We start from the raw sequence: 72,089 nt of genomic DNA on the forward strand, positions 1-72,089 counted from the left end.
CGAGCTGTCGATGGTAGCAGCCCAACGTATGCGGTACGGAGAAGCTGCTGTCCTCAGGATGAAGCCTCCAGCTGCATGTAGCAAAGCAGCAAGTCCTGGAGCTAACAGCAAGTCACCTTGGTAGCGTTGTAATCAGGCTGGCGGTGGTTTGCTGTCACCATGGGGAATCGTTCGAGACTGGAGCGGTAGACGGTGATTGGCTTCAAGAATGCAGGAAATATAGCGCAGTGAAGGGTCTACGTTGTTAGCTGCGGGATGATTTTGTCTTTGATGTTAAGAAAAGTTTGTTAGTGGGGATCAGTGCAGTTTTGTAGCGTAGAGAAGTGTGTCTCGTTTCACGATTTTGAATTGCTAAAAAATCACAATTTTCAGATACGGTGAGGCCACTGTAGGATCTAATGTATTAAAGTAGCAATATATATTCTTTTTGTTATTGAGTACCGTGAAATTTTAATCTCTCGATGTTGCTACCATTCACTGCACTGCTGATCTCATTGTGCTAGCAGAGGGTAATATGGGCAGGTGTGTCCTTTTGCTGAGTTTCTTTCCATCGTTAACTGCTTGTATAGTGTTTGGGTGTCAACTGTTGTTGAATAAACAGTAGGGTTTGGTATTCTAGGCTAAGACTGATTATTGTGTGTTTTCTCGTTCACATGTCCCCAATGCGTGATTACTGTTTGGTATAAAACTGTCACGTCGAGGCTATAATCACGTCCTTATGAGAAGGCAGGGTCGTCAATGGAGTACAACGCTTCTATCTGGAAACGACACTAACATACAATCAGAACAGAATTGATCTCCTGGATAGACTGTGCAGTTATTTATACAAAAATAGAATATTACAGACTGCTAGGATTTATACAGCCATCGAATTTCCGATACACAAACTTGCAAGCATATTTCAGGAACCTTATAGAAATAAATGGCTTTGAACTGGTGAGTCACAGTTCGCCAGTCCGTGACTCTGAGCACTGCGCCACACTGCCTGCGCCACAACTCAAGGAACTGCTGCTTCTCCTGGAGAATCAGTGATCCAGTGTTTCAGATCTCACTGAAGCCGACTACAGCACCCTGGATCTAGAGCTTGTCAACAGCCCTCTGGTCATTTTGTTACACCACATTCTCTATGACGTGTGTTTATATGTTCTATGTTGTTTCCTAAACTGAACTGGTTACATACTTTTTTAACTTCTTTTATGTCTCTCTTGAATAGAAACTTGAAGAGTGTGCCTGTAGTGCTTACATGAAAACCTCTCTAATAAAATAAGTTGCTAAAACTGTCTGAAACAATACAATAGTATGTGAATTAACTTCTGCCAAAACAGTCAGATAACGCAGAACTATACACACTATAAGCTGTCCTGTGAGATTCTCTGTCGTGCAGGGCAGTGAACAGTGCTACAATGCGTGGCGTCACAGTAGGTGACCTGCAGTTCCAAAACACAAAACTGTAGGAATAAAATTACTAAATAAAATTACAAAACCAGTTTGGAAAGGATAAATGTCCAAGTTGTTTCTCATAAAATTTCGTAAATTTCCGTACCAAATAGACGAAATAAAGAAACAAACAATGAACGATCCACACCGGAATGTAACGCTGCACTGTAAAAATGAGACTGACTGACAAAATAGATGAGATGAACTATAATTTACCTAAACTAAACCTGAAGATAATTTTGCAATGTAAAGCATAACTGTGAATGCGATTATTGTGCTGATTGTGATGAAAAACTGGCTCTAACGAATTTTCGTGGCTTACCTGTGGCGACGGAAACTCGGTACCGCTCGAAAGTGATGAACATTCAAATACAGCGCAGCAGAAAACCAGCTAAGGAAAACAGAGTCCTCGGCAAGTGCAATACAAGGACGTGCAGCTATGCTAGTCACATTAAGCTTCAGTTTTAGTTACTTCAGCTTTAGCTACGATGTACCGTGAAGTGCAATGCGGCGATACACAATTACAAAACTAAAGTTTCGTGAGGAGACGGTTGAAGATATTGCATTTACTGAATGATGTAGAAGACACTAGCATTCAGAAACTATATTGTGAATAATGAACCACATTCCTCGACTACAACAACCACCTTCACGAAAATTTCTTCTTATTGAAAATACGATTTGCACAAAGTTAGTTAATGTAACGGTAAAGGTGTGGCACAGCTATAGCTCTGGGTGCAAGCTATGTGAACAGATAATTTTGTTTAATCAAGTCTCAATAGTCGAAATATTTGACCCGAACAAATAAAGAAAAATTAGTGTCTGTCTTTCTCAAACTCATAGTAAATTATTTACGAACAATCACTGCAGCTACAGCTTTATGTGAAAATCTTCACACTTCTCAGATGCTGTTTCCAAACTTGAACATCCTCTACGTTAACATCTCTGTGCTCTGCTAACTATTTCCAGATCGTACAGTAACGCAACCAAACCTGACTCCCTCACTTATTTCTCAACGAATAGTACTGGCAATGTCAATGCTACTGACCACCAAAGATCACATTTATTGAACTCAGGAGCTTTGTGGCGTAACAAATTGACTATTGAAGACTTCTGTTTGAAAAATATTTGGTATACTGATATTTAATATGACACATAGAAGAAATATAGAGCTCACACTATTTTCATTTAACACTAAAAGATAAGCTAGCAACCATACAGATGTGCATAGGGAATATCACCTCCAGTCGAACCTCTGCGATCGCGGAGAGGGTCTTGAGTTCCCTTGAACCCTCCATCGTCGATCTGCTCCCTGGATACCAAGTCTGGTGGGCTGTAGCTCTTTCAACAGTGCTTGGCATCGTAAAACTCTAGGTCCCTCTCCCGCGAGTCTACGTCTTTATGCTAGCCTTTTTCTTGTTTCTTCAGTTTTGGTGATAAAGTGGTTCACTTAGTTATCCGAAGAATCGTGTGGTTGAAATGGGAACACTGTATCAGTTGCCTTCTGGACCGCGCGACCATTAAAATATTCAGTAGCCTGCTTCACTCTGTTGTGTGATAACATCACGACAGACAGTATTGTATCCCAGTCTTTCTGTTCGACATCAACGTACATTCAGAGTGTATCTGAAGTGTTTTGTGAAGCTTTTCGTCTGTGGATGGTAGGCAGTTGTAACCCTGCTCGTGCTGCCATAACGTGAAATTACCTCCCATACCAGTCTCGCCTGAAAATCATTTCCATTACTGGTGTCTAATTCCATTGGGAACTGTGTGCACCTCGACCGTATTATTGTAAATATATTTTGGATAAATGGCAGCATCGGTCATAAATATTGAAATCCTTTAATTTACTGACGGATTTCTGTCACTACGTGACCATCCACAGTGGTACAAATACGTAGGAATCATCAGACATGATAATATTAACACAGATGTGGTCCTATTTATAACCACCACAAAAAACAGAAACAGAAAAATGTATACAAATACACAGATTCTCGTACATACCATATTATTCGAACCTTGTAGGTTCATATCATAACAGCACGAGTTTTTTCTGTAGGATGTAACATGTACTTTGATGATTACTTACAACAGCTATCTTCACTGTTACAGCGTACAATAATTTTTAAAATTCACAGGAGAGCTTAGCAGTTAACCTTAGTAGTTGCCGATCCACCGTACATTGAGCTTGTAGCTTACACAGCCAACTAGCTAAGCTTAGTACTACAAAAACAAGAATCAAAGTGCTCTCTATATTCCAAAGCATACAGCATGCAGAAAATAATTACAACAAATGCCATCAATAGAAAAACCAAAACTTACTTAAAAAATATCCTTTAAAATCACATGAAATGTTTTACCTTAAAAAGTCATAACAAAACTTTAAAAACGGGATACACTGTAATAACAGGATCAGTGCAGGAAGATTGACTAGGAGGATATGTGAAGTAGTGCTATTTTGTAGCGAAATAAGAAGGCTGTATTCCAAAAATAATAAAAAACCCGGCAGAGTGATTTGATGCACATTGTGAACTTGTCAATCTATGCTCTTCTCTAGTATTTGCTTTAGTATCAGTGAGTGCACAGAATATTATAGAGCAAGCGGTAGACGGCAAAAGACGAGAGCATAATATAAAGATTTTAAACTTAATAAGACAGTCACGCACTCCCAGTTAGGTGTGTAAACCTAGTTTTAATTTTTACCCCAGGGTTTTACACTTAACTGAAACTGTGTTTGATGAACAAGAAGAGGCGCTGCCACAGAAAGAGCTCCACTGTAATATTAATAAGAAAATCACGAAAAAACACATCAAAAATACGTTGGCTGATGTGAAATTTGCTTTAGACATCCTCAACGTTCCTAAAATATACAAAAATAAAATTGCGGTGGCATTCGACAAAGTGGTTAGGCAATAATCTAATAAGACGAGGGACAAATCCGTAAGTGAGATAAAATCATTGAAAGGCATCAATGAGAGGCTAAATGATAATCGGGCTCTTATCACGAAAGCTGATAAAGTGAATAAAATTACAGCAGCTTCCATGAATGAAAATTTCGAGAAAACTTTAAAGATTATTCGAGAAAGTGTAATTGACAATATTAATAGGAATCCCACGAATGACATTCGAAAAAAGTTAATAGAAAAACCAAAGACATACAGTGTAATTCTCTCACCGAAAGAGACACAATTCCTGAAAGTAATGAACCCTCGTGCGCCAAATTGAGGGCACAGATTGAGGTTCATAAGGAATTAAATACGATAAGGTCGATCGAAGGTAGCAGGGAGGGCCCATTATGCAAGATCTAGGAAATGTCTGCCAATTATTAAGAAATATTATTAATTTATACTGCAGTTTCCAGTAAAAATACTACAGAGCTAACAAAATTGATTGCTGATATACAAATAAAAAACGTCTGTTACACGGGACATTGTAAACTGTGCACCAGACTGTTGACATTGTCACTGCCAACCTTCAAAGATAAAGTAGTTAATCTAAAACGGAAATTTTATAATTTAGAGACTTACTTTCCGTATGCTCAAAATACAATTAGTTCAGGTTTGTTGATAGAAGATGTATTAAGTACGGGGAGCTCAATTTCAAGTTTTCTGGTAGATGTTTTTACTATTACCTTGAGGAGAAAAATGTTCCATGATTATTCTGAACTAGCTAGCAAGGTAATTTATTGCTAAAGGTATGTTGACGATACGCATTTATTAATTAAAGATGACATTACTGAAACTGATAAATAGAGACTAAGTTTAACGGCTTATATGAGAAAACTGAATTTACAGTTAAGATAGGGACAGAGGTTAAAAGAAATGGAAATGTTAGACATGCCTTCTGAATATTTAGAAAGAATATGTGCACTGAGGCAGTCTTAGGTTATAATTCTAAGCATCCAGATCAGCTAAAAAGGCATTATCAATATTTCTGTAAAGAGAATGCTTAGATTATCATTATCAGAAGCCAGTTCCAAAACTGAATTTCAAATTATGTTGTACTATATTGTACATAACTAGAGTAGATAATTACCTTATGATTACGTGAGAAATATTTATATCAAAAAATAAAGACCAATGAACAGAAAAGTGTGCCAATTACGGATAGTAATGGAGAGAAAAATTTGTTGCATTACTTTACTAAGGCATTATTATTACTGGAATAGGCATAATTTTCAAAAAGTTATGTGTGGGCGTCTTATTTTCAGCTGAAGATAGGCTTCATAACATGTTGATTAATAACATATATAATTTTAATTTTTTTCTAAAGTCAGTGGTTTAAAGATTACGGAGTGCTGATTGTAATTCTATTTATGAGTGGCGTGAGATGGAGAACACTGGAATTAAGATGTCGTGAACACGTGGCACTGGAAAGGAGGGATATAGTCTATAGATCCAACTTTGGGGCACCTTTCATTAACACAGTTCTTGCTCCTTCTGACTTGATATCGCAACTTAAATTGCAGCGTAGGGGAAGAAAAGGCACATACCTCGATCTCCTTGAGGAGATTGAGACTTTCTGCTGTTTGAAATCTCGTAATTAAGAATTGCTTAATGAGCAGACAGTTACTAAAAGTGCACATCTTTGGGATCACTTTGAGAGCTGCCTAGCGCATGGCAAGAAAGCCGTCTACAAGGCCAGCAACGAGACAGTAGATCAGCCAGTATGATTCTCCTAACACAGTGCAACACGCTGATCCAAGATATGAGTGTCAACTTAGTGCGTATCTATTTTGTAAGCCTCTGTTTCAGCAATTTTTTACTATGAGGTGTTTGATAGGTCTCCTAACGCCAAATTATTTTTGAGCCCTATTTGCAATGAATATTTGACATATGCATGTTTATTCATTGAAGTTACAACAGTTGGCACCTTTGATTGATTGATGATTGAGGGGGATTGTGGGACTAAACAGCGAGGTCATCAGTCCCAGTCGCCCACTTTGTGGTTATTGAAATTCAGAATCAGTTGGTCACTTGAAAAATAGCAGTGTTACAGGTCTGGTACATCATATGGGAGAATACTGTATTTTTATTAATGTCTTTTATTAATTTTCCTGTTATGAATTCAAGCTGATAACGCCAGTCATTAGTTTGGTCAAGTTTTCGAGTATGATAAGAGAGGAAGTAACACTTTGCCTAACTCAGTGTATCATATACAACACGGGCAGGACAATGCACCTCCCATGGCATTGGTGTAAGGAACCACATTCACATTCCTATGTACTACAATGACATGTTACAGAGTGGTAAACAGGCCCTAAGAAATAGATCCCAAAAGTTTATTCATAATAAAGTGAACCCAAACACGTACTCCTCTTACACCCTGGAGTCTCCTTACCTCACCACTCCCCACCTGCTGCCGCACCTTTACTGACGTTTCCCACTCTCGACCTTCTCTCTCAAAGGAAATTCGTTTCCCCATCCCAGATGACGTGCTTCCACCCAATATTTATTCTTCCTTCCACCTCTGACCTCCTCTTCCCCTCCCCTCCCCCCTTGGGCTCCCAATGCTCCCCCTCACCCTTTGCTGTTTCCTCCCTCTTTCCACCCTGTCCTCCTTTTCCAATTCTTGACCCTCTCTGGGGCTGCTCGCTCACCATCCTTCCTGTCTCTGGCCGCTTGGTACGCTAACAGTTCCCTCCCTCCTGTCCCTTACTGCTCCCCCCCCTCCTCCCTCCTCTGCCAGGCCCCTTCAGTCTTTCTTCTCTCCCCCTTCTCTGACTTCTGGCAGATCCTTCCAATATTAATTCAGTTACTTTGTAGTCTTTTGGTGCTCGCCCTGTATGTAACATAAGTGGAGTGTATATTTAATGTCATCATCCCCAGTAGCTCTCATTACTGTAAACGCCACTTTTTATTGTGCTCCTTGTGCCACCAGTGTTAATGTGCTTGGTCTTCGATGAGTGTCATTTTAATTATACATGGATTTTATGTAAATGTGCCCTGTGGAATTACTTATTTTTGTGTATTTTAGTTCCCATTGTTGCCCATTCTCACATGCAAACTTCATCTTTTATCCCAGTGTTTTATGTACATACCATTCTCCTGTAGTTCAAGTCCTTAGTCAGGAAGAATCAATACGCAAAGAAGTGGGATACGGAAGTTCTAAGGAATGACGAGATATGTTTGAAGTTCTCTAACGCTATAGATACAGCAATAAGGAATAGCGCAGTAGGCAGCACAGTTGAAGAGGAATGGAAATCTCTAAAAAGGGCCATCACAGAAGTTGGGAAGGAAAACATAGGTACAAAGAATGTAGCTGCGAAGAAACTATGGGTAACAGAAAAAATATTTCAGTTGATTGATGAAAGGAGGAAGTACAAACATGTTCCGGAAAATCAGGAATACAGAAACACAAGTCGCTGAGGAATGAAATAAATAGGAAGTGCAGGGAAGCTAAGACGAAATGGCTGCAGGAAAAATGTGAAGACATCGAAAAAGATATGATTGCTGGAAGGACAGACTCAGCATATAGGAAAGTTAAAACAACCTTTGGTGACATAACAAGCAACGGTGGTAACATTAAGAGTGCAACGGGAATTCCACTTTTAAATGCAGGGAATACATTGAAAGCCTCTATGAGGGTGAAGATTTGTCTGATGTGATAGAAGAAGAAACAGGAGTCGATTTAGAAGAGATAGGGGATCCAGCATTACAATCGGAATTTTAAAGAGTTTTGGAGGACTTACGGTCAAATAAGGCAGAAGGGATAGATAAGATTCCATCAGAAATTCTAAAATCGTTAGGGGAAGTGGCAACAAAACGACTATTCATATTAGTGTATAGACTATATGAGTCTGGCGACATATCATCTGACTTTCGGAAAAGCATCATCCACACAATTCCGAAGACGGCAAGAGCTGACAAGTGCGAGAATTATCGCACAATCAGCTTAACAGCTCATGCATCGAAGCTGCTTACAAGAATAATATAGAGAAGAATGGAAAAGAAAACTGAGAATGCGCTAGGTGACGATCAGTTTGGCTTTAGGAAAAGTAAAGGCACGAGAGAGGCAATTCTGACGTTACGGCTAATAATGGAAGCAAGGCTAAAGAAAAATCAAGACACATTCATAGGATTTGTCGACCTGGAAATAGCGTTCGACAATATAAAATGGTGCAAGCTGTTCAAGATTCTGATAAAAGTAGGGGTAAACTATAGGGAGAGAGGGGTCAGATACAATATGTACAACAACCAGAAGGGAATAATAAGAGTGGACGATAAAGAACTAATTGCTCGTATTAAGAAGGGTGTAAGACAAGGCTGTAGCCTTTCGCCCCTACTCTTCAATCTGTCCATAGAGGAAGCAATGATGGATATAAAAGAAAGGTTCAGGAGTGGAATTAAAATACAAGGTGATAGGATATCAATGATACGATTCGCTGATGACATTGCTATCCTGAGTGAAAGTGAAGAAGAATTAAATGATCTGCTGAACGGAATGAACAGTCTAATGAGTACACAGTATGGTTTGAGAGTAAATCGGAGAAAGACGAAGGTAATGAGAAGTAGTAGAAATGAAAACAGCGAGAAACTTAACATCAGGATTGATGGTCACGAAGTTAATGAAGTTACGGAATTCTGCTACCTAGGCAGTAAAATAACCAATGACAGACGGAGCAAGGAGGACATCAAAAGCAGACTCGCTATGGCAAAACAGGCATTTCTGGCCAAGAGAAGTCTACTAATATCAAATGTGATGTGATGTGATCTTAAATGTTATCTTTTACGTAAGCTTTGGCCTTTCTATTGATGGTATTTGTTGTATTTGATCGCCGGCCTCGGTGGTCTCGCGGTTCTAGGCGCGCAGTCCGGAACCGTGCGACTGCTACGGTCGCAGGTTCGAATCCTTCCTCGGGCATGGATGTGTGTGATGTCCTTAGGTTAGTTAGGTTTACGTAGTTCTAAGTTCTAGGGGACTAATGACCACAGCAGTTGAGTCCCATAGTGCTCAGAGCCATTTCAACCATTTTTTGTATTTGATAGTAGTTAGGCAACAAGGATATCAGGGCATTTTGTTATTACAGGTGGCTTACATCAGGGGCAGGCATGCACTCAGGGGCAAACCTATTGTTCTCCTTTAATTGACAGATCATTAACCTATTGTCCTGCTCAGATCTTTGCTTTTGATTGACAAGTCCTTAACCTATTCTTCTCCCACACCTCCCCCCTCCCCCACCTATCCACAACTTCTTAGGAAACCTCCTACCCATCCATTCTACTTGCCGTGAAGGTACACTTTCAGATATGAGTTATTCAAATGGGCCTCTCCCACTTATATCAATTTCATTGACTACTTGATTAAAATGATCACTTAATCAATGCCTTCCTCTCTTGGAATCCCCCTTCCAAGATTTTGGCAGGAAAAATACTCAACTGATCAGTCGTTTGGAGGGAATTCGATTGCAGTGTATGGAATAATGTTTAAACAATTTAGATGATGTATGGAATATTGTTTAAATATTTATGGCAGTGTGTGGAATGTAGTTCATTTATTTAGTAATGAATTTGTCAGGAAATCGAATGCAATGAAAGGAACATTTTTCAAACAATTTAGACAATGTGTGGAACATTGTTTATTTAAACAATTTAGACAATGTGTGTAATATTGTTTATTTAAACAATATTCCACACATTATAGAATTTGTTTACACAAGATTCCATACAAAAAATGGTTCAAATGGCTCTGAGCACTAAGGGACTCAACTGCTGTGGTGATCAGTCCCCTAGAACTTAGAACTACTTCAACCTAACTAACTTAAGGACATCACACACATCCATGCCCGAGGCAGGATTCGAACCTGTGACCGTAGCAGTCGCACGGTTCTGGACTGCACGCCTAGAACCGCGGGACCACCGCGGCCGGCAATATTCCATACAATGCAATCGAATTCCCTCCAAATGACCGATCAATTGAGTCTTTTCCCCACCAGTTTTTGGGAGAGGGGAGTGGAAGGTAGTGGGGTTACCAGATGGGGAGACATTAATTAGTGGATCAGTTTAATCAAGTAGTCAGTAGAACTCTGATAGGAGTGAGAGGGGGCTATTTGAATAACTCATATCTGAAAGTGTACCTGTACAGCAAGTAGGAGGGGTGGGTTGAAAGTTTCCTGATTGGTGGTTATCAATGGGGCTGCATTTGTTGCAAGATCCTCATATCCGACGGTTCTTATGTATTTTTAACACTGCAGATGGTCACACAGTGATAGAAATTGATCTGTAAATTAAAGGATTTCCGTATCTACGACAAATGCTGCCACTTAGGCAAAATATATTTCCATTATTGTTGAAACTGGGAACGTTCCACAACAGGTCAATTCTAGTTCGATCGAATGGCGCTTCTGCAAATGGGACTGGTAAATGAGTAGCGTGTTTCCGTAGTTCGCATTCCTTACAGTGGCTCATATAGTGTCTAACAGATCGGTAAGCACCTGGTCAACGTAATTACACCTGATTAAGTATGTAGTCTTCAAGAACCCCACGAGACCAGATGTCGGAGAGACGTGGAAATACTTCAGGATCTCTCATTGTAGACGAGCTGGAATGAACAGCAACCATTTTCGCCCCAGCAGATCGTAGTCTCTCTTGGACAATGTTCCGTTTAATAACTGGAATCCTACTTTAGTCGGTTCATTATTATCCACCGCTTCTATGGTTTTCAGAAAGGCTTTTCAACAACAATGTTATTCAGTGCAGCGATGACTGAGATTTCACATACGGGATTTAGTTCCACTGAACGATTCCTAGAAAGCCAGTCAGCTTCGTTTGTGTGTGTGTCCGTTTTTCTATACCACTGTGAAGTCTATAGGACTATGCTTGAGCATTTAGCGTACTTCTGAGAAGCTAACATGATGTGAACCCGCTGACTTATACACCGATCACATCACGCGAAATATTCCGAAGGAAAAGGCGCACAACGAAAACTACCAGAAATTTGAATTTAAGCAGGTATTGCTCTATAATACATACCTTAAGAGCACATTTTTACCTTAGATACTGTGATACAAATTGCTTCTACTGCAAGCTGTTTGCTGGATGGAGTGGTCGAGTGGTTCTAGGCGCTACAGTCTGGAAGCGCACGACCACTAAGGTCGCAAGTTCGAATCCTGCCTCTGGCATGGATGTGTGCGATGTCCTTAGGTTAGTTAGGGTTAAGTAGTTCTAAGTTCTAGGGGACTGATAAACTCAGAAATTAAGTCCCATAGTGCTCGGAGCCATTTGAATCATTTTGCAAGCTACACTCCTGGAAATTGAAATAAGAACACCGTGAATTCATTGTCCCAGGAAGGGGAAACTTTATTGACACATTCCTGGGGTCAGATACATCACATGATCACACTGACAGAACCACAGGCACATATACACAGGCAACAGAGCATGCACAATGTCGGCACTAGTACTGTGTATATCCACCTTTCGCAGCAATGCAGGCTGCTATTCTCCCAGGGAGACAATCGTAGAGATGCGGGATGTAGTCCTGTGGAACGGCTTGCCATGCCATTTCCACCTGGCGCCTCAGTTGGACCAGCGTTCGTGCTGGACGTGCAGACCGCGTGAGACGACGCTTCATCCAATCCCAAACATGCTCAATGGGGGACAGATCCGGAGATCTTGCTGGCCAGGATAGTTGTCTTACACCTTCTAGAGCACGTTGGGTGGCACAGGATACATGTGGACGTGCATTGTCCTGTTGGAACAGCAAGTTCCCTTGCCGGTCTAGGAATGGTAGAACGATGGGTTCGATGACGGTTTGGATGTACCGTGCACTATTCAGTGTCCCCTCGACGATCACCAGAGGTGTACGGCCAGTGATGCCGGGTGTTGGCCCTGTGTGCCTCGGTCGTATGCAGTCCTGATTGTGGCGCTCACCTGCACGGCGCCAAGCACGCATACGACCATCATTGGCACCAAGGCAGAAGCGACTCTCATCGCTGAAGACGACACGTCTCCATTCGACCCTCCATTCACGCCTGTCGCGACACCACTGGAGGCGGGCTGCACGATGTTGGGGCGTGAGCGGAAGACGGCCTAACGGTGTGAGGGACCGTAGCCCAGCTTCATGGAGACGGTTGCGAATGGTCCTCGCCGATACCCCAGGAGCAACAGTGTCCCTAATTTGCTGGGAAGTGGCGGTGCGGTCCCCCACGGCACTGCGTAGGATCCTACGGTCTTGGCGTTCATCCGTGCGTCGCTGCGGTCCGGTCCCAGGTCGACGGGCACGTGCACCTTCCGCCGACCACTGGCGACAACATCGATGTACTGTGGAGACCTCACGCCCCACGTGTTGAGCAATTCGGCGGTACGTCCACCCGGCCTCCCGCATGCCCACTATAGGCCCTCGCTCAAAGTCCGTCAACTGCACATACGGTTCACGTCCACGCTGTCGCTGCATGCTACCAGTGTTAAAGACTGCGACGGAGCTCCGTATGCCACGACAACTGGCTGACACTGACGGCGGCGGTGCACAAATGCTGCGCAGCTAGCGCCATTCGACGGCCAACACCGCGGTTCCTGGTGTGTCCGCTGTGCCGTGCGTGTGATCATTGCTTGTACAGCCCTCTCGCAGTGTCCGGAGCAAGTATGGTGGGACTGACACACCGGTGTCAATGTGTTCTTTTTTCCATTTCCAGGAGTGTATGTGCTTTCCGTACTTTGAGAGCTGGTAATGCCGATCAAAATAAGAGGAAGTGTCTAATAAACATGGACTCTAAATGGAAAACCTTATGAGCTATGATCAACTGGGACACACTGAATAAGACGCTAGCTAATTGGTGGATGTTCCACAGAGTTTATCGTGAGCCACTTGGTCTGTCATTTCTCCACTCTGGATTTCAAAGCATATGGAAACTGACGCAGAACGGCTATTACTCACCGAGGATGTTCCTCGGTCTGCTCATCTCCCGCTGGAAGTTCGACATTAGTTATCCAAAGTTCTTCTTCTACACCAACAATGCTTCGTCGCTGGCGTATAGATTTCTTTCATGATCCTGAATAGCTTTTTGCAACCGATAATAGATTTAAACTTTATCCTGAAATATGGGTGCCGTAGCTCATGTTGATATAATGAGAAAATCGTTTCATTGACTACGAAATGAAACCAATAATCACAATAAAATGCATGTGTTAATTACAGTCCCTGAAGAGGGAAAACAATTATCTTATAAACTGCACGAGAATGGAAATGAATTATAAAACAGACATGCCGACCGCATGACTTAGGTGTGCTGGAATTTGAAATGAAGTTATACAATTAACTATGTCCTCTTAAATCACCACAACAGATAAACGACCGAGGGAGGTACATATAAGCAAAAGATCCTCAGATATGTGTTTTCACTGCAGCGAAAATGAAACGTTACTGATAGCTCATTAGGAGTACACATTTGAGACCATTCATTTTTATTTTGATGGATATTATCACAGCTCAAAATATGGAAAGCAAAGAGTTTGTATTTGAAGCGATTTATCTAAGATGAAAGAGTGCTTTTAAGGAATATATTTTAGAGCCGATGTTCACTAGAATTTTTTGTTTCTTTTGATCGTTGCTGTCATATCCCTTAATCTTGGCCATTCCTCCTGTAACATCCTGTATAAGACGCTGGCTAATTGGTGGCTGTTTCGCAGTGTTATCGAGGGCTACTTGGTCTTTGATTTCTCCATTCCGGGTATGAAAGCGTATGGAAACTGACTGTTACTCGTCGACGCTGTTCCTCGGTCCGCTGGAAGTTCGACATTAGTGATCCAAACTTCTTCTTTATCACCTGTTGAACACAGATGTTTTCTCTGCACTACCACACAAATTGTCCAACGCTTCCACTTCATGCTGTTTACCACTCCACCTCCAAATGTCTCTTCTTCTGAAAGGCGTTTTGTTGGATGGAGAAGTTGGTTTTATCTGAGTTGGTCGGATGCTGGGCTGTTGTCTGACGGCTGCGACGTAACTCCGAATTTTTCATTGTCAATAAACTTTACCAACAGCCGTATACTTCAAGATATTTTTTTATTCCGAAAGAAAACTGTTTCGGCAGTTCATTTTTGCCATCTTCAGGCCCCATACGCTTTTTGCAAATCAACGAACTTATCGTATAGCGCCGTAAAACTGGATATCGTGAATTCCAATCGCTGTGTAGATGCTTCCTACTAAGATGTGACAGCATCTTCATTTAAAATCACTGTGCAGGGTACTACACTGTTGTTCTAGGAAGAACAGGTGCTTTAAACATAGCATACAACCACTTCCGTGCTACGGAAATGTCTTTCCCGTACGGGACAGGCCATTATAATAAACGTAAATGACAGAGATTGAATAATGGTACCATAAGTAGAAGTACAACAAAATTCTCGTGCACGCGACTTACCTGTAGCGCTGGTAGGATCTGCTGTTGGGTAGCGCTGTTACTATTAACCTCTATCCTGTCCCACGCTACAGCGGAACTAAGCGGACCAGACTCGTTCGTCATCAGACGCAAAGCAGTCCCAGCGTGTCCGTATTTCTTTTCTGGGAGCGGCCGACAAACGGGATTTGGGCAGTGACACACTGTCGTATCTGACAGCGTGTCTCCTGCCAAAAACTTCCCCCGTACTCAAGAGCCTATAGGTCTCATTATAGATCAGTGTATCCAATAGATAATCTAGACTCAGTTAAACTCGTAGCTCTAGTGGTCACTGGAAGAACTGCGTTGTTGTAATTCGTAAATGACATAGCTCAAATAAACATATTATTGTCGGTAAGTAAATTTTATTCGAAATTAAATTTTATGCTTTTGATACTTAATGCAGTTGTCAGTGTTTGCTTTTAGAGTTTTAAAACTGCTGTTTGCTACCGTAGACTATAGTAAGCAAGCGTACACTTCGGTTGTTATCGTAGTAGCTTTGATCCGTTAACATTATTGCCGAATTACCTGTACGTTATATGTGCTGCATACCTATGAGGAGTTACCTCATTTTGATTGATTTCCTTCCGTAAGCGATCAGTGTCTTACCAGATTCCCATAGAAACAGGAAGAGGTGAACCGTTTAGATACTGTGTGTGTGTGTGTGTGTGTGTGTGTGTGTGTGTGTGTGTGTGTGTGTGTGTACAAAGGACTATATAGCCTACGGAATATATTTGTTTTACATTGCAATACTCTTGTTACTTAAACATAAACAGTTTTTATAGCGAACGGTGATTATTTATCACCGTTTATTCAGATTTTATTCGAAAATTGTTGATTTGTAACTAGAAACCGGTGGATGTTGTAGCAAAAATAAAAAATAAAAACAATACAGATTTACGATACAGCCTCTCGCGATAAAATAAAATGTGTGGGCTCGTGACTTTTTAATAAGTGTGATTTGGATTTGATTTTGAAATGAATCAAAATTGTTTTTCAGATTTTATTTATGCTTTTATGTTTATGCTGTTAATAAAGATTAAGATGAGTAAACTTTTTGTTCACGTTAAAGTAAAGACTTGAGCCAGTCTAGAAACACACTGCATTTAAATTGAAAGCCGAAATAATATTTTTGTATTTTCCTAGGCTAATAACAGTGCCCGTGGTCTAGGGATAGCGTCTTTGATTCATAATCAAAACGTCTTCGGTCCCGGGTTTGATCCCCGCCACTGCCTAAATTTTGATTAATAATCAGCATTGGCGGCCGAAGACTTCCGGCATAAGAAGTCAGCTTCATTCTGCCAACGGCCTTGTTAAAGAGAGCGGAGGAGCGGATAGAGGTTCAGGGCACTCTGTTGTCCTGGGGGTGGGAAATTGACCCTAAAGGCGGAAGAATCTGCAATGATCAACGACATGAGGAAGCAGAAGGCAATGGAAACCACTGCATTAAAGGCACGTAACGTGTATCCACAGGACATGTGGCCTGTAGTTGAAGAAGTGTCATGATGATCTCTCCATTGGCAAAAGATTCCGGAATAGTCCCCCATTCGGATCTCCGGGAGGGGACTGCCAAGAGGGAGGTTACCATGAGAAAAAGATTGAATAATCAACGAAAGGATAATGTTCTACGAGTCGGGGAGTGGAATGTCAGAAGCTTGAACGTGGTAGGAAAACTATAAGATCTGAAAAGGGAAATGCAAGGGCTCAATATAGGTATAGTAGGGGTCAGTGAAGTTAAGTGGAAGGAAGACAAGGATTTCTGGTCAGATGAGTATCTGGTAATATCAACAGCCGCAGAAAATGGTATAACAGGTGTAGGATTCGTTATGAATAGGAAGGTAGGGCAGAGGGTCTGTTACTGTGAACAGTTGTGACCGGGTTGTTTTAATGAGAATCGACAGCAGACCAACACCGACAACGATATTTCAGGTATACATTCCGACGTCGCAAGCTGAAGATGAACAGATAGAGAAAGTGTATGAGGATATTGAAAGGGTAATGCAGTATGTAAAGGGGGACGAAAATCTAATAGTCATGGGCGACTGGAATGCAGTTGTAGGGGAAGGAGCAAAAGAAAAGGTTACAGGAGAATATGGGCTTGGGGCAAGGAATGAAAGAGGAGAAAGACTAATTGAGTTCTGTAACAAGTTTCAGCTAGTATTAGCGAATACCCTGTTCAAGAATCACAAGAGGAGGAGGTATACTTGGAAAAGGCCGGGAGATGCGGGAAGATTTCAATTAGATTACATCATGGTCAGACAGAGATTCCGAAATCAGATACTGGATTGTAAGGCGTACCCAGGAGCAGATATAGACTCAGGTCACAATATATTAGTGATGAAGCGTAGGCTGAAGTTCAAGACATAAGTCAGGAAAAATCAATACGCAAAGAAGTGGGATATGGAAGTTCTAAGGAATGACGAGATACGTTTGAAGTTCTCTAACGCTATAGATACAGCAATAAGAAATAGCGCAGTAGGCAGCACAGTTGAAGAGAAATGGACATCTCTAAAAAGGGCCATCACAGAAGTTGGGAAGGAAAACATAGGTACAAAGAAGGTAGCTGCGAAGAAACCATGGATAACAGAAGAAATACTTCAGTTGATTGATGAAAGGAGGAAGTACAAACATGTTCCGGGAAAATCAGAAATACAGAAATACAAGTCGGTGAGGAATGAAATAAATAGGAAGTGCAGGGAAGCTATGACGAAATGGCTGCAGGAAAAATGGGAAGACATCGAAAAAGGTATGATTGTAACATTAAGAGTGCAACGGTAATTCCACTGTTAAATGCAGAGGAGAGAGCAGATAGGTGGAAAGAATACATTGAAATCCTGTATGAGGGTGAAGATTTGTCTGATGTGATAGAAGAAGAAACAGGAGTCGATTTAGAAGAGATAGGGGATCCATTATTAGAATTGAAATTTAAAAGAGCTATGGAGGACTTACGGTCAAATAAGGCAGAAAGGATAGATAACATTCCCTCAGAAAGTCTAAAATCTTTAGGGAAAATGGCAACAAAACGACTATTCATGTTGGTGTATAGACTATATGAGTCTGGCGACATATCATCTGACTTTCGGAGAAGCATCATCCACACAATTCCGAAGACGGCAAGAGCTGACAAGTGCGAGAATTGTGGCACAATCAGCTTAACAGCTCATGCATCGAAGCTGCTTACAACAATAATATAGAGAAGAATGGAAAAGAAAACTGAGAATGCGCTAGGTGACGATCAGTTTTGTCGACCCCGAAAAAGCGTTCGACAATATAAAATGGTGCAAGCTGTTCAAGATTCTGATAAAAGTAGGGGTAAACTATAGGGAGAGAGGGGTCATATACAATATGTACAACAACCAAGAGGGAATAATAATAAAAGTGGACGATCAGGAACGAAGTGCTCGTATTAAGAAGGGAATAAGACAAGGCGGTAGCCTTTCGCCCCTACTCTTCAATCTGTACATCGAGGAAGCAATGATGGAAATAAAAGAAAGGTTCAGGAGTGGAATTAAAATACAAGGTGAAAAGATATCAATGATACGATTCGCTGATGACATTGCGATCCTGAGCGAAAGTGAAGAAGAATTAAATGATCTGCTGAACGGAATGAACAGTCTAATGAGTACATAGTATGGTTTGAGAGTAAATCGGAGAAAGACGAAGGTAATGAGTAGTAGCAGAAATGAGAACAGAAAGTAACTTAACATCAGGATTGATGGTCACGAAGTCAATGAAGTTCAGGAATTCTGCTACATAGGCAGTAAAATAACCAATGACGGACGGAGCAAGGAGGACATCAAAAGCAGACTCGCTATGGCACAAAAGGCATTTCTGGCCAAGAGAATTCTACTAATATCAAATACCGGCCTTAATTTGAGGAAGAAATTTCTGAGGATGTACGTCTGGAGTACAGCATTGTATGGTAGTGAAACATGGACTGTGGGAAAACCGGAACAGAAGAGAATCGAAGCATTTGAGATGTGGTGCAATAGACGAATGTTGAAAATTAGGTGGACTGACAAGGTAAGGAATGAGGAGGTTCTACGCAAAATCGGAGAGGAAAGGAATATGTGGAAAACACTAATAAGGAGAAGGGACTGGATGATAGGACATCTGCAAAGACATGAGGGATTGACTTCCATGGTACAAGAGGGAGCTGTAGAGGGCAAAAACTGTAGAGGAAGACATATTGGAATGCGTGAAGCAAATAATTGTGGACGTAGATTGCAAGTGCTACTCTGAGATAAAGAGATTAGCACAGGAAAGGAATTCGTGGCGGGCCGCATCAAACCAGTCAGTAGGAAAAAAAAAAGAAAAAAAGAAAAAAAAAAATAATAAAAAATTTGCATACGTGAGAGAATTGTTCTTACCGCCGCTAACAAATAGTGACAGTCCTAGTCTTGGCTCTGGATCTCGGCGGGTATCTTAATATAAAAATCTTAAGAACCATGTTTTTTACCGCTGTGTCAGGCGGCTGTGGAAAAAATATTTATTATGTCTGGAGCGGCCGCTCTCTTCGCTTCCGATAAATTCGTGAATTAAATATGCCAGGTAATAGCGTCTGTTGCTGCAGCGGCGGTTGCAAGTGTTGAGCTGGATATTACTCAGAATACTGATCTGGAAAGGAAACGGACATGACACAGGACTCACCTTCTATGAATAATAATGCAATATAACTTTAAACTATTATATTATTGAATTAATATCACAAATGAGCTTACATTCGTCAGAAATTAACAAACATGTCCGCTCTCTACCACGTCAGACAAGAGAAGCAGAAATAGTAGAAGAACAACTCAACGCTGTTCATCTTCAGATTACACATACATAGATTATATTGTGCATAATTAGTAATCTTTGCACTCAAATATTGTAATTAACATTTTACATTATAATAATAATACACATGAGAAAAATTTATGCCGCCTGTGCGGCCAGTGTCGCACTCAGTATAATATTTCGCAGCGAGATAAAAGCTCTCGTCCATATTCCATATTTTTAAATAATTTTTTTCAATATTTTCACTGGGGAAAGCTCACTACACGTTTTGGGATTGCTGTAACGAGATAGCGAATGAAAACAATAATAGACAGCGAGACAGTCAAGATACAAACACGACTACAGACGAGACTGAATATTATTTGGAGGCAGTTCGCAGAATATATCTTTCAGCAGTGTATATAGCGAGACTATCTCTGGAGCTGACCCTGTTTACGAAGATAGGCGAAACTGTTCAAAAAATGTTCAAATGAGTGTGAAATCTTATGTGACTTAACTGCTAAGGTCATCAGTCCCTAAGCTTACACACTACTTAACCTAAATTATCCTAAGGACAAATACACACTCCCACGCCCAAGGGAGGACTCTAACCTCCGCCGGGATCAGCCGCACAGTCCATGACTGCAGCGCCTTGACCGTTCGGCTAATCCCACGCGGCGCGAAACTGTTACCTGGTTTATACAATATCATTACTCCTCGCTTATGGTGAATAAATTCATAGTTTACTTCAGGTGCATTGACCAAGAACATAATTCCATAAAACAACAACGAGTAAATTGCGAAAAATAATTCGGCACTCTTATCTTTAAGTCAACGCAAAGAGAGGTGCATCTAAGGTCAAAAAACTGTGAACCGAGTTTCTTCATTAACTTATCTACAGGTTAAATTGTTATCCACTAAACATCAAACAATTTCATTCATAGTGTTTCATTTAGTGTATGACAACTAATTTCTATTTTCGATGCTACCGAGTCATTTTTACTTTTCTGACATGGCAACCTATTAAAATTTAAAACTATATTCTGTGAACTAATTGTAGGCCACTGTGGCTGAGCGGTTCAAGTCGCTTCAGTCTGGAACACCGCTGCTTCTACGGTCACAAGTTCAAATCCTGTCTCGGGCATAGGTGTGTGTGATATCCTTAGGTTTGTTAGGTTTAAGTAGTTCTAAGTCTAGAGGACTGATGACCTCAGATGTTAAGTCCCATAGTGCTTAGAGCCATTGTTGAACTAAACGTAGGCCAATTCAGCTACCCTTTGAGCTGAGTCTAGTAAGCTCAGTTTGAACGCTTCACAAGTATGCTTCTATCATCAGTATACAACATCTTTTAAAGCAGTTGGAATATAATTTATATAGGTTAAGAACGAAAGTGGTCACAGCATCGATCTTTATGAGACTGGTGTGTTATGTTCCATTCCGAGTTTAGTTTCGTAGGTTGTCATTGAGAACAACTTTTTCCTTTTTTTGATACCATAAGCCGCCCCCCCCCCCTCCATGTAAAAGGGATATGGAATGGTCAATTCCAGTCTGCTGCGGAATGTATGCTGTTACAATACCGTACGCCAGACAGTGAGTTGGACGTGAATCCATACCTTAAGTGGGAGTTGCTCGTGTTGGAAAGGGTTTCTTCATATTAAGATGTTTCATAACAGCGTTAGCTCTGTGACATAATGAAATGTTTACTTTGGTATCAGCAACTATACTGTCCTTAGCCGCATCTTTCGCCCAGTTCAAATGGTTCAAATGGCTCTGAGCATTATGGGACTTAACTTATGAGGTCATCAGACCCCTACAACTTAGAGTTACTTAAACCTAACTAACCTAAGGACATCACACACATCCATGCCCGAGGCAGGATTAGAACCTGCTATCGTGGCGGAGGCAGGATTTGAATCCGCGACCGTAGCGGTCGGGGGGTTCCAGACTGTGGAACCGCTCGGCCACCGCTGCCGGCTTTCGCCCCGTACGTGGAAGTTCAGTGAAATGCCCCAGGAGTCAGCAGGTACTGGCAGAGTCAGGTCCAGCAAAAACCAAGAGTGAGGATTGGAACTGCAGCTTTATTCTGTGAGAAAGCGTCACGAAATGAACTATGTGAAACTTATGCGGGCGTTCCGCTACGATCGCACGCTATGAATGTCTGGATTAACTCACTATTTGGTCACCAAGAACACTGAAAAGTAATTAACATCTTACGTTGTCGGTAAGTGTTTGTTATCAGTAAGTTGCTAAATGGAATGGAAGTTTATTTTCTTTGCATTCCCACAAGCATGTTCATACAGGCCTGTGAAAAAAATTAATAAATAATGACCTAGAGAGGAAGTAGTATCGGTATGCGTAATACGTCACCATTCACCTCCTGGTGCCGTCTGTCTGCAAGCTCGGGTGATTCAGCAAGGTCGCTCGCGTAACGAAGCAGCCAGCACTTTCTCGGTTTCTATCCACTCCTTCAGTTCATTCTGTAACGCTGTCCAGCTATGCTAACAGTGTCACACACAACGAGCCAAGTTTCCCAAGAGGATACTGTAATGATCATCCCCAATTGTTAGGTTAACTGTACAAAGCTGTTCTGAAGTTCCTATACGGCTTAAATCTGTCCCCCATTTAGTACATGTATTATACTGTAGGACAAAAACAGATATGATTCTGTTCCAGTTTCATTTAGACCGTCTATACTAATTGTGATACTTTTTGGAAAGAATGAAGTTAATTTTGGAAATAAATATTGGTTTTCTTTTATGATTTGTATCACCTACATTGACGAGATGCCTGATCCAGGAATTCTTCCATAGTAGTGGTAGGTGACCATACAGATTTGATATAAATTTCAGTTATAGAAAGGTCTTGATCGCACAGCTCTTTATTAAATATCACGCGTTTCCATTAAACTGTCAATGACGTAAACTATACCGGCAGATGGCGTAAGCATTAATCAACGATAATTCGCAGTGTCGAGTGAATATACTATATGCTTCCACGGCAAAACAACGTAAGAACTTTTATGAATGAAGACTTGGTCCTACAGATTGTGAATGACCATGATTTTTCTAAACCCGTCACATTTAATAAAGAATTGCGCGATCGAGACTTTTTCATAATTACAAATTGACAAGATACTTTTTATTAGTCTATTTCATGTTTTTTTTTAAACTTCCAGAACCTGAAACACATCTGAAAATAAACAAAAGACAAATATATAATTAAATCCTGCAGGAATATGAATTTTAGGTAGGAAGTGCTATTTCATATAGGCAAAGGCGCACTACTGCGCACTGGATCTAATACGTAAAGCAACATGAAAAGCACATAGCACATTATGGGAATCTAACTTGATGTTCCCGTTTTTGCTACAACTTTAACATGTTGGTAGAGATATAATTCTTTTTTCATGCGTAGATACCCAGTCTGAAAGAATTTGGTAATTAATATAGCCAGAGACGAGATGAGCTATGTAAGGTGACAGCAAGGAGTTTTAAAAATGTAATCTTCACTATCGTCTTTTTAACAGTAATAGAGCATCTCTTTCGTCATTGATTCTTTATTCTAGGAACATCAAGAAGAAGAGATTTGTCAGGAACAAACAAGGCAACCTTTAACAACGAGAACAATCTACTACCACCTTCTAATGCATCGTAAGGCCGGCAGCAAAGCCTTTACTGAGAATCCGTGCTGCTTTTCTTGCTTTACAATAAACTGTTGGCAATTATCTCCTATTATCAGCTTAATACCTATGTAACGACTCCGATACGTACCAATAAATAACTGTTTCTAAGACACAGCAAGCATGGACACACCTTTACTATAATCGTTGCTACTTCTCCCAGATGTGAAATGAAACTTAAGACTTAGAATTATGATAGACAATTTGGAGAAGGGGCTGCAAATAACATTAATTTTAAGTGTAATTAGATTTGTTTTGGAATTTGTAATCTCTTACTTAAAGTTGATTGGAGCACTTCTGAAAGATTAGCACCAGAATATGGGCATTTCATGCAGAATACCAGGCAGAACAATTTTTTTTTCTTTCCTATATTCCCATAAAATCCAAGTATGTATTAAGAAACCTTAGTTTGGATTACTAGCAGGCTGAAATATTGCCACAGTTCGCAACGCCTCGGTTCTGGGCAGTTTAAGGCAATTACTGCGAGAAGCCGCGGTTCGCGGGTGCCCTTGTAGCGACTCGCTACGCTCCTCGGACGGAGGAGTATCGTTTATCCCAGAAAACGTGAAGCTAAACAGACCGAAACGCGCAGGCCGGAAGAAGAAAGCGCGGACACTTTCTGAAATTAGAGGGCTAATTAGACGAAAAGTACTGTAATTAACTCGTGTCCCTGACAATGAGAGTTGACGGTTTCGCTTCTAACACGCTATCTCTTTAGCAGCATGCCCAACACGATAACACACGTTATATGCCGCAAGGATTATGTTACAATTGCAATTGATTTGTTATTGTCCCCACTGCCTCCCTACTTCCCCTCCCACCTACCCTACTGCCTCCACTACATTTCCTCGTCACTGGTTCGTGTTCTTGTTTTGATTTCTTTATTGTCACTTCTTCTTTCCTATACGACAACATGGTAGCGGGACGCACACCGTATTCCGGTTTGCGATCGTGTTTTGTTTTTTGCCGGCTACGTAGAATCTCACTCTGTCTCTCCCATTCTCTTTTTCTCTCTGCTCCACTTGTCTAGATGCCCCTCGTGGCGGTTTTAGAATGGTTACTGCCGCAGTATCGTGGGAGTGACGTAGCAGAAATTGTTGCGTCTGACCGCAGGCAACATTCGCCACGGGTCCTAAGCTGCAGACCGCCCCCCCCCCCTCCCTCCTCTGCAGCCCCTCCCCTGCCTCGCCCTCCCTATCCACTTACGCTGTTCCTTTACGGTCGGATGTGTCCGTCCGTTGCGTGCCTTGCGGTGGGGGCAAGCAGAGCAGGCCGGATATAAGAGCAGAGCTGTCCGCAGAAACCGTCCAAAAACCTCACCACGACTCCATTGTTCAACATGGCACCAGCAGTGGAGTGGCGTTCGGTTTACGTGTTGCTAGCCGCAGCACTTGCGTGCACCCAGGCGCGCAGTGTGTTGGAGACCAACTCGGTGGACCCTGTGGAAGAGGATGAAGGCACGTGGTCAACGGTTCTGCTGCGCGACCTGCGGATGGTATACAAGACGTACCGCGACTGCGAGGTGCGCGGCAAGGACATCACCACCTGTCTCAAGGTGAAGCTGCTGACGGAGCTGGACAGGGCTGCGAGAAGCCGTGCGCCCAATCTGCGGCTCGTCGACGGCCTCGTCAGTCTCGTCAGAGACGACGCGGCAGACGGCGGCGACTCGCGGCCACTGCCGCCGGAGCAGCAGCTGGTTGAGACGTTGCCGCGGTCTGCCGAAGACAAGCAGCAGTCGCTGGACGCGCTGCTCGTAGACCGCGCCTCGGCCTTCCTCAGGAGCCGTTCGCTGCAGCTCAACCTCGGAGAGGCTGCAGCACAGATCGTCGAAGGTAAGCTCTGCCACTCACTAGGCACCTCAACAAATTTGTTCGTATTCACCGAGGAAGAGTGTCAGCCATTGGAGTCGAAATCGGGGGTAACGAGGCTAATGTCCCCGTCCAGTCATTCTGAAACTGAGGCCAGTAAAGCAAAATTATAAAAATTTAAGTTTCGTTTCTAAGGTTCTTTCGCAAATGAAAACCAAAAATCATTGTCCACATTCAGTTCACGCTCCACTGCAAAGATGAGTGAAAGAGATTTAGTGTCGGTGGGATAGAGAAACAGCTAAAACCGTTAAAAATGAATATCCAGTGCCTGGTGCAATCACTTTGAGATTCCATACCGAATGTCAATCTGAGTCAGCCCCTCTTTTACCCATAACATATCGAAGATCCCTCCTATGAAAAACTCTGCCTAGTGGTTAGAGGAAAGCACAGTCCACACCGAACTACAAGAAGGACTGCAGAAGCAATCTACTAAAGTACTGTCCAATATCCGTGACATCTACTTGTTGCAGAATCTTGGGACACATTCTGAGCTTAAAGTTACTAAGATATCTCCAACAAATGACTTCCTCTGCCAACCAACATGGGTTTTGGTCAGTGAAAATGTGATATTCTGAAAGCCATGGATCTGTACAGCCAGGTAGATGCAATGTTCGTTTACTCGCGAAAGACATTTGACAGGTATACGTGTTATAAAAAGTACGGTCCTGAGGAGAAGCAAGTGAGATTGTGCCTGAATTCAGGATTTCTTGGTGGGGAGACATCGACAGATGTAGAAGTAAATTTACAGTGTGCCCCTGGGAAGTGTGTTGGAACCCTTGACGTTTGTTATATATAATAATGACCTAGCATGTAGAAGTAAATTTACAGTGTGCCCCTGGGAAGTGTGTTGAAACCCTTGACGTTTGTTATATATAATAATGACCTAGCAGACAATATTAACGGTAATCAGAGACTTTTAGTAGATGATATAGTTGTCTATACTAAAATGCTGACCGAAAACAACAGCATTAATCTTTACTCATGTCTTGGTAAAATTTCAACGTGCTGCAAATATTGGCAACTTGCTTTAAATGTTGTCAAATGTAAAATTTTTCACTTTGCACATGGCTACAACGTCAGTGAGTCATAACTGGAATCGATCTACTCATATAAATAAATCCCTGGATGTTTCAGTTTGTAGGGATCTCACATGGAAAGATCACGGAGGCTTTGTCGTGGGTAAAGCGGGTGTCAGACTGTAGCACACTAGCACAGTGCCAGCAAAATGCAATCACTTCGCAAAGGATAAACTCAAAAGATGTAATCGTTGTAATGCAGACCAAAACAGCTTTCGGAGAATTTAAAAGCAAACACAACATTAAGGCACAAAAGTAATTCGATTGTTAAACGCAGAGGGGACAGGGATAGGTGGATACAGTACGTGGTGAGCCTATATAAAGTGAGGAAATAGTTTGATAAAGTGACAGAATAATATAGTGTTCGTTTGGAGGACATGGCAGACGTAGTATTATGGACAAACAGTATTGCAAAATTACAAGCAAACAAGACAAGAAGAACGGTTTGCATTCCTTCGAAATCCCTAAAAAGTATTGAAGGAAGAGACAGTCACGCGATTACTAATTTAATGAGTAGATTCTGTGAGACAGGAGACATACCTTCTGACTTTCGGAATTATTTCGTGTTCACTATCCAGAGAATAGCAGAGGCACATCAATACGAGAAGTGTCATGCTATCAGCTTGGCAGCTCATGCGACCAGGATGCTTAGCACAATAATATAAAGAAAAGTTACACAATGTAGAGTACTGCAAGAGTCAAGAATTCCTAAAAAGTAGGTATACACTATATGGCAGTGTGGATAACATGCAGTATGTGCAGAAACCTAGAGGGCAATGTAATACTGAAACGTAAAAAGGAAACACAGATTAAAATCGAGCTACAGCATGGGTACAAACGTTTCCTTCTATTTTTAGTTTGTATGACAAAGTACCAATGAAGGAAAGAAAAGAAACGTATTAAATTTGAATATCATACTATTCAGTGATAACATATTGAAACTGAGTAGGAATTATAGGAGCTGTTGAATGGAAAGGAATGAGCACCGAGTTTGGACTGAGGGTAAACCAAAATAAAATGTATATAATGAGGAGTAGCATAATTGAGACTAGTGACAAAATTAATGTCAGAACTGGGGTCAACTAAGTAGACGATGGAAAGGAATCCTCCAGTCGAAAGGACAGTAACTCATGACGGCAAAGCAAAAAGTACAGCTTATTTGAAGCTAACAGGCATTCTTCGCCAAATGAAGACTATTAGTATCGAAGATATAACTTAATCTGCTAGGCAAACTTCTTACAATACACGTCTGGGGCATAGTATATCGAGAAAGAAGATGATGGGCTGTGGTTAAATAGGAAAAACAGAAAATCTAAGCGTTTAATATGTGGTACCACAAAAACATTCCAAAAATTGTGTCAACAGATAAGATAAGAAATGAGGTCAGTGCCCACAAATATCCGAGGAATGCAATAAGTGGAAAATAATAATTTGCAGAAGGGACAGAATGAGATGACGAATGGAAAGACATTAGGGAATATCTTCCCTATTACTTCAGTGAGGAGCTCAAGAAAATAAAATTTGCCGACTTAGACGAAGGTTGGAACACATATAGGAAATAATTATATTGCGTGTAAGTGATATTCCCAGATAAACAAACTGGCAGAGGAGAGGAAGAAATAGCAGGCTGATTTTCCAACATATAGTCTAGCTTTTATGATAACAATTGTGATGACTGATAAGTTCCTTCACCACTTGTTGTGGTGCAATGAATTTTTCCAGCTGTTCTTGCTTTTTTGTAGGGTGTATTCCCGAGGCTTTTGGGTTCAATGGCACAAGCTGCTGTAGCGCACGCCACGTCTGGTGATTAATGACTTGTCACTGCACACAATGCGGTGTGGTGTATAGAGCCGTACATCATCTTGGAATTGCGACAGTGAAAGGGGAATAGGAAGACAGCCTGGAACTGAATAGCCACTTTATATTGCCGTTACCAGTGCATTACACTAAATTTTGAAATATATATTGGGTAACGATGACGGTACGGCAGCGCAAATGTTACGCAGCCGATCAGAAGTGGAGGCGTGTAGCATAAATGTCCACCAGTCTCTGATAAAAGGAGTGATGACTATGCTGAAGCTCCAAATAATTAAGATATCCGGCAGATAACTGTAAGACTTAAGGATCCATGTGACAAAAATGCACCCAGATGAAAAGGGAATGCTCTTTTGTTTCAGTAGTTTTCCCTCCCCTACTCTCACCATCCTTTGTTCTTGGCTCTCACTCTATTGGCCTGATTTGTACTGCAGCGCGTATGTTTACAGAACTTCTGCAATTGCTTCTTCTTGCCAAATTTGTGGGTGATTACTCTTTCGACGAGAGGTTTAAGGATCATGAACTTTCTTAGGTGGACATATTCGCTTCGGAAGATGCCTTCCAATATTCAACAGTCCTGCTCATCGGATAAGAAGTACGTCACCTTAGAAAATCTGGCAGTTGTCACATGCTATGCTTAATTGTAGGCCAAGGAATGTAGTCTTGCATGTGAGTATGACTTGACTTAGTCAGTCTCATCTCTGAAGTCTTCAAAGCATGGGTTAGGCTTCTTTTTTCCGGTGTCAACCAGGCATCGGGCTCTCGCCATTTACTTCGAACGTGGCCCACACACTGCTTATGGCCATGACGTATACTCTGTTCCTCTATCCATCGTAAATAGGAACTCATTTATTTGCACTTCTTATACAAATCTTCTAATCCAGCCGATCTTTGATGACGACGTGCGGAGTCAATACAGATTCTGAGTACACGATCTTTTTGGGAAAAAGTTTAGAGCAAACTTGGAGGGAACCATGCTGAAAAGTATAAGCGAGACGTCTGGACATAAATATGATGCTCACTTCTACTGAATACCTGTTCAGTGTCCTATAGAATAAGTACGAAGTGAAGGGTAGTTGAAAGTATAGGCAAGGAAAGAAGCCTTTAACATCCGGTACATGTAGAGGAGGGTACTAGAATATTATTTTGTTCAAGCATCTAGGAATAAAGACAGGATGAAGTACTTGGGACTACAAGAAAATAAGTTACACGTGCCATTTCACAGTAAGACTATTGTGTAACAATACTGACGCAGTGTTAGGAGGGAGCACATTTTCTAGGTTTCTTTCAGACATAAGTCTGCTGCGTTACAGATAACAGGTGCATCACAGTTTGAGAGTGAAACGGTGCGGGAACTGGAGAGGCACTCCAAAGCTGAACTATGCGGGACAGTACGGTTCTTGCGGACAAAACATTTAAACAGCATACAACTTCAGCGTCAAATTCTGGCAGTACATGGGCCATGCTGGTTGAAAAGTGCAGATCTTGCACCAACTTCCAACTTTTCGGCAAGTTGAAAGAACATTCTGGAAGAAAGAGATTTTCTAATGATGAAGACATTCATACAGCGGTTGCCGAATGGCTTCGTGAGCTTGAACGGATATTTATCGTGAAGGAACGGAACGATTGGTAGAGCGTCCCGAACATTGTTTACAGAGATTTGGTAACTATTTTGATAAGTACTGATATCATCTGTGTCCCTGAAATATTTTGCAGCATTCAATGAAAGTGGCTTGGCCTGTAATAATTTGTAATGAGTAATTTGTTTCTTGAAGTCCCCACGTAGTGCATGAGGCAACAGAAGAAATTATATGTAATTGTTCTGAATGAATTATCAGTATATTGTTACACCAGAACCAATACACAATACTGGACTGATAACGGACATCATAATGTTAATTTGTATCCAACTACAAATGAAAGAAACAGTAGTATTACGCGTATCGTTTCTAACGTAGCAACTAGGTTACATAGTAATGCATAAATGTATGCCGCTCTATTTCCTTTTTACTTGTATTTGATAATAATAATAATAATAACTAAAGTCTTCTCTTAAATTTAAGGAAAAGAATTTCACACCAACCATTAGGCGAGTTCAAATATGTACTTCTTACTTTGTACTACATTTAAGTAAAGGCAAACACTTGAAATGACATTAGGTAAGTAGACGAATGAAGCTTACGTTGTATAGAAGTCGGTGAGTTGCTTAGAGGGGAAAGGCATAAGAGTGAAGCAGGTGGAAGTCACACGAGTGCGGCATTCACGCTGGAACGCAGAAAACGTCTCGATTGTTCTAGCAGAATCTCCCCGTAGGTAGACCTTTCCGTCAAGTTAACGGCGATGCCAAAGGGGAATTAGAGTTCTGGTTCTCTATAGATTGAGATATTTCAGGAACACATTAAAAAGCACCATGAGATCTTAACCTTTCACTTTAAGGACTTTCATTTTAATGACAATACTGTTTCAGTTCATACGTTTTGATTCATTTTAAGTAGTGGACACTTCTACTATGTTTCACGAGAGTGGGCGTATAAGTACATTGGAGGAGGCATTAGCTGAGTTGTGGTGCATTCGAAACATGAAGTCACTAGCGGGCTGCCTGGGAGGTAGGTCACGCAGATGAACCTTGGCAAAAAAAGGTTTATTTCTGATGTAATGTAGTACTTTCGGAGTACTTTGGCATTTGAGACACTGCTCCGAGGGTCCGGAACAGCATGTGAGCAACGACAGACTATTTTGCAAATATTACACGCGGAAACGTATACGAGTGGGAAGTGGCTTTGAATATTTGTACAAGTATCTTTTCCAACTGCGATGATTACTAGAACGATGGCAGCAGTGCGTCATGAAGTTGTTATGCTGTTTCAACATGATGGGTAAGTAATTTCGGCCCATTGCTTGGCGCTTACGAGATTTGTGATGGCTGTCTTTTAAAGTTTCAACCCTGCAGATGGTCGACTAGTCGCATGACGGCAGTGCTGAATCCTGATCCTTTAGTCCACGTGTTATACGGAGATGAACAAGAATATAGTTTAGAATAATTATTGAAACACCCGTGAGGCAGTGCAAAATCAATTAATGCAAGCGAAAGTTTCTTTCCATATTATATTTCCGTGCTGTAACTATGTTAAACTATCAAGTGCTTGAGACAGATTTCTAGAGTTCTAGAAATGACTGATGTGAGTAAAGATTCTCTTCGTAGTGAGTACTTCACTTGTGAGGAAAATTACATTTAATATGACTGATGGGATAATAATTGAAAACGCTTAACTGACGACGTTCTCCTTTTACCGGTGTCTTTCACTTCTCTCGTCTTAACCCACAGGTGCCAGACACAACCGTAACTACCAATCCCTTACTGTTGTAACTGCTGTTCGTTAAAGGACAGATAACTTAATAGTTACATTACCCATAGTAATAACATAGAGAAGACTTCGGTTACAAGCTGCTAACTTTTTTACAGGAAAGGAACGTTTCGTATTTATACAGCAAAGTCGTTACTGCAACCTTGGTTATCTCAGTATATTTTCGTTTCATCTTATCGAAGTAAAATATGTTTTCTGTTAATTTTGCTGGGTATTATCATTGGTCTACACAGAATTAATTTATTTCGACAGTGTTGAGTCTCTTCATGGAATTAAAGTATTATATGTCGTTCGATCCATCTCTTTAATAGTATTTGTAACATCGAAAGTCCATTGGAGAGGCCCCCATCCTGATTAAATACGATATTGGAAATATGTAGAAATTATGAAATAGCACATATTTCTAATACGCCATGGTATGTTAACGATTGTAACTAAAGGTTTTGCATAAAATATCGGTGGCACACCTCTACTATCGACTATTCTGAATATTAACAGGTTAGTTTTTTCTTCATTGTGCGTGGTGAAACGAGAATTCTCATATTTTGAAGTGTGGTTATTAACTGTCCTATGAACTTGGAACGTTGATTCATCACTGGAAAAAGGGCATAAAACAAATTCAGGGTCTTCTTACACACCAGCAAGAACGTTTACGTTAAATGCAGTTTGAAGAAGTTTCTCATTTGTATTTTCAGGCTGCAAACTATAGTTTGTAAGCATAAACGTGAAGACGGTTACAAACATCTGTGTGCGCTGTGGTTCGTAGCATACTGAATTCAGAACTGACAGCAACAGTTGACAACTCGGGATTCCAAACAATCGTCTGGCATTCATTTCACGCGGAGACTCTGTCACCACTCGCAAATTTTAAAACACTTCCTACCAATCCATAGATTTTCAGCGCACACTTCGCTGTAGAGTGAAAATTTCATTCTAGAAACATCCCCCAGGCTGTGGCTAAGCCATGTCTCCGCAATATCCTTTCTTTCAGGAGTGCCAGTTCTGCAAGGTTCGCAGGAGAGCTTCTGTAAAGTTTGGAATGTAGAAAACGAGGTACTGGCAGAAGTAAAACTGTGAGTACGGGGCGTGAGTCGTGCTTGGATAGCTCAGTCGGTAGAGCACTTGCCCGCAAACGGCAAAGGTCCAGAGTTCGAATCTCGGTCCGGCACACAGTTTTAATCTGCCAGGAAGTTTCATATCAGCGCACACTCCGCTGTGGAGTGAAAATTTCACTCTAGAAAAATCCATAGATTGATGCGCCACTGACTTGGATGTTCTCAGCGCTCCACAGATCTGAACCTTAGCTGTACTCACGTTACAGACTTTTACTGTGCTAGCCATCTATTGATTCTGCCTTTCTCCTGTTGCCACTTGGTGGAAACTAAAACAGACTTGCTCAATCTTGAGAGTTAATAATTCGTCTCTGTCTTAAGCGTAACGAAAATTAAATTTTCATGAGACATGTTCCGCGTTGATTTCTCCTTTTTACATATTTTGAATTGACTTTTCCTCTAGTTGCAAGCAGATTTTAAATTTCACAAACATTTGATTTCACTTATATCAATCACTAACTTCGATTGTTGGGGGCACAGTTTTTCTGTAACTGCGTTCCGTTTCTTTGTAATTCGCTTTAATTTCGTAAAACTTCATATAAATTGATCAGACGTTTACGAACTTTACTACGGATACACTTGTTTTATACTGAGTACTTTAGCACTGTGTATTAGCTTTCCATGTTTTCCTGAGCATTGACAAAATGCAATTCAACAATCATTTGCAGTTAAGGAAAAAGTGCAGTTGTAAAATCTGAACTAGAAGTAATGGAAGCGAATGAAACTACTGTGGACTTAACTACTGCTAGCAATGTCAGGAAGCGTAATTTTCCACTGAATATGTTAAAAGGACCAATGAAAACAATAAGTAATATGCACACAGGGCAAATCTTAAATTTTCCTTTTTTTTACTGTAAAAATCTCGTCATTGTTGTGGCTTTCACTCGGAAAACTACTTTTTCTATGACATGTACGAAACTATATTCTGTGCAAAGGTATCCATCGGCCTACTACAATCTGTATCTACTTCAGCTCCCACCACCCTCCAATAATCGAGCTATCTCTAATCTTAGACAAGTCGTGCATTTGAAGCTGTATTCTCATGAATACCTAAATGTTTGTTGATCAGATCACCTGTATGATCGACAAATTATCAACTTTCCTTTAAAAATACATTAACAGAGCTTCTAACGTCTTATTGTATGTAGTGTTTATCGTTCACCTTTCACTTTAGCACCTGTCTTCTCACTCGATACCTTCAGCAAAGACTTACTAATCTTTAAATTTTTGTTCCATGGTATCAATATTTTTCAGATATTCTTTTCTTTGTGTTGCTAATACTAACTTTTTTATTCTCTTTTCTTTGTGCACCAGTTATTTTGTCACCCGAACGGCGAAAGTAATTTACTACTCGTACTTTTAGTGTGTCATTTAGAAATTCAATTCCTTTAGCATCGCCTGATGTAATTTAAACAATGCAGTTCTGCTTTTTCGCTTTTGTTGCAGTTCATCTCATAACCTATTTTCTGGATGCTGTGAATTAGGTTCAACTCATCCTCCATTCCTTCAATATCTCTTCCAGATATTACCATCGGAAAAAAAAGTTTTTGTTCTTTCTCGATGACCTTCAACAACTGTTGAAAGTTTATCTTTGGTTTCTTTTACGACTTGCTCTGTGCACAGACTGAGTAACTTGGGAGAGAGACCACAAACGTGCCTCAATCACTTATCAGTTAAAGCTCCTCCTTAAAGCCTGTGACTAATAAATTCTGTATGGTTTCTGTATATGCTGTAGATATCCTCTTGTTAACTGTATTTTATCCATGACCACATCACAATTCCACGGTGTGTATTCTACTTAAATGTACCCTCCGATTGACAAACAGTGTCACCATTAATATCTACATACTCCATAAATAAATGTACGTTTCTTCAAAAATGGCTCTGAGCACTATGGGACTAAACTGCTGTGGTTATTAGTCCCCTAGAACTTAGAACTACTTAAACCTAACTAACCTAAGGACAACACACACATCCATGCCCGAGGCAGGATTCGAACCTGCGACCGTAGCAGTCGCACGGTTCCGGACTGCGCGCCTAGAACCGCGAGACCACCGCGGCCGGCAACGTTTCTTCAATATGTCTTCTGAGATAAGTCGCAGACCTAGTATGAAGCCACATTCTCCCATATTTCTCCGGAGTCCAGATTGATTTCCCCACAGGCCAGCTTTTACCAGTGGTTGGCTTCTTACTGTATGAGTTCCTTGCTTTACCGGATTGACCACTGAATATAGTTTACCGACGAAGGTAAGCTGTTCCCTCGATAAATGTGCTATTTTTCAACGTCTGGCCCAAAGGATTAATTATGTGATACCTACGGCAAATAATGGCAATTCAAAACAGCATAATAAACAGGCTGAGAAAAATCAAACGGAAGGATTTGCCCATGTGAAGAAGCGTCGTGGATGACGTTTGAATGTTTTAGCAGGATGCGACGTACAGGGCGAATGTAGACGCGAGATATGAATAGGCGGTCATATACAGGTGAGTAACGAACATGACAGTACATCGTGTAGGTTAACTGAACTTGAAGATGGGATGATAATCAGTGGATGACGCATATCGGAGGTAACAGTAGAGACTGGGACCCCGGGGGTCTACAGCGCCGGGTGGATCTTCAGCATCGGAGATACAGCGTTTAGACACGCGTTTACCGCCGCCAGGACGACCGAAAATGATTGGCGAATGAAAGCTACGCCGTATCCTCAGAGACATACGGATATCATCTGTGGCAGTGATTCCAAACCTTGGAGTATCACCTAAATGGTAGAAATAAATAAATTATGCCAATGACGATTTAGTGGCCACTCTAACTTTTTAACGAGTCACAGTCATAGCAGACTCTACAGGAAACTAGTTATTTCACAACCACCTTCTGGATAAAAGCGTCCTCTACGTGGTTGTACGCACTGCGATCTTCAGGAATACAAACCAGATATTCACTTACTGTCTTCCACTGCTATTTGTCTGTCTTCCAGAAGATCGTTTTCTCAGGTTTTTTTCTTATTTCTTAGAATCGAGACCTTCCTTTGACCACGTAACAACCACCTTCCTGGTTGTCCTCCAGCCCACTTCAAATTTTTCTCGTCTGTTAGTTGCGCCTTCCCTTCTAATCTGTTCTCTAATGCACTTATCTGTATTGATGTCCTCCCAGTAATTTGCAATTTGCGGCTCTCCAGTACTTGAGTGTTAAAATACATCTCTCTCTCGTGAGTGAAATTGCACACATAAAAAACTTTTGCATCACCACAGTTGCCAGAACTCCTAACGATAGACGTTGACTGTGGGTACTGTTTCACAGGCATAGTCCCTTTCACTGTTCAGAGAGGTCACTAAACCCGCCCAAAGAAGTAAACAACCACACGTGAGCAGCGCCTATTAGACGGTGGTGGTCTAACACCGATCAGTGCCAGTCATTCCACCAGGAAGGAGGTACACGGCTCGTGTTGTCCGTAGTTCAGACATGCCGAGATGGGCAATACCGAAGTTCGTTTGCGTCCGCTTTGTTACTTTGTGCCAGGAAGGCTCTCAACAACGGAAGTGTCTAGGCGTTTTGAAGTGAACCAAAGCGATGTTGTTCGGACATGGAGGAGATACAGAGAGACAGGAACTGTCGATGACATGCCTTGCTCAGGCCGTCCAAGGGCTGCTACTGCAGTGGATGACTGCTACCTACGGATTATGGCTCGGAAGAACCCTGACAGCTACGCCGCCATATTGAGTAATGCTTTTCGTGCAGCCACACGACGTCGTGCTACGAGTCAAACTGTGTCTAACAGGCTGCATGATGTGGAACATCACTCCCGACGTCCATGGTGAAGTCCATCTTTGCAACCATGACACCACGCAGCTAAATACACATGGGCCCAACAACATGCCAAAGGGACCGCTCAGTATTATCATCATGTTCTCTTCACCGATGAGTGTCGCATATGACTCCAACCAGACAATCGTAGGAGACGTGTTTGGAGGCAACCCGGTAGGCTGAACACCCTAGACACACTGTCCAGTGAGCGCAGCAAGGTGGAGGTTCCCTGCTGTTTACGGGTGGCACTATGTGGGGCCGACGTACGCCGCTGGTGGTCACAGAAGACGCCGTAGCGGCTGTAGTGTACGTGAATACTGTCCTCCGACCGATAGTGCAACCATATCGGCAGCATATTTGCGAGACATTCGTCTTCATGGACGACAATTCACTCGCCCATCGTGCATACCTTGTGAACGACTTCACTCATGATAACGACACCAGCATTTTCTCCAGACATGAAACCTATCAAGCATGCCTGGAATAGATTGACAAGGGCTCTTTATGGACGACGAAGTCCACCAACCACTCCGAATGATATACGCCGAATCGCCGCTGAGGAGTGGGTCAAGCTGGACCAACAGTGCCTTGATGAACTAGTTGATAGTATGCCACGATAAATACAGGCATGCATCAACGCAAGAGGACGTACTACTGGGTATTACCGGTGTGTACACTAATCTGGACCACCACCTCTGAAGGTCTCGCTATATGGTGGTACAAGAGGCAATGTGTGGTTTTCATGAGCAATAACAAGGGCGGAAATGAGGTTTATGTTGATCTCTATTTCAATTTTCTGTACAGGTTTCGGAACTCTCGGAACCGAGGTGATGACAAGTTTTTTTGATGTGTGTATTTTACCAAGAGCACTCAGAGCCATTTTTACTTTTCTGTTCATTTATTTTTCTGTCACTCCAGTGATAATAGTTAACTATTTTTCTGGTTTGGTAAATTGACAACTTAATATGTGGGTTCTAGGACCAGTTTCTGTGAATGAAGGAATTTTTCAGAGAGCGAAACTCGTGAGAGAGCACATTTTCTCGGACGTCACATTCTAAACAAATTTTCTTGAAATATAACTGATATTATTTTAGCGTAAGACGGTGATTAATAGTTATTATTTTTGTTGGAATACTTAAGAATGGCAATTCCATTTGCAAACTGCAGGTGTGAAAGTAGACACCTACTACTATGAAAGCAATGAAAGCAAAAGTGAGACATTGAATAAACTTCGCACATGGCTTACGATAAGCAATGATGGACACCAAATAAAATTTTAAACATCTGTTGTTAGAAATAAGCAGAATGAGACATCCTATGAACACAATATTCCTTGGTATAGTGAAAAATGTAGAAATTGCCTGAATTATAGTCGCTCGAACATTAACTTGTACACGCCATTTCCCATTTTAAAAGTGTATATTTTTTTACGTTCTAGTGTTGAATTTGATCTCTAACTTTGTTAGGGGTACTGGATGCCATCTGATCTCGTGCAGCGGTAATGATATTTGTCCAGAAAAATATCTGACGATAGCCGAAATCGAGTGATTATAATATCCAGATTGGCTCTAGAAAGGGAACCATTTCTGAAAAGGATAAATTTGTTGACATAAAATATAAATTTAAAAATTACTAAGTATTTCCTGGAGATACTTAACTCGTGAGTAACCTGGTACGGAAGAGAAACATGGAGAGTAAACAGCCGAGACAAGAAGAGAGCAGAATCTTCTGAAATTTGATGCTACAGGAGGATGCTGAAGACTAGCTGAATGGAGAGGGTGATTAATGACAGGATACTGCCTCGAGATGCTGAGATGGTTGATCAAATTCAAATGATTCAAATGGCTCTGAGCACTATTGGATTTAACATCTGAGGTCATTAGTCCCCTAGAACTTAGAAGTACTTAAACCTAACTAACCTAAGGACATCAAACAAATCCATGCCCGAGGCAGGATTCGAACCTGCGACCGTAACGGTCACGCGGTTCCATACTGAAGCGCCTAGAACCACGCGGCCACAACGGCCGGCAGATGGTTGATCAAATTAGGGAAATAGGGATGGATTAAAATTGTAAAGGCAGAGCACGGCTTGACTACAGAAAGTTCAGGTGACTGTAGCTTTCAGTAGTTCTGCAGAAATGTAGAGGTGTTTACAAGATAGACTATCTGGTAGACAGTATCAATTCAGTCTTCGGTGTGAGGATGGAAAAATGGTGCCAACCAAATCTAGCGCTAAGGCAACTGTGATGCACTACTGGCCGTAGATGTTACGCCATAGATGAGAGGAGTAAACGATGGCTGCAGAGATATATACGGACGAATAAACGTGCAGCTTTCCAGTAACTGAGCGCCCAGTTGAACCAAAGGGTTACCAACAGTGTCTCCTCAACAACTGATCAGCTGACGCTGCTGGATATGGGCCTCCACATCAGACACCTGCTTGGTGCACCCATGTGACAGTTTTTCATTGGTGAGGAAGACGGGAATTTACACACCAATACCGCGACAGGACGTCCACTGCGTGGCTACAGATGAAGTTTTCAGATGAATCACGTTTTGTGCTCCCTCGGACAGATGGCCGTTGGCATTTACGGCATGACTTCTCCGAAAGCAAACAAGAAACAAGGAGAGTGCGTTACGAGAAATTTTTTCGTCGCATTTTCCGGGTGATCTCGTCATGGCACAATGGATCGACAAAAGTAACCATCTATCCTTGGGGATCTTTTTCACTCTTACTTGCAGTTTGTTTCTCCTTGGGCCGACAATGCAACATGGCACACAACTCGCAGCGTGCGTGCGTGATTCGAAGGGCACCAGAATGAGTTTACCGTACTCCTCTGGCCACCAGACTCGCCGGATTTAAACCAAATCGAGAATCTGCGAGACCACCTCGTTGGGGCTGATCACGCCATGGAACCTCACCCGAGAAACCTAGGGCAGCAGACCGCGGCAGCGGAGTCGGCACGGCTTCACACTCCTGTCGGTATCTTCCAGAACCTCACTGAATCACTTCCTGCACGGCTCGCAGCGGTCTGCACCCCAGAAGATGGTGATTCAGGCTTTTTACATGTGGTCACATTAATGTGACTGGGCTCTGTAATTTGAATGCTCAGCGTTTTCATCACTGACTTGGTATTCCTTCATGAGTGCAACAACGATGTACGTCCGCTGTATTGTTACCTGCATAGTTCTGCTCCATTAGTCCGCTATCCTCCTCTGACCTTACTGTCGCGTTGCTTGATTCATTTAAAAAGTACAGCAAACAGCTACTTTTAGTACATGATAATCACTGTACGCTTCGGACATCGTCAGCGTGAGAGCGAACTGTAGTATTATGAACACTGAATAAATCCTCAGCTGTCGAGATATCTAAAATCGTTTATCCATGCAGATGACTGGTTTCGGCACTTCCCTGTTGCCATTTTCAGGTGTATATTTACATCAGTACATAATATCCTCTATCGGTACAGTAAGTGCTGTTACAAAATTTATGTCCGTGTTATTATTGTGAGCTACTCTGGAAGTGGCATATCAGTTTTAAAATAACAGCTAGGTACACACATATTAATGCGCCTCTTACAAGTGCTCACATAAATCACGACTTTTAGAACTGCCATGCCGACTTCCAGAGTAACACACGATACCAGCATGAACGTGCATTGTATCGCACCGCTAACTGTACTGATGGATGAGATCATGTAATGATGTAAACATAGATCCGTAGATGGCAACAGAGAATTGCCGAATTCGATCATCTATCTGAATAAATGATTTTAGTGATCTTGGCAGTGGAGAATTAATTCAGTGTTCGGGATTATCATTATGGAACAAAATCGATTGTATCTAACACTTTACTAAATGCAGCCCATATCATATTAACTTTTATTTTTCATTATAGTTACCGGTTTCGGTGTATAAGACCAGAGGTTCCGTGCACTGGCTCCTCAAATCATCTGGAGCCTCGGTCTGGGAAGATCTTATCGACTAAAACCAGTAATCAAATTAAAAATTAATGTTATTGCGAGCTGGGCAGCGTGCTGATCCCGATCAGGTCAGCTGACGAAGATTTAAATGTTTTACGTTGTCTCTGAATGGGTGTTTGTGTAATAAAGCGATAGAGGGTGATACACCTGCCCCTGCCGAGGCCGACGTCGTTGTTTGCAACCCCACACGACAGAACGATGGTGTTGGCTAGCGCGCCCTGGAGATAAGGAACACAATGTCAAAAGGTCACAGAGCAGCTGGTGAACTATACGAAGATATCTTATACATATTGTGCAAATAATGTTTATGAAACTACTTCAGCATATTAACCATATTAATCTTTTGATTGGGTTATACACTGGGAAGTTGTTACTCCCTTGCTGCGCATATTTATATCTGCTGTTAAATTGGATGATTCTGGTGGTGAAACACACTTAACACAGCAACGTTTCTCAACCATTTATGTGAATACAATAAACAAAACAAATTTACAGTGATATGCAGAAGCCGTATATGCACACCTCTAATTAGTTATGCCGAGAAAGAATGTAGACTCTTGAATGAATATGACAGGAGCAAGGTCCAAAAATGCCGTGTAGCTAATGACCAATCCTCACTAGTAGCTTTGACTGTATGATTCCGTTTGCTAACAGTCGTGGAAAGCTCTGAGAGGGAACTTCTGCCGATTACGTGGCTGTCACCTGTCTGGATACCGTTCCTGGTGCAGACGTAGTGTGGTTTGGATAAAACGACATCGGTAGGGGAGAGCTGAAACACCCAGCGTAAAAAGTGGCCAGTTTCCGTATTTGGTCAAGTAAGTCAGTTCAGTGCCACGGCGTTAAAACATAATTAAATGCATAAATTAATGTTACTAAAAATTATCTGATTTTCATTCCATCTGTTACCCAAATAAATTTTCATTAGTGACCGAACTACGTTACAGTACGATTTTATTCTACTGTATATTAGTAGCTTGTCATAGACTGGAAATATCCGTTCTCATTAGCAGTCTCATCTGTTGTGAGTATGCCCATGCAAACTTTTCTGGCACGTTGTAGTTTTTGTGGAAGTAAGTAAGTCAGTTTGCGATGGAAGTTCCACAAAAACATTAATTGTGTTTGTGTGTGCAGATCTGACTATAACGGGCCACAAAAATGCAGTAATGCAAACAGGATCCTACAGAGCGAACAGTGTAGAAAATATAAAGCACTGAATGAAAGTACCCACCGAGGGCGCACAAAGGTGCTGAGACTGGTTTCGGTTTATAATCGTTAGATGTTCTCATAACAGGCAAACCCAGACTCGAGTATCTTGTCCATCAAAGACGTCTGCTGCTAGAGTTTCAAATCCAAGCGGTGAATAATTGTCGTCATTACACTACTGGCCACTACAATTGCTACACCAAGAAGAAATGTAGATGATAAAAGGGTATATATTGGACAAATATATTATACTAGAACTGACATGTGATTACATTTTCACGCAATTTGGGTGCATAGATTCTGAAAAATCAGTACCCAGAACAACCACCTCTGGCCGTAATAACGGCCTTGATACGCCTCGGCATTGAGTCAGAGCTTGGATGGCGTGTACAGGTACAGCTGCCCATGCAGCTTCAATACAATACCACAGTTCATCAAGAGTAGTGACTGGCGTATTGTGACGAGCTAGTTGCTCGGCCACCATTGACCAGACGTTTTCAGTTGGTGAGAGATCTGGAGAACGTGCTGGCCAGGGCAGCATTCGAACATTTTCTGTATCCAGAAAGGCCCGTTCAGAACCTGCAACATCCGGTCATTTATTATCCTGCTGAAATGTATGGTTTCGCAGGGATGGAATGAAGGGTACAGCCACTGGTCGTAACAGATCTGAAATGTAAATGCACTGTTCTAAGTGCCGTTAATGCGAACAAGAGGTGACCGAGACGTGTAACCAATGGCACCCCATACCATCAGGCCGGGTGATACGCCAGTATGGCGTTACGAAAACACGCTTCCAATGTGCGTTCACCGCGATATCGTCAAACACGGATGCGACCATCACGATGCTGTAAACAGAACCTGGATTCACCTTAAAAAAAATGATGTTTTGTCATTCGTGCACCCACGTTCGTCGTTGTGTACACCATCGCAAGCGCTCCTGTTTTTGATACAGCGTCACGGGTAACCGCAGCCAAGGCCTCTGAGCCGATAGTCCATGCTGCTGCTAACGTTGTCGAACTGTTCGTGCAGATGGTTGTAGTCTTGCAAACGTCCCCACCTGTTGGCTCAGGGATCGAGGCGTGGCTGGACGATCCGTTACAGCCACGCGGATTAGATGCCTGTCATCTCGACTGCTAGTGATACGAGGCCGTTGGGATCCAGCACTGCGTTCCGTATTACCCTCCTGAACCCACCGATTCCATATTCTGCTAACAGTCATTGGATCTCGACCTACGCGAGCAGCAGTGACGCGATACGATAAACCGCAATCGTGATAGGCTGCAATCCGACCTTTATCAAAGTCCGAAACGTCATGTTACGCATTTCTCCTCCTTACACGAGGGGACACAACAACGTTCTACCAGAAACGCCGGTCAACTGCTGTTTGTGTATGAGAATTCGTCTGAAAACTTTCCTCATGTCAGCGCGTTGTAGGTGTCGCCACCGGCGCCAACATTGTCTGAATGCTCTGAAAAGCTGATCATTTGCGTATCACAGCACCTTCTTCCTGTCGGTTACATTTCGCGTCTGTAGCACGTCATCTTCGTGTTGTAGCAAATTTTAATGGCCAGTAGTGTGTTATGTTGTTTCTTTGTACCCAGTACAAATATGTCGTAATGCGGACACTCGCTTGTGCTCGCCGGCAGGTCGTGGCAAGAAGGACAAGATGGGCGGGCTGCTGCTGCTGCTGCCCGTGCTGATGGGCGGCATGCTGATCCCGGTGGCGCTGGGCGGCCTGGCGCTGCTGGCGGGCAAGGCTTTGCTGGTGGCCAAGCTGGCGCTGGTGCTGTCCTCGCTGCTGGGGCTGCGCAAGCTGCTGGGCGACGGCGGCGGCGACCAGCACGAGCCCGTCGTCCAGGTCATCTCGCCGCCGCACCACGGCCACTACGGCCGCAGCATCGACCTCTCGCCGCTGCAGCACGCGGCCGGCGCACACGACCTCGCCTACCGGGCACACGCCGCCCGCCCCTCTGTCGCCGCCTGACGGTCGCCGACGCACCGCCCTCTAATCTCGCCCTCCGCTGCACCCTACCTCCAGCATCACAGCCTCCACTCTTGGGTTTGAACTCAGCACCTCAATTGCTCATTCTGTTCGTCATTCCCGGGTCAGGGGTTGTCTTCTCTGGAACTCCTGCCCCCTCCCCAGCTTCCCTACAACGACGACACTAAACGAAGTTCCTCGACGTAAGGAAGTTGAATTCTCTCATACATAAGGCAGATATTATCCTGGTAGTCGATCTTACGGCACGCAGCTGAATACGAATGTTTCCACTCTAGTGTCCACTCTAGTATAACAAGCAGGCCTTTTCCTCTACTGACGAACATTTCCCTTATTTATTACTTATATGTATTTATTTGTGTGTTATTTATTTGTTATATGTTACCTACTGTAGATGTAGTCCAAAAAAGGAAATGCTATACATCATTTCCTCTGATTGCAATAAGAGCAAAAGAAAATTTAAAATGAGTTCCTATTTAATAACAATAATCATCCACTTGTCACTATGGAAACAACAACAATGGCATCATCTTTATACTGAGACGTCCCATGAGCTAAGAGCTGAATGCTCTCAGAAGGAAGAAAGCGTCATATCGTATTGACGGTTGAGAAACCCTATGGGACTGCTAAACATCCTAACCACAATGAGTTTTCATCCTCTGCAAGCGATCGTATTCATCGTCTATAAATGTCATTAAGTAGCAGGAAAATGTGCTCCAATATCAGCTGCTTGGGGAGCTATACAACAAGTGTGAGCTATGTGGCGTTTCTTTGATGCAATTTATAAAATAAAATAAGGGCAGAGAAAATCACCAGGGTCGAGCGTTAATTAAAGTGTAGGTGTGTGTTTTATGAACGAATTATTAAAAATCTGGTAAGCAGGTGAATGATTACATCAACGCTGTTATAATTATTTACAAAAAGTGTGCCCTTTTTGTACCGAAGAAACATATCTCAGTTGACTCAGAGAACCTTTTTCCTCCAATTCCGACAGCACGTATTATAGAAGACTTTCTCTGACCTAAATGACCGAAAGAGGAAACACTAACTTCGATCTTAAGTTGATGAGTACAGTGAATGTGGCAGCATTCAACAACAAACCTCGTGAGTTTAGCTTTGTTATTATTGCCAAAGTGATTTCCAGTTTGTGTGAAGTATTGACGTAAGTACTCTATTTGAATTGCGAATGTTGGTATTATTTTCCGTTGTCTGATCTCGCGTGAAGTAGTTACAGTCATAATTCGTTACTTTACCTAATTGGTAAAATAATGATTTGTAATTCGTATAACCCCTGACCAAACTATCAAAGTCTTTTCTTTTCGGTAGATTTCAGCAGATGCTGTGATAGTTGTTTAGTGTTCCTCCACAATACTACTGTTAATAACATTTCCGTATTGAAACGGCAATATCTTCAACTTCTGACTATTTTATGTAAGAAATAGAAAATGCTATCTAACTCTGTACTAGCTTGATATTTTTTTACTGAATCTCTTTTCACTTATTGTTTCGTGCATCAGAATCGCCCCCTCTTCCAGATTCAGCAAACACACTGAAATAGCGAAGATTGCACTTTAAACGGTAGATCAAAGTACTTAACGCATCTCATAGAACACGTACGGCATTGGTTTCAACGACTCTTTTTGTAAAAACACAACAGTTCAGTTTCAGCAAAGAACACTTGCACGTTTGGTATATTTGATAGGCGAAGTCCACTTTCCCATGAAAATTTCGCTTCTCGCAAATCAGAAACTGTGCTCTCACAAAGAATAAAAACAGTTCTATAGTATCCATTGTACACAAATTTCCCATTCGTTCCTTCGTTCTACACTTCGCATAACGCATTTCATCTTTACGATACAGACGAAAACCTTTTACTTCGCCGACAAATAAAATTGTACTAGTGACTGCACTCGCCATCATACGCTTCTTTTATCTCTCGTGCCCTCAACTTTTCAGAGTTCTAATAGACAAACTTTCCTGTTGGCTTATTTCTCGGGTTCTTCGGCCGACGTTTGTTTGATGATTTTTCTTCTGACGCTTCGGCAGCACGAGCGGTTGGAGGTGTCAAAACTTCACCCTTCATTGTTGGTAGATGGAGGGTGAAACTTCCACAATGACAGCCACTCGTCGTGACGAAACGTCAGAAAAATCACCAAGTAAAGGTCAGGCGAAGAATACGCCCCAGAAGCCAACGGGGTATTTGTCAACAAGTAGCGACGAAAGCCTTAGAAATTTGGTAGAGTTGAAATAGTTACTCAGAAGTCATCAAACAGCACGTAGCTGACGTCCACCATTAAATACTTCTTGATCTCTTCTGCTCTTCTCCTCTCTCTAGCGAATCATGCAATTAATACTCTCCGCCCCCTTTCCTCCGTCTTCCATTTGCTTCTCTCCTTTCTGTTGCGTCCTTAAACCGTTATTTAACTTCAAAGAATATTCTTAAAATTTGATTTTATATAGTAGCGATTCATCAAGAACATTAACACATTTAATCACACTATGTGAGCGTGGAATAATTGCCAGGGAGCAACTAATGAAATTGCTTTTAAAAAATGGGACTTTTATTCGTAAAAGCGTTTCTTTTTTAAGAACACATTTAAAATTATAATCAAAAAGCACCCTCTAAATATCAAGTTACAATTTATTCAGAGTCAGAAAGAACAAATTTTGGAATGTATCAGCTTTCGGGCTGAGAACCTTGCTGCTCCCTTTTGACATGGCCGTAGTCACAAGCACTCACAACCTCTGAAAGACTACACTGGTGCAAATCTGCAACACACCAGATTACTTTAAACTGGAAGCTTTAACAACTCACAAAAGCACATTAACGTTGCTCCCCGTAGGAGAGATGGAGATGGTACAAAACACTAAAATCAAAATATTAACATGCCACCGAAGGTGCAACGTGATTTTAACTTCCAAGAAAAGTCTTGGAAGGGTAGCAACTATATATACTAAAATGGTCATTTAAATAAAAGCCCATGAAATGCAATCTTATATAAAATTATACAAGACTGGCCAATCGAGTTAAATGGTTCAAATGGCTCTGAGCACAATGGGACTTAACTGTTGTGGTCATCAGTCCCCTACAGCTTAGAACTACTTAAATCTAACTAACCTAAGGACATCACACACATCCGTGCCCGAGGCAGGATTCGAACCTGCGACCGTAGCAGTCACGCGGTTCCAGACTATAGCGCCTAGAACCGCTCGGTCACTTAGGCCGGCCGCCAAGCAAGTTAACATGCTCTACAGTACACATATACCGCCTCTCAAGATGACAGGCAAGATCAAAATATATAGGAATTGGGCCGCTACACTCCAAGCAATAAATTCATTAATACACCGAATCCGACAAACATGACAGAGCCAGCTCCTAACGTACGGCAGATTGATAAGGAGATTACCGAAGAACCCGAACCGCAGGTTCCTCTAACCCGCCCCTACATCACAAGGGAAGAAACGGACCACCCAATTCATTAATAACCACCTCCCCACGAGTGGGAAAACGGAGAAGAATGGTGGGACGACCACAAAACAAAGCGGCTGATGACCTCACCAAAAAACAAGTAGAATTTAACAAGTAAATGTAACCAATCGCCAATCACTTAAGTTCTAATAAACTGGTATTTCTTGAGAACACCTGGTGAGGCACCCCCAAATCGCTCTGTCGAACCGTCCGCTGCCAGCCGCTTCAACAGACGTAGGAAGGCGCGCCGATCTCCTGTCTCAGGAGCGTCGCTGCTCGCACCGGCCAGACCGATGTCGTTGGTTGACTCCTGTTGCTCTCGTGTCGACTGCGAAGTCACTACCCCTCGCTATACGGCGCGGCCCAGTGGACTCACCTGGAAACCTCACATGCGCCGACGCTCAAGGCCGACAAGTCATCTTGTGTCTCAGTACGCGACAGCCCAACCGATCGATCCAACCGCCAATGACCATTGCCTGAGCAACTCGAGCAGACTGGCCGCCTAACGCGCAGACACAGATGCAGGAACTAAGCCACGACCACTCGCTGCGTTCTCTTACTGGCTCTCATTTATCAGGATTTAAAGATTGATCCGAAAGAAAGACGTACTAATACTCCGGACGACAGGCAGACACTAACTGCCTCACAAATTCGGACGAGAGACTGACACCAGACTGACTCCAGGCTCGCCCAGACTGACCTAACAGGCTCGCCGACTGGCGAGCTCATAACGCCCCTTGAACAGGCAATCTTTCCCTTTTCCCACCAGAGGGAGGCACCGAAGCTGCCATTGCCACAGCAACGCCACAGACAAAAACAGAGGGCGACTGCTTCACACTACGCACTGCGGCGCGCTCTTCAAAACAGAAATTTTTACCACGGCTCAGTGCTATGTTCGATACATGCGATGCCCCGCCTTAGAGTTCGCCTCCAGGTACTTGCACTACGTCTTTATCATCTGTGACAACCTTCATCATTACATCTTCAATCTCTCAAAAACATCACTTATTAACTTATTCCGAGTTCAGTGTCTCTTTCTATTCCTTTCCACATATCACTGTCTAAAAATTGTCTCAAAATATTTGTTCTGTCCTCATTGCTTGAAACTTTTCCTCAATAATGTACTGTCACCATCTATAACACAGAACCCAGATAATAAATACGATCTAATGGAGATGGCACTTTATTACACAGAACACAATATTTATTTGGTTGACATTGAATATATTGACATTAGAGGAAAGTACAATAACAGGAATACATTCACGAATAAAGTTTCCTATTTTCGAATTAATATTTGTCATTCGTATTGGCAAAAAACGATAAAATATATGAAAATTTTTACTGGATCAAAAGATAATTAACGAAAGATAAAATACTGTCGCACTGACACATAGTAATTTCACAGTACGTAAACCTCTCTCACAGTGTCATCGTGTTTTATATATGAAATACAATTCTCTTGGAAAGCAGATACAGTTACAGAGTCAGTCGAAGCACTATCTGGGCCAGGACAACCACTGCATGTTGACATAGTGATGAACATTTAGGAAACTTCTAAGAAAACATAAATTTTAAACAGACAGTATAAATGTCACTACCACTATAGTTTTACGAGACTGTGACAGTTTTGGTGCTCACAGACAGCTCATATCAGTGATTGGTATCGTCCTTCAGTCTTCAGAATGATGTCGTCCCCATTCATTGACCCCTTTGCACGCTTTGTATCAGGGTTCTTCTTGAGGGACAGTCAAATGAAAACTAGACACCCAGCAGAGCTGGGTCATGTAACTGTTCCATTAAAAAGTAGTCACCATACACGTTAAGACATATGTCCCACAGGCAGATGAGACGATAAATTCCTGTTTCGTACAACACGTTGACCGCTGACAGATCCATAACCGTACCGACTCTTGCATTTCCTCGTCGTCTGAAACCGACGTCCATGCATTTCTTTCTTCAGATCGACAAAGACGTGAAAATGAAATGCTGAATGACTCAGTATGTACGGAGGACGTTGCAGAGTTTCCCAACCAAATCGCTGATGTGTAGTCTTCGTCCGATTAGCAATGTGGGGAGAGCGTTATCGTGCAATAGGATTATACCGTCCGACAGCATTCATTCGCGTTTAGACTTTAGTGCCCGTCGAAGTTTCTCCAAAGTGTCTTCACAGCGCTACATATTGATTGCGGCTCCACGCTCGAGGAGCTCAACGAACAGCAGACCTGTGTAACAACTTTCACGAGTGGTGTTCAATGAGTAGTGCAACTCATTTTTTTCTCGTCCAGTTTGGGTTCAAAAAATGCAGAATTTGTTGTGAGACATCGTTGAATATTCCCACTTCAGCCCCTACACTTCCATGAAATTCCAATAGCAGGCGAAGTTACACGTGGCCTTGAAAATGTCGTCTGTAACGGAGCTGCGTTAAAAGCACAGAGCTGTCATCGAATTTCTTTCGGGGGAAAACCAGAGCATCGCAGACATTGATAAGCACTTTTACTATGGCTGCAGAGAACTGGCAGTGAACAAAATCACGGTGAGTAGTAGGGCGAAGCGTCTGCCATCATTGTAATAAGGTCGTGAAAATCTGTCCGACATCAAGCGTGACAGCCACCACACTCAGCTGTGACTCCTCCAAAACTGGAACGTGCTGACATTCCCAATGAAGGATGAGGAATGAAGGACGCATGCCGCGGGAATCAGTTCAAAGAAGGGCAGCACGATTTGTGAGACAGTGTCACAGGAATGATACAGGATTTGGGCTGGACATTATTAAAAGTAAGGCGTTTTTCGTTGCTACAGAATCCTCTCACGAAATTCCAATCACCAACTTTTTCTTCAGAATGCGAAAATATTTTGTAGACACCGGCCTACATAGAGAGAAACGATCACCACGGTAAAATAAGGGAAATCAGAGCTTGTACGGAAAGATACAGGTGTTCGTTCTTTCCGCGCGCTATACGAGACTGGAATAATAGAGAATTGTGAAGGTGGTTCGTTGAACGCTCTGCCAGGCACTTAAATGTGATTTGCAGAGTATCCACGTAGATGTATATGTAGATGTTGGGGAGGTTATTGATGCAGCAAACTGCTCGCTCCGACGGCGACCAGTATAATAGTACCATGCGGGCAAAAGGTGCTCCAAACAGGGTGTGGTAAGGCCGTCACGTCGAGCGCAGATTATGTTGGAAAATAGGATTTTTTTGAATGAGCCCAACCTGCTTTCAGAAAAAAAAATGTGTTGAATTACTTACTGATCGCCCCTTGTATCTGCACACGACAGAGAGGACTATACATTAGTCTATATGTCTGCAGGAAATAGCCCAATGTCCACGTTAATTATAGACGCAGCCGAAACTAGTGATCAATAAAAGTAATAAATTGTGATCTTGACTAGTAAATAATTTTTTCTGATTTGAGTAAATGCAAACAATTAGAGGTCGCGTATGACCAGCATGACCATGTCAAGAAAGAATGAAGAGAGCGGCGACAGATTGTATTTCAGGGGAAGAATTACTTCGGTGTAACCGTAGGAAGTTTTTACTGATACACCTAGGATCGCAGCAGAATCCTGTCCGTCCCTTATACATCACTGGCGCAGCCGCCCAGCTCTACAGTATTGCGGTGAGTGTAGGCCTAAATTAAATTATTTACCCGTAAAGGCATTTATACTAATCGTACGCCAGTGCACCAAGTTCTCTCCAACTTCTTGTATGTGTATATCAGTCTATTCTTCACGTATAATTTTCAGCCCAAAATCACACACTCAACTATCCATTCATCTACTTTAAGGTGACTAACGTGCGTGCACATCACCTTAAATCAACGTACTTGAGCTTATTTACTACTACCTATTGATAAGTCCCTTCAAGTTTATCAGCAAATAGAATATTTTAACATCTTTTGAGGGTGCAACCGGAACAGTATTATTTGTCTTTGTGAAATTTGAGGTAATAACCGTATAGCCATCTTCAAGCTGCAAATTGGAAGCGTCATGTTGCGTTATTGCATTGTTAGCGCTTTGTCAACATCTGCTATTCCTAATTAGCATTGATTTTCTTGGGGTTTGTTGTTGTTGCAGCGAAATTGTAGCCCACTCTTCCCGTATCGCTCTTTTCAGCTCACATATGGCTTCAAATTGCCTTCCATTGCGATAAACACACATCGCAAGTACTCCCCAATGGTTTTCCACAGGGTGCAAATCCGGACTACGAGCAGGACAGACCAAGATATCGATTTCTTTAACTTCAGATCTTCCCAAGGTTGTAGCAGAAACATGCACAGATGCATTATATTGTGGAAACATTAGACTTTCGTCCCATAGATCATCATACGCTCTGATCAGTTCAGTGTCTAGCATCTCAGAGTACATATTAGAGTTAGTTCTAGTCTTCAACCAAGCAGTGCTTGATTTATCTTTAGCGCAGAAGGCTGCCCGAATCGTAACACTGCCACCACCAAAACTTCTTCTCATTCTTATCTGCTTCTCTGTTCTCAGATCACTCTAATAATATTGAAATCCGTCTAGCCCATCTACGTTAAACTCCTTCTTACACCGGAAGATCAGTTTATCTCTTTCTGAAATCCACGAAATATGTTTGCATCAAATTTCAATCTAGTCTGTTTTGTTGTGGTGTTCAGTGGGTTTCTGCAGTCGTTTCTTGAGCACAAGATATCTACCACATGCCAAAATTTGTCGTGCACGCCTGACAGTTACTGGCAACTGTAAATCAGCAAGTAGCTGAGAAAAATAATGATTTGTGGTCCTTGTTTCGCTCAAAGTAATCGTTTCAATGCCTCACATAACTTTTTACTTGGCCCTTATTTTCCGTTCTTTTCAGATCTTGCACCCAGTCTAACGGAATTATCAGCAGCTGTACTTGGACAGTTCAGAGTCTCATTTCCTTGCATGCACCAATCTGTCTTTTATCAGATGATTTCTGTTTTCCGCGTGGCTTTATCTCAGTTTTGGTTTATGTACACAACACGCATTGTCACCAATGCTGTCTGTTTCCTATTTGCAGTAAAACCACACCACACAAAGTATACTGCCTTGATACCAGTTGAATCTTTGACGTCTTGTTAAATAACGTACTACTGACATCAAATGTGAAACCTTTCAACAACATTTATCCGTATACTGCATCTCATACAATTGTATATACAATGTGCACAGCTATTCCAACAGACAACATTATTTTCCTACCAATACCACATGCCTTTGTACTGATATCCACTTCTGTAAGATCAAGTCATACTTTATAATGTTTTGTAGAACCGATACAAAATGATTCTTGTGGAAAGAGGGAAATGTTATGTGTCGTAGAATTTTCAGCTAATGGCGCAAGTGAGGTCGAAGACGCTTGGTTATGATTGTCCCAAGGGCAGACTTTTCCCCTAAGAAAGGGAGAAATCTTCATCTTCAGGTTGAGATCGTGACAGATATTTCCCTTGTGGAAGTGCACAGGGGTCAACTACGCTCCATCATTCCTCCCGTCCATACTTTTACGTATTGAGCTGTAATAGAGAGGGGGTAAGATTAAAGGTTTCTCGTTTCACCGTCGACCAGGTCATCAGAAGAGAAGAATTTGCTAGTTTTCGAGAAGGGTGGGAAAGGAAACTGACTGTGTCCCTAAAAGGAAACACCCTGACATTCGTTATAATCGATTCAGGAAAAAAAAATCTTGATGGCTAGACGTGAGTTTGCACAATTGTCATCACGAACGCATGTACATAGTCGCCACAGTGACATGCACATATGTCCCAAGAGGCGTTGCATCGTACTTCTTATAATACAGGCACTACAATATCGTATTTATCAGTCGATACCAAGCAGTGACTTTCAATTAAAATTACATAATTTCCTGCACTCGATAAATTGTTCCTTGGGACATATGTGCATGTCCGAATGAGAAGTCACTATGGCCACTAGAGCCGTCATGGAGTACATTAAATGTACTGGGAGTTGTGAATACGGATAACCACCAGCTGTATAATGGAATGACGACAACGAAAATTTGGCCCGCATCGGGACTCGAACGCGGATATAACGCACTAAGCGAGCGGTCGCCTTAACTGCTTTGGTTATCCGTGCACGACTCAAGGGCAGACACAAGCTTCCACATGTCATTGTTCATCTGTCTTGGCACACATTATGTAATTCCGTCGTTCGCCTGCGGCACGTTACATAATTCTCCTACAGGAAGATGACATTTTAACTTAAAGTAATGGCCTGGTGTCGGTAGATAAATACGATATTGCAGTACCTACATTGTTAAGGAGTACGATTCAATGTTCTTCAAACATGTATGCATATATGTCCGAAGGAACTCTGCATCGTTTTTGCTAACAAGACAGGCACTACAATATAGTAGTATGGAAAGCGACAGTTACGGTAGTAACATCGGAAAAACTTGAGATTGGTAGTTTGAAAAGAATAGAGAAAGTCATGACGATGTTTATGAAACTGATACTACGATGGGAAAAGAGCACCATCCTGAATTGCATATGAACTCATGAAAGAAATTTATTTCATAGAGCACATCACATTACAACTCTGGCTAACAGGAGCATGTCAGGAACTGATTAACATAATGGACCGTAATAAATAGGCGTAGTGCTCTACAACGCACCAGCCATGCTGGATGACAAAAAGTAAGAATCAGAGACAAGTAATTGCAAGACTCGCAGTTCCCGGGTTTAATCATAAAATATGCATCAAGAATAAATTCCGCGAACCGAGTGGAGTGTAAATGTTACTGTGCGGGTGTAAAAAATTCCACATACAACGTTTGAGAAGAGAACTAAGACCAAACCAGACATGATAAAGACTGAAACTCGTTAAACTTGTATATTACTGCTTAATATGTGTGCACGTTTCTGCATTCTACTACTCAGGCACTCTTGACAGTTAACCGAATTACATGGGAGAACGTTTTACTTGTCATTCAGTATTCACGAAATTTAATAGTAAACCACCTCCTCTAGGGCTGTAATTGTTGGCATTGTTGCGAACACTGACTGTCAAATGTGATGTTGGCCAGGTATTCACATACTCCGCTGAGAATCAAAATCAGTATGCTATGCAACAAACATTAGCCTGACACGAAGTGTACTATTGCATACTTGAATTAATTCAGAAGACTAGTGTTTATTTCAAGACAATGGAATAAGATACTTTGCTGAAAGTAGTGTCCCTCGGCAGCTACAACCTTTCCCACACGTGGATTCTGCAATTAAATAATTTAGGTATTTGAGATGATCCACTCAAGGAGCCAGTCATCGTTGCCATTAAAGGAGCTTATGTACTGTTCAGAAAGGCAACGCTGAAAGGAAAAGCGACGTCTGGTGTATATAGCTGTAGGTGGGGATGTGAAGGGGGTGTGAGATTTCCTTCACTCGGTTTGCAACATATCAGTCTGCATTATCAAGTTCCAGAATGGCTTTGTCACCTCTCAGCGCATACTACGGGCATTGTCTTTAAGTGAGCGAGTCATCGTGCTTCGTAGCTGCAGCATTGTGCGTCACCATTCCTCGTCTGACTCTGTTGCAGCAGCTCATTGTAGACCACAGGGACCAGGACGCATTTTGTCGCGCAGCTCAAATCGTTGTCCTGAGTAGTCGAAACAAGTCTCTGCACGTTCTTCACGACACAGAGCGGTCTCCAAACGCTTCCACTAGCAAACGATGACTTTCCATAGTTGCTTTCTTGAGGTAAAAGCAGGAGAGTAGCACTCCAGGAGATGCTGTTTTCTTGGTACAAAGCCAGACATATTCAACAAACAGGTATGTTGTTTTCACTCCACTCTAAAGTAGCACAGAGGGTTGAAAGGTTAATGTTTTAACAGTTAAAGAGGTCTCTTGTCACTGTCCGTTATACTGCACTTGTACAACTACGGCTCTCTCTTCCTCAACAGCGGGAATTAATTCAAGCTTCCAATACATGCTTAGATATGCAAATGATTATCATTTCAGAGCTGTCGTAAAATTGAGATAGCAGTAACGTCATCCGCACATTACACATAAAGAGAGATGAAGCGGCAGATTTCTGATTTTAATAATGGTTGTTTGTGAGTCGATCGTCTTTTTGCCTAATGTAAGAAGGAGTAACGTGTGGCTGCACGTATCGTAATTCGACTGCGGCAGGATCCTACGACTTTCCGAGATTGTGGTTTATCGTTCCGCGATACTTCTTCTCACGTTGGTTGGAATCCCACAACAGTCGTGTGAACATGGAGTCGATGTTTTCGGGAAGGTAATGCTCTACGCCACGCAGCATCTCAGTGGCCCCTGACGAGTGGCGTCTGAGAGGACAAACATATTGTTGGCTCGCCTATGAAGCGTCGTACAGCCTCCGACGTACTACGAGACAAGAAAGCAAGACATCTTCTGACAGAAACAGTGCGACGACATTACGAGTAACGCAATAGTGTCAGTCTGGAGACCACTTTCGCGAATTGTCTTGACGCGGCAGGATGGAGAGGCGCACAGACAGTACAGTGTCGAACGATGACGTTGGACGAAAGAATGGCAGCAGTCTTTTGAGAGGAGTCCCGTTTCGGAGTACAGATTCGCCGTGGACATACACGTCTGTGGAGGCATTGAGGAGAGTGAACATTGCCAAACAGTATTCCTCACCATACATACAAAGCAAGACACAAAGGCATTATTAGCTGCCAATGGGCATTAATTTATATCAATAGGACAAATTGAAAATTTGTGTCGGGTCGGGATTCAAACCCGAGTCTCCAGCCTACTACGTAGACGCTCGAACCCCTACACCTTCCGGACAAAGTGGTCACCACAACTGCACGGCCTACCCTAGCATGCCTCCCGTCAGACCCAAATTTTCAGCTTGTGCCACACTGCTGTTATAGCGCCTTTAGCCTCATTACTCGTGGAATCCCGCCAAGTCTCATAAAATTTTGAGTGTGGTATGCATCTACATGGTATGCGACACCACTGGGATATTGAGATAACCAATGGCGGAATACAAAAGTAACTATAGTCGCTTGGTAAAGGAAAGACATCAGGACCAAATCAATTACATTCCACAATGATTATAAGAAAGAACCTACTCCTCTTCTAGAGCAGTTTATCGTAAATCACAGGAACAACGAAGGGTAGACCTACTCGTACACAGCACCTGGAAAAATGAACAGGTTATTCCCGTTTTCAAGAAAGGTCATAGAACAGATACACTTCATTATAGACCCATATCCTTGACATCAAACATTGCAGAATTATGAAACATATTTTATGCTCAAGAATGCTCTTTGGAGAACGAAAATCGTCTGCATAGAAACCAGCGTGGATTGCGAAAACAACGACCTTGAGAAAAACTGAGCTCGCTCTGTTCCTTGATGAGATCCATAGCGTGGTAGACGACGGGTTCTTTGGCAGATGCCGTGTTCTTTGACTTCAGAAAGTTAGTTGCAGCCGTCTCTCACATTTGTTTTGTGAATAAAAGATGACCTTACTGACAATTTGACCAGATCTGCGAATGAACTGAAGACATCCTTGCAGACAGAACTGAAGACGTCGCTTTTAAGGGAGGAAAATAGACAGATGTGAAAGTAAGTTCCGTAGTACCCTAAGGAAGTGTGATAGGATCGTTACTGTTTAGAATGTATATAAATAACCAGGTTGGAAGTTCCTTAAAACTGTTCACAGATGATACGTTTGTCTATAAGAAAGTAGCAATCCCAGGAGAGAGTATGGATTGGCGGAAAGATTTGCGGAGTATTGATGAATAGTGCAGACTCTAGCAGTTGAACCTGAACGCTGATGAACATAGCATAATGCACATACATAGGAAAAGCAATCCACTACTTTACATTACATTACTGACGAGGCACTGCTGGAAACAAAATCTAGTGTAAAATATGTAAATGTACCTGTCCACAGCGACCTTAAGTGCAGTGACCACACGGAAGAAATAGAAGGAAAAGCACATACCAGACTGAGATTCGTAGGAAGAATCTTAGGGAAATGTAGCTCAGCCAGGAAGTCGGTTCTTGAATATTGTTTATTAGTCTGGAATAGATACCAGATAGGACCGATAGAAGAGATGCACAATAACCGGCGAAGAGTGGTACGTTTTGTCAAGGGTTCGTTAAGTCGGCGCTAGAGCGCTACCGAAATGCTTAACAGACTCCAGAGGCTAACGTTACGAGAAAGACGTTGAGCATCACGGAGATGATTACTACCGTAACTTCGAGAGGACACTTTCACGGAAGATTCGGGCAACATATCACTTCCTACCTCATACACGAGAAAATTCGAGGAATTAGTACTAATATAGAGGCTTTCCGACATTCTTCTTCCCAGGCGACATTCGCGAGCGCAGCAGGAAAGGGGGCTGGAAGAAGGGAAATCATTTAGCAGCACTAGAAGTACTCCCCGTTACACTCCACTGGGCGGCTTGCGGAGAATGATGTAGCTATAGACGTACACGACATGATCACCTCTGGTTCTCGTAGTCGTTAATTTGGACAGCAGCCTTTACATTTTTAACTTGATTTCTTTGCGCGGTCATCAAACATTCCTCATATTACACTGTGAATACATGCACAACAAGAAAAATTCATTTATATCTTGTCCTTCCTGATCTTGTATACGTTTCCCAGTAATTGTACTTGGACAATCTGATAGCGCTGTGAAGGCTCGATTTTCGTCATCAGACGCCTGCGGCCCTGTACCCTGACCTTGAGAGCAGTGTCCGTGTCGGCAGGAGGCGGGCAGCCAGCAGCTGGAAGGAGTCCACCGCGGTCACCGCCGCACTGGCGAGGCCGGCCGAGCGCCGCCGGCACAAATCGCCGACGCCAGGGGGCAGCCAAACCGCTGCCGCCGCAAGCTTCCCAGCAGCTCCCCTGACTTCCCATTAGTTTCACACACAGCTCGGCCTCAGAAGCCATCTCTCAGTCTGACCCTCGTGGTAAAATTTTGCAAAGCCTACATTGTTGACTTCAGTCAGTTACACAATTTAGGAACAGGTCTTTTCATCACATATCATGACACTGCTGTAGGCTGAACTTCTGAGCTATAGGGGTCAAGATGAGCTCCACAAACAATAGAAGCTTGATTTGTTCGCCCACGAAACCTACAAGGGAGGATATACCGTCGTATAGCACCGTGCGCCTCCTCATCTTCCGAAAGCCTATACATACATTTCTGCACTGCCCAAATACACTACTGACCATTAAAATAGCAACACCAAGAAGAAATGCAGATGACAAACGGGTATTCGTTGGACAAATATATTATACTAGAACTGACATGTGATTATATTTTCACGCAATTTTGACGCATAGATCGTGAGAAATCAGTACCCATAACAACCACCTCCGGCCGTAATAACTGCCTTGATACGCCATCCTGGGCATTGCGTCAAACAGAGCTCGGATGGCGTGTACAGGTACTTACAATATTCCTTGTGAATGCGGTATGTCCTACATTGGCCAAACGACTAGAACGGTGGAAATAAGATGTAATGAACGCCAGCGACATACCAGGCTAAGGCAGGCCACAAAATCAGCAGTAGCAGAACACTGCCTAGAATTGGAACATTCCATGGATTCTGAGAACACCAAGGTCAGGGTCAAGACCCCCAGGTTCTGGGATAGTGTCATCACTGAATCTATAGAGATAAAGATGGCACAAAACTTGATTAACCGGGAAGCAGGACACCAGCTAAGCACTGCATGGAACCCGGCATTCGAACTGCTGAAGCAATGCCGGAGAAAATATGTTTCCAACACCAACAACGAGCCTCAGACATGCGCACACTGCGGGAATGAACCAAGAAGGGAACACCAGGAAGCCACAGCCGCAGTCGGAGACGGCCAGAGCGGGAGCGGACGGAGTAGGGAACGTCCGTCGTCGTCGTCGTCGTGCGTGACATCTCGTGCATTCACTGCACGTTTTGGGCAGGTTAAGCAGGGCCTGCTGTTCCTGCGACAGAGATCGCAATTTGTCGTTGTGGTCCTCACGTTTTGTTCGTCTTCACGTCTTCACGCTTCGTAATTTTTCTTCTCTTGCTGCTTGGATTACTCCAGCAGCAGGTCTGGCCATCTGGTCGCTGGGCGCCAGTGGGGTTGGTTTCCCAGCCCCCTGACCAGCGGGTTTTCGGAGGTCCTCGTCAACTCATAAAATGGTGTAGCGAGCGCGCGGAAGCGGCGCTCCAACATCTGGACTCCAGCGGCGTCGTGCAGCCTGCGTGTGCCGTAGTCCCTCGGCAGGTGTAGAGCCAGCCGAAGGGCTTTATTCTGCACACGCTGCAGCGTCTGGATGTGCATTTCTGCCGCGTTTCCCCACACCACGGCCGCGTACTCTAGCACTGGCCTGATGAGTGCTAGGTACAGCGAGAGGCCGCAGTGGGGGGGCAGTGTCGTCGTTGGGTTGAGGAGCGGGTACAGCAGGCGCAACCTGCCGAGCGCTCGGCCCCTCAGCTCCCGGATGTGTGGACCCCACGTCAGGCGTCGATCGAGGGTGACGCCGAGGTATTTTCCTGTGCGCGACCAGGGGATGGGGCCTCCCATGATCCGCACTTGCAGCAGCGCGTCGGGAATGCGGCGGCGCGTGAATATCACCGCCTGGCTTTTCCCGGCGTTGAACTTGAGCAGCCATTTGGTGGCCCAGGCTCCAATCTCGTTGCAGGAGAGCTGCAGCCGGCGGCGCATTAGCTGCGCGTCCTTGCTGCGAGTGTAGATGGCGGTGTCGTCCGCGTAGAGCGCCAGGTGCACCCTCGGCGTCGTCTTTGGCACGTCGGCGGTGTACAGAGAGTACAGCAGTGGGCCAAGCACGGACCCCTGCGGTACTCCTGCTCGGATGTGGCGCGCCGTTGACACGCCACCGTCAGCGCGCACATGGAAGGTGCGCCCGAGCCACTCGCGGGTGCGGACCGAGAAGGGAACACCAGGAGGCCACGACCGCGGTTGGAGACGGCCAGAGCGGGCGCGGACGGAATAGAGAACACCTAGAGCGGCAGGATAGCGCGACTAGCGGGCGCGGACCGCCTAGGGAACGGCAAACAGAACACCAGCCACCGGGCAGCCATAAATATGCGACCCGGTCCAGCAAGCAGCCAGACTCAGGGAACACCTGATGAAGACGTCAAGTAATGACGTCGAAATATCCTGTTTGGAAGACGCTGGTATCCGACAGAAAACCCGATTTCCCCGAGATGTCATCAAATCGCCGGGAAAGTCTAAGAAATTACAACTAGTTAGTTACTAACCACCTTAACACGGGGTTCCAATGGCTCTGAGCACTATGGGACTTAACATCGGAGGTCATCAGTCCCCTAGAACTTAGAACTACTTAAACCTAACTAACCTAAGGACATCACACACATCCATGCCCGAGGCAGCAATCGAACCTGCGACTGTAACAGTCGCGCGGTTCCGGACTGAGCGCCTTAACCGCCTTCACACGGAGCACGTCCGTATCTCACCACTTTATTACGGTCATACTCCGTGTGAAAGGTGGTTAGTAACTAGTTAGATACTAACCACCTACACATGGAACACTTCCATATCTCACCACTGACTTTTAGTGTCAGCCACACGCAGTTGCGTCAACAAGTGTATGGGGCTGAAGACGACGTTGTTACAACGTTGAAACTAGTTGCCAAAATAAAATCGACGCCATAAATGCAGGTGGAGGAAGTTCTTCATTATTAATGTAAAATTTGGAGGCGGTGGTGTTATTCTGTACTAGTGTTTTTCAATGAGGGGGCTTGAACTCCTTGTTGTTTTGCTAGGCACTATCACAGCACAGGCCTACATTGATGTTGTAAGCACCTTCTAGCTTCCCTCTGTTCAAGAGCAATTCGGGGATGGCGACTGCATCTTTCAACACAATCGAGCATCTGTTCATAATGCACGGCCAGTGGCGGAGTGGTTACACGACAATAACATCCCTGTAATGGACTCGCCTGGGCAAAGTCCTGACCTTAATCCTATAGAAAGTCTTTGGAATAATTAGGAACGCCAATTTCGTGCCAGGCCTCACCGACCGACGTCGATACCTCTCCGCAGTGCAGCACTCCGTGAAGAATGGACTGCCATTCCCCAGAAATCTTCCAGCACCTAACTACACGTATGCCTGCGAGAATGGAAGCTGTCATCAAGGCTAATGGTGGGCCAACACCGTACTGAATTCCAGCATTACTGATGGAGTGCACGAACATGTATTTTACTTCTGCAGTATGAAAATTGGGGAAAAATATGACTCAGCTACCAGATATTTATGACTAAGAAACATCTTCAGAAATCGCCCAAGAAGAAGAAAAGGGAAACAATTCGATCACGTCCGTGTTTATAATATTTACGAAAAGATGAAAAAAATCTGTTTTGCCAAGAATTACTCCATGCGAAAAGAGACACATAAGAATAACACCAACATTCGCAGCTAAAACTGAAAATTATTTTTAACGTGTCATGGGAACACGATGCCACTGCGACATGCACAACGAAACTATACTTAGACTGTTAATATGACACACTCCCACTACCATTGTGTTCATCAGAGCTCAGGTCGGCGGTTAGTGTTTAGTAGTTCGGAATTTTGTCTTCATAAGTAGGTTTATCTAATATATTCTATCAAAATTAGTGCCATTAATTTGAGAGATACAACTGACGAACAGAAAATAACTTCAGGAATTTGCCATTTCCTTTAACAACAATGGCAGCTGTTTTAATCATGTAGAAAAGAGCAACTCTACTTACACAAATTAATGTTTAGTTTCTTTTTAACCAAACGTGTTTCGATTATTCATAAGATACGTCAATATCGGTCTATAATATAAAATTTGTTATTTAGTGAAACTTGTTTGTTAAGAGATCTGTGGCATTTCTTGGTAACGCTTTCAAACAGTCAAATTATTTACAACCACATGGTTGTTATTAATCACTTACCACAATGATATTTACGGAATATCAGGTCGGTGCTTGGAGGAATAAAAACGTATTAAAAACTTGAATACACTTTATTCATGTTCGACAGTAATATCTATTCAGTAATTCGTTTCTAAGCCATTTACAGATAACTTAATGTTAAACAGATAGTCAATACAACATCAGCAAGATTTCATAGCTTCACAGAGTTTGTGTTTCAAAGATATGTGAGATTTTACGATTATAAAACGATATGAAAAACACAAGTGTAATGTAATTCCCAAAGTAGTAATAATAATGTAACTGTAAGTAGGTTGTTTACATTTTGTTATTGGTAACGCCACGTAGCTCTCAGTATGAAAATCACTGGCTGTACTGTGTGCAGTCTGTGGCTAGTTTGCATTGTTGTCTGCCATTGTAGTGTTGGGCAGCTGGATGTGAACAGCGCGTAGCGCAGCGCAGTTGGAGGTGAGCCGCCAGCAGTGGTCGATGTGGGGAAGTGAAATGACGGATTTTTGAGAATGGATAATCTGGAAGTGTGTCCATCAGAAACAGTACATTTGTAAGAATGGATGTCATGAACTGCTATATATATTATGACTATTAAGGTAAATACATTTCATTTGGTAACTATACCTATCAGTAGTTAGTGCTTTCCGTAGTTTGAATCTTTTATTTAGCTGGCAGTAGTGGCGCTCACTGTATTGCAGTAGTTCGAGTAACGAAGATTTTTGTGAGTTAAGTGATTTGTAAAAGGTATAGGTTTATGTTAGTCAGGGCCATTCTTTTGTAGGGATTATTGAAAGTCAGATTGCGTTGCGCTAAAAAAAAAATATAGTGTGTCAGTGTAGTGTTGATCAGAGTAGGTAAAGAGCGAAATGTCTGAGTACGTTCAGTTTTGCTCAGCTGTTTGAAAATCAAATAATGTAAGAGATTTATCAACACAGTAATTCAATAATTTTTCTAAGGGGAGGTTTCATAACTTTTACGTTCTTATCATGTGTACACTGGTACTTCTATAGGCACTAGATGCACCAGTTTACAGTTGGTAATACACGACACTTTTGTATTTCACTACGCATCATCTTTCTTGTTGCACAATGCACATGACCGTGCTCACTTGCTTTAGGGTTGATTGAAGGGTCACTGATAATGCCTAATTTGAATACGCAAGGCCGGACGCGGTGGTCTCGCAGTTCTAAGCGCGCAGTCCGGAACCGCGCGACTGCTACGGTCGCAGGTTCTAATCCTGCCTCGGGCATGGATGTGTGTGATGTGCTTAGGTTAGTTAGGTTTAAGTAGTTCTAAGTTCTAGGGGACTGATGACCACAGCGTTGCGTCCCATAGTGCTCAGAGCCATTTGAACCATTTTTTGAATACGCAAAACTCGTTTGGTTAAAACCAAAATAAACATTTGGTTGTAAAGGAATATATAGTTTTTAGCGCTATGATACATATAACTGCAGAAGCAGCTGAGGATGACTGACTACGAATATCAACTAAATCATATTTGTGTTCACGTGTCATTCACCTACTTACAAGTTTTTTTAATAACTCCTATATGAAAAGAATATTTTACGCTTCAGTTAGCCCTTCATCTTAGTGCTTGCTATTTAATTTCTCAAATAGCATGGGAAAGCACCACACGATTCAGTGATATCGTACGTATTGCGTCAATTAATGTATTGGTTCCAATATTTCCAGGATCTTGGGCATAACACACTTTCTTACAGCATCCTCTGGCCAGTCGTTTAGATGACCTATTTCCGAATTCACAGAAAAGAATCAAGTTCAACGGATTTCGAGTACCTTCGTCTAATAGTAGCCTACTAAAGGAGTGTATATATCAGGTTTTCCTAATGCTGGAAAAAAAAACTTGTTTTCGATGCTATGGCAATATGTCGTGTTTCTCACTTACGGTACGTCGATTGTTCAGGTTTTCAAAGTATTTGCACCACAGGTCATGCACTGCCAGAACTGTGTCCATGAATGTCTCTCTGTCCTCTTCCTAGCACTCCAGATATTGGAAACAGATTCCTCTAGTTGATGCTCAGGCGCATCAGTGCACTAAATTCTATACGTCTCGCACCCACAGTAACGGTCTACAACGTCACGAATTATTCTGCATGACTAATACCTTTTTTTTTAAAGGATGGGGCCCCGCCACGCCCACACCAACGTGGTGACCAAACCAAAAGTTCTACTGTCACCTCCGTAAACATGTTAGTTTTTGAATCAGGCGTCACAGGATGCGGGCTGTGATGTTGTCCATGCGTCTGGGTAAGATTGCTCATTAACATGGTCCATCAGGAGATAGAAGTGGTCGAAAACGATTGAAGGGTAGCGGTTGTAAGGGCAGAGGAAAAAAAAGTGCCATGGCAAGAGCCAAGAGAAAAAAACCTCTGCGACAGTAGGACGGGTAGTAAGGGCAGTAGCGGCTTGCTATCTGCGACAGTTCATGCAAGGTGTGGTTGTGTTAGTTCGAGGTATCGTGCATCGTTACCTATGTCGTTGTTGGAGCTTATTGCGGCGCTTGCTGCAGTTGCTGCGTCCCTGCAACAGTTCAAGGTCGTTGTAGATTAGTGGGCGATCGGTCATAGATCGGCTCACAGACGGTGTAGGGGGTGTGTGTGGCTGGTTTGCGTGCTGTGTACAGTACGGTTTCCCTGCGGTTGCCCTGTTTTTTCGGCTGGTCGCACATCTGGGTTTCCAGTAATAACTGTGTTGCAGGGGCCGCCAGTACTGTTTAGTTCCTAGTCATTAATGTCTTTGGTCTGTTATGCTTCCATCTATGGTTGTGGTCGTAGTTACCCAGAGAAAGGATAAACAGGTTGCGCGAGTGTCTCGTGTTATTGTACAGTCGTGTGGAGAGTTTTTGGAATACCTGCAAGATACTATCTAACCTGTATTCCCGGTGAAGGTCCGCGATGCGTGTGTAGTGCGGATCGTTGTATATGATTTTGAGTAAATTGTTCTGCATGAGCTGCAGACGGCACAGGCGAGTTTTCGCAGTGTATCCCCAGACAGGGGCTGCGTACGTCATCAGGGGTCTAATAAGTGTTATCTACATGGACCTAGACACCCTCCTGTTCAGTGTGCTACGCCTGTTAAGCATAGGGTAGAGTTGTTTGAGCCTCGCGTTAGCTTTGTTGGTCACTTGTTGAATGTGGTCCCTCCAGAGTACTTTCCTGTCCAGCCAGACACCGAGGTATTTGACCTTCTCGCGGAAACGTATTGGGCGTGTGTGTAGTGTTATTGGGTTGCAGTGCTGATGTTTGCGCAGTTGCTTCGGTCTTCTAGTGAACAGAACGGCCTCGCACTTGTCGACGTTTACTCTAACACGCCATTTCCCTGAGGTGTCTCACTAATACATATATTCTGAAACAAATGTCAACAAAAACTAACAATTTTGCCTGAATATTTCCCCCGTATTTCGCAATGGTAGAATTGTCTGTGCGGTAGAAGTCTTCCACTTTTTTACCACATTTTATTCATTCATACAGTCCTGTGACTAATATGGAGTTTCCCATATCCATCTACTACTTTAGCCGTCACATGTCAGTTAGTGAGACACCTTCACTGGCTATAAATTACGCTGCAGCAGTTTTGTTGCACTCCTCGCTGTGCGCGTCATCTTTGATTTGCTGCTCAATATCGTTCATGGTCAGGCCTATGAAGTTCAGTTTTGGGTCAGAAATATAAAGCCCTACACATGTATCCCAGAGTGATATGTGACCTGCTTCTATACCTGTTGTCTGTGTAGCAAGGTGGAGCTTTCATAGATGCTCTACGTGTGTGTTTTATGAGATATTAGTACTAATTTGAGTTTTACCTGTAGAGTTAAAGAATTTAGTGAGAAATAGAATTTCCCTGAGGTGTCTGACACTTTATACTCACTATTTCAAAAGACGCAAGTCGGAGGAGTTAAAAGGCTTGTAGTATCTCATTGCGACATAATTGTGTAGAGGCAGTGGGAATTTCTCTCCCTTCACTTTAGTTTACAGACAAATTTTTAAACTCAAGGAAGTCACTTTTTACGCTACCACTTTTCCTTAAAGTTACAGCAGTAATCAAGGTTTCATGTTTAATCACTGTGTGCTTCTATCCTTAGGTATCTGGCTAGTTCCAGAATGAGATTTTCACTCTGCAGCGGAGTGTGCGCTGATATGAAACTTCCTGGCAGATTAAAACTGTATGCCGGACCGAGACTAGAACTCGGGACCTTTGCCTTTCGCGGGCAAGTTCTCCTACCAACTGAGGTACCCAACCACGACTCACGCCCCATTCTCACAGCTTTACTTCTGCCAGTACCTCGTCTTCTTCATTCCAGAAGTAAAGCTGTGAGGACGGGGCGTGAATCATGCTTGGGTCGCTCAGTTGGTAGAGCACTTGCCCGCGAAAGGCTAAGGTCCCGAGTTCGAGTCTCGGTCGAGCATACAGTTTTAATGTGCCAGGAAGTTTCATCTGGCTAGTTATTTGAAACTTTTTGTCATACTTTAGTTTGTTTTTACTAAGTAATTCCTTTCTGCATTGTGCACAATAACTATGGAGGATATTTGGTGCTGGTATACACTCTCACATTCACTGTTTGTCTACTACCGAAAGCGTTATGCAACATTTTGATTTAACATTTTCTTCTGTGGTTATGGAAGTCAGATATTGTATTCCTATAAATTAATGTCTTATGTAACAAAACAAATTATGACCCTACATCCGCCAGTGTCTAAAATCGGGGTATTTGCTACCACTAGAAACGAGACCTTTCTTTTACACCGAGTGAACATTCTTATGTCGAATACGCTGTTTCATGGTCTACAGTATCGTGATGTCGAGCGTTACGAACTGTGTACTAATGCAGTCTTCAGATTTTGAAAATATATCTCCATCTATGATAGATGCATGTAGTGAATGAGATAAATGCATTTGTGACGGTACACATGATTACTGTATTCGAATCATGAGATTGAAAACACACTAGAATTCGACATCATGATTGTGTACGGACATAGAACGAAAAATACCAAAAATCCAGTATGTTTATCCTTCTATAATTCGAAAAATTTTCTGAAATTGATGTGTGAAATTATCTTTCAGCAAATTCAGATTTTCATCGTTATTTTCTAATTCCATTTTATAGAAATTTGTGGTAACCATAATTCACCACTGTCGCTGTCAATACTCATTGAACTTCAAAAGTCGTAATTAGTGTGTCGCGTAGTCTACTTTTATCACCTCCGTGTTACACTGGCACCATCACAGCGCAATGTAACATTTTAGAATGATGCCTACATTGTGAAATTATTTACATTTAACTTGTAATTGCAGCCATAACTCTCAAATGCAACCAGAATTTACGTATAATTATTTCACGGCAAGAAGTGTATGGCAACGCCTATCTTTATCTGTGAAAACCTCGATATACTTTAGTAAACACGGCAGAATATGCCCTTATAGCAGCGAGATCAGCGATCTGATGCGAACGTCCGATGCTAACTGCGCCTCGGTATCAAGCCCTATCAAGTGGGCCGTCTGGGTGGCGAGTGGCCACGCGGCACTATGTCAAGGCAAGTGGGTCAGGTCGGTGGCTCGGCAACAAGTGCGCGTCCACATGGCCCAGAAGAAGACTTCGTGACAACTTTTTTTTGAAAATTAGTAACGTCATTCTCTTAAAGCAAACTGCCTTGATACGAACTATGTGAGTTCCGTAAGGTGCTTCAAAATTTAGAAACAAGGGTGATATGTTCAACAATTTATTGAAACTATCGTTCTAACTTCCATATTTTGTTCCTCTAATTTAATAAAAAGATAGTGTTTGGGAAATGCACTCACCAACTGGTTCTGTAAATACCTGAAAGCAAATGTAGCAAATAATCGGGTTTAGTTTCCGGCAGAATGTTCTACAAATTTCTCCATTCTCCAAAAGGACGCAAAGCGCTTCAGCACAGACATATCCAAATAAATATCTTTTACCTTCTAGGCCGTAAAGAAAACATAAAATATACACAGTCGACACTGCATATGAAGAGGAACAGCAGGTGATACTGAAACGAGCTATTCATATTTAGCCTGACAATAATGTGAACAAAATGCTATGCATTTCGTCCCATTTCCTGCTTGGCCACCGGTTTATCCTGCATCGAATGCGGTGGTAAGCGATTATAACAAACAGAGACCAAACCATGTAACAGGTAACAGACAGGCAATAAACTTCAATGCCATTAAGTACAATTTATGAAAAGGATGATTTAATCTTTATTGTGAAGTGAATGCTTTTATATCTCACATTGTCTTCGACACCATTTGACCATCGCCATGAAAATTGACCAATGTACATAGTTTTTTCATGCCGAAAATTTTTATGCTATCTACTTTACTTTAACTCGCCACTAGATGGCGCTGCAGCCTTTCAACTTCTGTTTAGCAATGACCATATCGTTGCCTCAGTCCTCATAACAACAAATAGTGATTGTAACTATCATTAGTAATTGGTTATAGAGTTTGAAATGGAATACTATTCTCAAGTTGTCAAGAGGGTACGAGCTGGACGTCGATCTGAATTACTATTCTTTTTACAAGCAAAAGAAGTTTTCGCCAGTAGATGGCATTGCAGTATATCAACCACTATACCATTCAATTGAGCGCAAAAACCACTTCGATGCCTCAGTCCCCAATAATAACAAATGGTAACTGTTACTACGATTAGTAATTGGTAAGTAAATTTGATCTGAAATACAATTTTCATTTTAGTGACTGCTGGACGACGATATGAATAACTGTTCTTGTTTCGTTTTTAGGCGAATGACGTTCCATTCTTCTTTTGTGTACTGGCGAAACAAATTTGTGTCACACACAACTGAACTAACTTTGGATACCTCACCTGTCACCAAACATTAAGTACTGGAATTTATACCAGAAAAATCAAAATGAACCAGAAGTGTGCGGCAACTGCCATCCAGTAGACCTGCTGTAACATCTGAAGAGCGAGACACACGCCGTAAAACGGACCTAATAAAGAGTATCTACGTCAAGTGCTGCTGAAATGTATCACTATCGCTCCCAAGCAAGAAAAATGCCAAAATTCGAAAAACGGCATCTTTAGTTTACGTCACAGCGTAAGACATGTGAAGCGCCCTAACGTGCACGAGAAATGTAATGGAACTAATTGCTAACAATACTTGCTTGAAATTTAAAGGAAGCTTATACTATTTTAATATAAGTTGTATAGAGTTAATTACTTATATCAAGTTTTCTCAAGTAATGCAGTTGTGAATAGTGTCTCTGGTTTCGCTGAGATGCGATACGATGAACGAGCCCCTACGAGTTGCATACCTATGCGTGGGAACTACTCCAAGAATTGCTCCAGCACCCGAAGAGCGAAACACACGGCAGAGTCGATAGAGGACGAGAATCGATCTGAATAAATCGGCGTTCAGTTGCGATAAAGACTACGATTACATACTGCATCGAAATTTCGTCACTGGTTCGATGAGAAATTCGTGGTTTCACTGCCGCACTTTGAAGAGTCATAAAGAAACACCAGACATGTGTTGCTCTAGTACGAAAGTCATTTTTCCACCACAGCCCGAGCCCACAGAACCATTTTTACCTTATGAGCTGAAGTTACTCGATAGTCCAAACACCTTATAGAATATGTTCCGAAATACAAGTCATACTTTCGGATGACACTGTTTGGAGTGACGAATATTTTGAGATTTGATGCTTTCATAGTCGCATTCAAAGACCAAGGAAAAGTGTACCATTAGGATGGTTCGTTTCATCCAGAACTGGAAGAAGATCCACAGTTTCGCAAATTTCTCTCATGGACAATGTGAAGACAGAGATGGTGGGCAATGCGCATTTAGAGCAGCAACAGATAGGAATATTATTGCTGAATTACGAGTGTTATTCCAAGAGCACAACTATATGGTTTTAGAATTTAAGTCCGCATTGGAGAATGAAAGAACGGATGGCTTTAAAGTCATTATTAGGCAGACAGAACGCCGTTGGATGAACATGAAAGACGCTGCAGTGCTCCAACGGTCCCTGGAGTAACAGCTATAATTGCCAGAACAGCGATTACCTGGTGAGACAGGGATGACGCGAAGGGACGTGTTGCTGAAAAGCAACAATTTTACTATGGACTTCAGTAGCCATTATAGTTTCCACTAGAAGAAGACGGATATCGTTTTGAATTACATCAAACTCATACACAAGCAGGACAACATCTTTAGGTTTCCACTAGTATTATGTACAACTGCTACAACTTGCTTGTCAAGAAAACAGGGAGAATGCAACAGCTCCGACTGAACAAAACCGTTGCACAAAAACAGAACATTTTATCTACCTGAACTAAGGGTGTGTAGATTTAAATGCAGTTGTTCATAGTACTGAAATACTTAGAGGCCTTGAATGTACCAAAGATAAAATTTACTTTTAACCTACAATTAGGATGTCCTTAAGATTATAAATAGTTTGCACAAAATCCGGAATGTAGTTTTTGCAGTCGAATGACATAAAAGGAAGTAGTAGTTTTGAAGTAAGTGAGACAAGGTCTTACGCTGTCCACTATGTAATTTAACCTACAGATTGATCAGTCACTGACACAAACCAAGTGAAAATTGTAAACGGAATTACAATTAATGTAGGAGACATTAAAGAGTTTATTACATGAATATCAATAGAGATAAAACGAGTGTAATGGAATGTAGTCCAATTAAGTAGGTAATCCTGAGGAATTTAGATTAGGAAACGAGACACTGAAGTTGGTAGATAAGCTTTTTCTGTTTGGGGAACAAAATAATTGACGATGGTAGAACTTGAAGATTTGTTTTTGCAGGAAAAAATGGTTCAAATGGCTCTGAGCACTATGCGACTTAACATCTCTGGTCATCAGTCGCCTAGAACTTAGAACTAATTTAACCTAACTAACCTAAGGACATCACACACATCCATGCCCGAGGCAGGATTCGAACCTGTGACCGTAGCAGTCGCGCGATTCCGGACTGAGCGCCTAGAACCGCGAGACCACCGCGGCCGGCTTTTGCAGGAAAAGCTTTTCACTGAAAACGTGTTTAATCTGTCAACGAGGAATATAAATACAATTGTTAGGATGTTAGGAAGATTTTGCTGAATGTTTTTGTATTCGTTGTCTTGTCTGGACGTTAAAGTATGGCAATGAAAAGTTCAGATGTGAACAAAACAGAAGCTTCTGAAATGTGTTGCTACAGCAGAATGCTAAGGATTAGTGGGGTAGCGCAGATAATTCTACATATACATCTATGTTTACTCTGCAGTTCACAGCGAAATGCCTAGCAGAGGTTCATCGAATCACCTTTAAGCTACTTCTCTACAGTTCAACTTTGTAACAGCGCGCGGGATAAACGAACACTTAAATATTCTATGCGAGCTCTGATTTCTCTTGTTTTATTGTGATGATCCTTCCTCTTTGTGTAGGGGCGAGCCAACAATATATTTTCACACTCTCAGGCGGCTGAAATTCCCTTGGAATGTCCTGCAGCAGGGAAAATCCCTTTGTTTTCATAACTGCCATCCCAGTTCGTGTATCATATCTATGGCATTCTCGCCCCTACTTCACTATAGCACAAAACAAGCTGTCATAATTAAATTGTTCTCGATGTCCTCCGTCAGACCTATATCACACACCCCAAGCCAGGAGAGGGCTAACAAGCATTGTCTAAGCAGTCTCTTTAGTAGACCTGTTATATTCTCTGAGTGTTCTGCCAATAAATCGCAATCTTTTGTTTCCTTTCCCAAAACATGTATGCGATCGTTCCAATTTAAGTTATTGGTAATTACTGTAGTTCCTAAATGCTAGATGAGTTTATGTCCTTTAGATTTGTGTAATCTAACGTGTAACTGAAATTTAACGACAGATTATAAAGGTCGACCAAGACTTAACTACAGGCAGCAACATCGGATGGAGGTGTATTGCAGTAGTTATGTGGAGATAGAGAGGTGTGTACAGGATAGACTAAAGTGTACAGCTACAGGAATCCAACTTTTTCACTCGCAATCACAATAAAAAGTGCAGTGTAAGGGCATGAGATACATATTTCACCATATAAGTAAATAGTGAAGCCAATAAAGTAAAGCCATATGCCATGGTTCGCTGCAAGACAGCGAATCCTGAAGAGCAGGTTCAGCTGCCCGTTTGTAAAGGTTTCTCTGATCTTCGCGAAGCGTATCTGATAAATGCACGCAAGGTATGCGACTGTAAAGCGTGCA

At 42.4% G+C, this 72,089-nt stretch overlaps 1 protein-coding gene across 1 annotated transcript; it reads left to right on the forward strand.

The window, feature by feature from the left end:
- The first annotated feature begins 24,541 nt into the window (after positions 1–24,541).
- LOC126354291 (uncharacterized) lies at positions 24,542–43,943 on the forward strand. Its single transcript, XM_050003837.1, has 2 exons — positions 24,542–25,084; positions 43,126–43,943. The coding sequence occupies exons 1-2, from the start codon at positions 24,592–24,594 to the stop codon at positions 43,461–43,463; spliced, it is 831 nt and encodes a 276-aa protein (XP_049859794.1). The 5' UTR covers positions 24,542–24,591; the 3' UTR covers positions 43,464–43,943.
- Positions 43,944–72,089: the final 28,146 nt, after the last annotated feature.

This window comes from Schistocerca gregaria, chromosome 3 (genome assembly GCF_023897955.1).
Source record: "Schistocerca gregaria isolate iqSchGreg1 chromosome 3, iqSchGreg1.2, whole genome shotgun sequence".
Classification (NCBI taxonomy): Eukaryota; Metazoa; Arthropoda; class Insecta; order Orthoptera; family Acrididae; genus Schistocerca; species Schistocerca gregaria.

Coding starts and splice junctions, on each gene's coding strand:
- LOC126354291 (XM_050003837.1), top strand. CDS start 24,592: ATGGCACCAGCAGTGGAGTGGCGTTCGGTTTACGTGTTGCTAGCCGCA. Junction 25,085..43,125: donor TGCAGCACAGATCGTCGAAG/GTAAGCTCTGCC, acceptor GCTCGCCGGCAG/GTCGTGGCAAGAAGGACAAG.